The 71,285-nt window shown below is 45.8% G+C and overlaps 4 protein-coding genes across 5 annotated transcripts; 1 reads left to right on the top strand and 3 right to left on the bottom strand.

Moving 5' to 3' along the window:
* Nucleotides 1-13,178: 13,178 nt before the first annotated feature.
* Nucleotides 13,179-21,064, bottom strand: LOC123101595 (uncharacterized). The gene is made up of 3 exons (XM_044522972.1): nt 21,050-21,064; nt 20,603-20,962; nt 13,179-13,524 (listed from the first exon to the last, which is right to left on the bottom strand). The coding sequence occupies exons 1-3, from the start codon at nt 21,062-21,064 to the stop codon at nt 13,444-13,446; spliced, it is 456 nt and encodes a 151-aa protein (XP_044378907.1). The 3' UTR covers nt 13,179-13,443.
* Nucleotides 21,065-21,140: 76 nt separating this feature from the next.
* On the bottom strand, nt 21,141-31,008 carry LOC123105011 (myosin-12). The gene is made up of 40 exons (XM_044526971.1): nt 30,605-31,008; nt 30,366-30,494; nt 29,981-30,124; nt 29,742-29,887; nt 29,485-29,641; nt 29,329-29,387; nt 29,084-29,243; nt 28,848-28,997; nt 28,624-28,760; nt 28,397-28,543; nt 27,858-27,959; nt 27,708-27,765; nt 27,521-27,622; nt 27,395-27,432; nt 27,074-27,200; nt 26,824-26,994; nt 26,618-26,749; nt 26,433-26,539; nt 26,277-26,337; nt 26,002-26,179; nt 25,693-25,898; nt 25,497-25,616; nt 25,314-25,412; nt 25,008-25,223; nt 24,774-24,913; nt 24,575-24,679; nt 24,365-24,479; nt 24,222-24,260; nt 24,045-24,110; nt 23,760-23,930; nt 23,502-23,657; nt 22,996-23,202; nt 22,768-22,914; nt 22,585-22,655; nt 22,351-22,450; nt 22,205-22,261; nt 22,065-22,121; nt 21,900-21,980; nt 21,692-21,774; nt 21,141-21,582 (listed from the first exon to the last, which is right to left on the bottom strand). Exons 1-40 carry the CDS (start codon nt 30,605-30,607, stop codon nt 21,456-21,458), a joined length of 4,671 nt encoding a protein of 1,556 aa, XP_044382906.1. The 5' UTR covers nt 30,608-31,008; the 3' UTR covers nt 21,141-21,455.
* A 3,146-nt stretch (nt 31,009-34,154) lies between these two features.
* On the top strand, nt 34,155-35,478 carry LOC123105010 (photosystem II D1 precursor processing protein PSB27-H2, chloroplastic). Of its 2 annotated transcripts, XM_044526970.1 has the most exons (3): nt 34,325-34,586; nt 34,672-35,015; nt 35,236-35,478. In XM_044526970.1, exons 1-3 carry the CDS (start codon nt 34,466-34,468, stop codon nt 35,371-35,373), a joined length of 603 nt encoding a protein of 200 aa, XP_044382905.1. In that variant the 5' UTR covers nt 34,325-34,465; the 3' UTR covers nt 35,374-35,478. The 2 variants fall into 2 exon arrangements, with proteins under 2 accessions (XP_044382904.1, XP_044382905.1); XM_044526969.1 differs by having other exon boundaries at nt 34,155-35,015.
* Nucleotides 35,479-35,715: 237 nt separating this feature from the next.
* LOC123105009 (uncharacterized) lies at nt 35,716-45,224 on the bottom strand. Its single transcript, XM_044526968.1, has 10 exons — nt 44,906-45,224; nt 41,444-44,623; nt 41,006-41,135; nt 40,777-40,865; nt 39,709-39,947; nt 38,555-38,641; nt 37,712-37,811; nt 36,975-37,191; nt 36,735-36,818; nt 35,716-36,230 (listed from the first exon to the last, which is right to left on the bottom strand). The coding sequence occupies exons 2-10, from the start codon at nt 44,612-44,614 to the stop codon at nt 36,226-36,228; spliced, it is 4,122 nt and encodes a 1,373-aa protein (XP_044382903.1). The 5' UTR covers nt 44,615-44,623; nt 44,906-45,224; the 3' UTR covers nt 35,716-36,225.
* Between the last annotated feature and the right edge of the window lie 26,061 nt (nt 45,225-71,285).

Genomic DNA, 71,285 nt, shown 5'->3' with positions numbered 1-71,285 from the left:
GGTTCCGCAAGGGACTTAGCCCTGAGCTTCGCCGCGATCTTCGTCTGCATGAGTGCACCTCCTTTCAGAAGTTGGTCAATAAAGCCATCAGTGCTGAGACAGGCCAGTCTGACTATGACGCTTCACGCAAGCACTCTCGTGATTTTGGCTCTTCATCTGGCTCTGGATCTCAGAAGCGCCGGGTGTTGATTCCAAGCACGGAACTGCCACCCAGGTTCATTCCGAGGCCATCCTTTGAGGCGCCTCGTCCCAACCAGCAGTTTGCACTGCCCAAGCCCTATGGTGGCCCCGCTGCTAATGCTGCCCCACGCCCCAATGTTGTGACATGTTTCAAGTGTGGAGAGCCGGGTCACTATAGTCGAGAGTGTCTCCAGAACAACAACCCCAATCAGTCTGGAAAGTCCATTGGTCGTGATAAGCCAGCGGGAAAGACAATCTACGCCAAGCCGGTCACCACTGCACGTGGCCATGTCAACTATGTCTTGGCCGAGGAGGCTCATGAGGATCCTAATGTCGTCCTTGGTACGCTCCTTGTTAATTGCCATCCGGCATCTGTTCTTTTCGATACTGGAACATCTCATTCATTCATATCCGAGAACTATGCTCGATTGCATAACACGACATTCTGTGACATGCCCACTTCCATGGTAATTCAAACTCCGGGTTCCAAATGGCAAACTTCTAGAGTAAGCCATGGGAACGAAATTCTTGTCGATAGACTTGTCTTCCTTGCATCCTTAATAGCTCTCAAGTCCTCAGACATAAACATCATCTTGGGTACGGACTGGATGTCAGCTCATTATGCTAAGATTGATTGTGCCACTAGAACCGTTCAACTTACTCACCCATCGGGCAAGACAGTCAATGTCTTAACTCGAGTGGCCAAGTGCCAGCTTTACTCCCTAAATGCCAACCCCCTTCTAGACCTTGAGGATATTCCAGTAGTCCGAGACTTTTCGGATGTCTTTCCCGAAGAACTGCCAGGTGATCCACCTGGCAGGGATGTCGAGTTCATGATAGACCCTGTTCCAGGAACCGTTCCAATTTCTAGAAGACCCTATAAGATGGCACCCTTAGAACTAGACGAGCTTAAGAACCAACTCGATGAGTCCTTGAAAAAGGGTTTCATCCGTCCTAGTTCCTCTCCTTGGGCTTGCCCCGTCCTCTTCGTCAAGAAGAAGGATGGAACGGATCGAATGGTTGTAGATTACCGACCTGTCAACTTGGTCACTATCAAGAACAAGTATCCGCTTCCCAGGATCAATGATCTGTATGATCAGCTCGCTGGATCCTCAGTCTTTTCCAAGATGGATTTGAGGTTGGGCTACCATCAAATCAAAATCAAAAACGGCGACATTCCCAAAACGGCCTTTATTACTCGTTATGGCCAATACGAGTACACCGTTATGTCCTTCGGTTTAACCAATGCCCCAGCCACCTTCTCTCGGTTAATGAAATCGGTCTTCATGGAGTATTTGGATAAAATCATCGTAGTATACCTCGATGACATACTCATCTACTCCAAGAATGAAGAGGAACATGTCGAACATCTAAGGATGGTATTGACAAAACTTCGAGAGCATCGCCTTTATGCCAAATTCTCCAAGCGTGAATTTTGGTTGCCAGAAGTGACCTATCTAGGCCATGTAATCTCTGGTAAGGGTATTGCTGTCAATCCCGAGCGAGTTCAAGCCATCCTTGATTGGACTCCACCTGAGACGGTCAAGCAAGTCCGGAGCTTCCTTGGTTTAGCGAGCTACTGTCGCCGCTTCGTCGAGAATTTCTCCAAGGTTGCTAAACCTCTAACTGAACTCCTCAAGAAAGATAAAAAGTTCGAGTGGACCCCATAGTGCGAGTTCAGCTTTCAGGAACTGAAAAGACGCCTGACATCTGCTCCCGTACTGGTACCACCAGATTTCTCCAAGGACTTTATTATCTATTGCGACGCCTTGCGACAAGGACTAGGTTGCATACTCATGCAAGGTCGTCAGGTAATTGCGTATGCTTCACGGCAATTACACCCACATGAGGAAAACTATCCCACACATGATCTAGAGCTTGTAGCTGTAGTCCATGCACTCAAAACTTGGCGACATTACCTCCTCGGTAATGGTTGCAAGATCTTCACCGATCACCAAAGTTTGAAATATATCTTCACCCAACCAGATTTGAATCTCAGGCAAAGACGTTGGGTCGAGTTGATCTCATATTACAACTTAGGAATAACTTACACCCCGGGCAAAGCCAATGTCATGGCTGATGCGCTAAGTCGTAAATCTTATTGTGACAACCTGATGTTACAACAAAGTCAACCACTTCTCCATGAGGAATTTCGTAAGCTTAATCTTCACATTGTTCCTCGAGGATTCCTATCCACCCTGGTGGCAAAACCTACCCTTACGGATCAGATCATCAAAGCACAGAAGGTAGATCCGGGAATCTCCCGTATTAAGAGAAACATTAAGAAAGGAGTGGCGAATTGGTTCTCCGTTGATGATCAAGGTGTCGTATACTTTGGAAGCCGCTTAGTGGTTCCAAAGGCACGAAACCTGAGGCGGCTGATCCTTAAGGAAGCTCATGAATCCCCTCTCACCATTCATCCCGGTAGTACTAAAATGTATCAAGACCTACGCCAGAGGTTTTGGTGGACTAGGATGAAGAGAGAAACCGCTCAATACATTGCTAATTGCGACGTTTGTCGTCGTGTTAAAGCAGAGCATCAACGGCCTGCTGGCACCCTTCAACCTTTGGCTATTCCTGAGTGGAAATGGGATAAAATCAGTATGGATTTCATTACTGGGTTTCCTAGGACCAAGAGAGGGAATAATGTCATCTTCGTCATGATCGACCGTCTTTCCAAAGTAGCCCATTTCCTACCTGTTCGTGAGAGTATCACCTCTAGCCAGCTAGCTGACTTATACATCTCCCGAATAGTGTCTCTTCATGGTGTTCCATTGGAAATTAACTCAGACCGTGGAAGTCTCTTCACCTCTCGATTTTGGGAAAGTTTCCAAAATGCTATGGGAACTCGTCTCTCTTTTAGCACCGCCTTCCATCCTCAATCAAGTGGTCAAGTAGAGCGAGTCAATCAAATTCTGGAAGATATGCTCCGAGCTTCTGTCATCTCATTCGGAATGGGTTGGGAGAAATGCCTTCCATTCGCAGAGTTTGCTTATAACAATAGTTATCAAGCTAGCTTGGGCAAAGCTCCTTTCAAAGTTCTCTATGGACGAAAATGTCGAACGCCTCTTAACTGGTCAGAAACCGGGGAAAGACAACTCTTTGGCCCGGATATGATTCAGGAAGCAGAAGAGCAGGTTCACGTTATTCGTGAGAAATTGAAAACAGCCCAATCTCGTCAAAAGAGCCAATATGATCGTAAACATAAGCTCATGACTTATGAAGCCGGCGAGAAGGCTTACCTTCGGGTTACTCCGTTAAAGGGAACCCATCATTTCGGTATCAAAGGCAAATTGGATCCTCGTTACATTGGACCCTTTCGCATTCTTGCCAAACGAGGAGAAGTTGCCTACCAATTGGAACTACCTCCGCATCTTTCCAGAGTTCATGATGTCTTCCACGTATCTCAACTCAGGCGTTGCTTCGCTGATCCTATCCGTGGAGTGGACCACGAAACGCTTGATCTACAAGATAATCTTTCATATCGGGAATATCCCGTTCGTATCCTTGATCAAGCCGAGCGTACCGCTCGATGCCATAATATCAAGTTTCTCAAGGTTCAATGGTCACACCATTCCGAGAAAGAAGCCACTTGGGGAAGGGAGGATCCTCTTCGACTCGAGTACCCCACCTTCTTCCCGGAGGATCTTAAATCTCGGGACGAGATTCTTTTGAGTGGGGGTGAGTTGTCACATCCCTGTGTTAGTCATGCATTAGGATTGGTTGAACTTTTGCATCATGTTTAAATTCCCGGAAAACTAAAATGGGGATGACAGAACCCCCAGCCCCCCTGGAACAACTAGGGTTTACTAAAAAAACTTTTTCAATGAACCTGAAATGCCCTTCTAAAAAGCCCACCCTTATTGTTTTGGGTTAAAACCTTTGAAAAAAATGGTGCACAATTTTCTAGGACATCTTAGGGTCATTGGATTAATTCTTATAGTATTTGCATTTGGGCATTTAAATGCTATAAAATATTTTAAATGCTCAAATAATCATAAACTAAAATGTTTGCTGTTGGATATATTCTAAGCAGTAGCCATGATTAATTTTATGTTTTTGGAAATGCCCTGGCATTTTTAATAAAGCCCTGAAGTTACAGAAATAATAGAATAAATGAAAAACAGAAAAGAGAGAGAGAACAGAGACTTACCTGTCGCCCTGGCCTGGCCCAGCTCGGCCCAGCCCACTGGCTTGCGCCAATCATCCTCCTCCTCTCGCCAGGAGGACGAGAGGCGCGTGGCCGGCGCCCGCAGCCACACGCCGGCCACCTCCTGCTTCTGCCGACGCCCAGGACGCCGTCTACGAGTGCCACGCAGACCCCCTAGACCCCTCGACCGCTCCACTCTCCCCCTGCCTCGCCTCTCTCGCTTTCTCTCCCTAAGAAAGGCGAAGCCGTCGCTGCCGTTCATCGCCACCGTGACCACCGTGCTCCCCTCGCCTCACTGACCCGTCCAAAAGCCCCGCCTCGGCGCCCTCGTCCTCTCCGCCGAGCCACGCCGCTCCGGACGCCCCCAAACGTCATCACCGCGGTCGTCTTCTACCTCGAGCAACCGATATCGCCGGCAATGCCCTGACGTCGTCTATCCTCCCCCGAGCCCGCTGAGGCGCGTTCTGCAACCGCCGTGAGCTCCTCTACCGAACCCCTCGCTCCCTGCCGTCTATTTCCTCCTCTAGCCTTACTAACCACTGCGGCCGAAGCTCACCGCCGTCGTGCCTCGTCGCCATCGTGGCTAGAGCCACAGTGGCTCGAAGCCAAGCACACCTCTGCGCTCAGCACGGCTCCAGGAGCCCATAGTGCCCAACAGCTCCTCCTGCCTTGCACCGTAGCGTCGAACCCATCGTTCCCCGAGCCTCGGCCGCCGCCACGAGCTCGACTCCGGCGTGCTCACTCCACCGCAGACTTTCTCGCTTGCTCCGTTGGATGCGGACGAGCGCCAGCTTCACGCCAAGCCAAACCGCCGCTCATTTCATCGCCTGTGCTGCGTTTCCGAGCCGCGCCGCCGTCTCGGGCCTCGCCGGCGTCATGTCGCCGGTGGGTTTGACCCATTTGACCATGCGGGCCCCACCCCCTGGTCAAACCTAGATTAGGAGTTAAACTAACACTAATTTAGTTAGGTTAGCCGCTGACATGTGGGCCCCGGCCCCACTGACATTTTAGTTAGGCTTAATTTAAGGTTAATTAACCATATTAATTAGCTGAGTCAATGACATATGGGACCCACTGGTCAGGTTTGACCTGGACCGTCCCAGTTGACTGCTGATGTCACGCTGACGTAGTGCTGACGCAATTATTCATTTCCTGGATTTATTTTTATATAGGAATTTCTAGAAAATAGCCAAAACTTCTAAAAATCATAGAAAATCAACCATAGCTCCAAATTAAACAATTTATATATGAAAAATGATCAGAAAAAATCAATCTATCCATCTGTAATGGTTTCATGCATGACAAAACAAGATAACCTTGCTGTTTAAGCAAAATAAGATAATGCACTAATAAGCCTATGTTAAATGAACTAACATTTGAATCTTTGATTCAAATGGGTTCATTCCTTTCTGTTTTAGCTTGCATTAGGCCAAGACACATTCATTTTTCCATGTCATAGCATGCATCACATTGTTGCATATTGTCATGTGTTGATTATGTTCGGTGTGTCTTTCATGGTAGGTTCTGCCTCCGAGGATAACCTCGAGTATCCGTCTGAAGGGCAGTACCCTACTACCACTACATCAGGCAAGCAACCCATTGATCATTCCGATACAAACCCATGTTCTCGCTTCTGCTCTTGTTTACTGCATTAAGACAACGCGATTCAAACTGCTGTGTGCTACGGTAGTTGAACCCTTATCCTCTGCATGACCTGTCATTGCCACAGTAACTAGATGAAACCCACTAGCATGTGTAGGAGTTGATTGATCCATGTATGTGATTCCTACCTTGCTATGCCTGCTATGCTTAGAGTTGTGTCGGGTCTGGTTCATCTGGGTGATGGGCTAGAGTGAAATGATTATGTCAGTAATGTGAGGGATGTGTTGAACATGTTTTGGTAAAGGTATCGATGAGAGGCCATGTAGGAGTACATGGTGGGTTGTTTCATTGAGGTCGTCCCTAAGAACTGAGATCTGTATGTGTGATTTAAGATTCAGTTACTACCATACATTGGGCCCGAAACCAATGGACCCTCTCGGCTTCTTAATCACCCTAGTACTCTGTACAGCAGTTGCAAATAGTTTCTGGTGTTTGTAGGTTATGTGTTGGCGGCCGTGCGTAGTGCTGACCCTAGGGGTGGGCTATGTTGCGGTAGATACACCGTGGCATGGTGTATCGAGTCACCCGTTTGGTGTCTCGGGAACCCTGTTCACATCGTTTGGGGCCGTATGTGGAAACCTCGGTCGGACTCCCTACGGATGGAACCTGGATAGGCAATAAACCTGGACTAGAGACTTGAGTGCTTAGGTAGGCCGAGGCCGACACCCTCGTTGGGCTTCCGCTTGAAGGTTGCCGAGTACATGTCGTGTAAACGGCGGTAAGTGGTGAGAGCATGTATGAAGAAGTACACCCCTGCAGGGTTAACGTCATCTATTCGAATAGCCGCGTTCGCGGTAAAGGACTACTTGGTTGCCTATACAGTTCATAGACAAGTTAACGGATACTACTAAAAGACTCAAGATAAGTGTGAGTACCGAGGATGGCCCTCTCGTAGGATGACGAGGGAGGATCCCCGGTGGAGTATTGTGTTGGTGATTAGTGGACTCGTGTCCGAAAACTATTTTACTAGTGGTGTCCCGTAGGATAGCTTAGCCAAGAGTCAAAGCTGGCTTGCTGCAATAACTCCACCACCTTCTTGAGAATGAGCATGTATAGTAGGTTCTGATGTAAGACTTGCCGAGTACCTTTGTACTCATGTTTGCTTAATTACTATTTTCAGACGACAACACCACCCCCTCCAATGGGGTCTACGTAGACCTTGATGTCGACGAGTGACTAGCCACCCAGGTGGTGATCCTGGCCATGGAGGGCCCTATGTAGATAGACAGGCTTCGAGAAGCCTTCTTTCTTTCTAGTGTCTGTACTCAGACTATTTGCTTGCGCATGTGCTTGTATGCTTGTATGACTTGAGTGTCGGGTCATGTGACCCCTACCTGTATGAACATGTTATGTATGGCTCTCTGAAGCCTTTAAATAAGGTACTTGAGTTGTGGAGTTTTGTTGTGATGCCATGTTGTATTTGCACATATCGAGCATATTGTGTGTATGATTGAAATGCTTGATATGTGTGGGATCCGACAATCTAGTTGTTTATCCTTGGCAGCCTTTCTTATGGGGAAATGTAGTCTAGTGTTCCTCGAGCCATAGTAGGCCGCTACAGCCCGGTTCACCGGAGTCCTGCTAGCCCAGCACTACTGCTCAGGACACTTGATTGGTCGGCATGTGTTTCACTTCGTTCCTATGTCTGTCCCTTCGGGGAAATGTCACGCAGTGACATCCAGAGTCCTGCCTAGCCTGCTACAGCCCGGGTTCCCCGGAGTCCTGTTAGCCCAGTGCTACAGCCCGGATTCACACGCTGATGACCGACATGCTCGATGTGATTCACGTATTCCTGTCTCCATAGGTCTGTGCCGCTTTGGGTTCACGACTAGCCATGTCGGCCCGGGTTCTCTGTCATATGGATGCTAGCGACACTATCATATACGTGAGCCAAAAGGCGGAAATGGCCCCGGGCCATGGTAAGGCGACACCCATGGGGATACCGTGCGTGAGGCCGCAATGTGATATGAAGTGTTACCGGCTAGATCGATGTGACTTGGAATCGGGGTCCTGACACATTTGCATTTTCATACAATAAAGAGACAACCATAAGGCTCTTGCCGGTTGCCAGTAACTTTTATAAAACATGATCATCTCATACAATAACGTATATCACATCATGTCTTGACCATATCACATCACAACATGCCCTGCAAAAACAAGTTAGACGTCCTCTACTTTGTTGTTGCAAGTTTTACGTGGCTGCTAAGGGCTTCTAGCAAGAACCATTCTTACCTACGCATCAAAACCACAACCGTGATTTATTAAGTTTGTTGTTTTAACCTTCAACAAGGACTAGCCACAGTCAAATTCGATTCAGCTAAAGTAGGAGAAACAGACACCCGCCAGCCACCTTTATGCAAAACTAGTTGCATGTCTGTCGGTGGAACCGGTCTCATGAACATGGTCATGTAAGGTTGGTCCGGGACGCTTCATCCAACAATGCCGCCGAATCAAAATAAGACGCTGGTGGTAAGTAGTATGATGACCACCACCCACGACTCTTTGTGTTCTACTCGTGCATATCATCTACGCATAGACCTGGCTCGGATGGCACTGTTGGGAAACGTAGCATGCAATTTCAAAAAAAATCCTACACTCACGCAAGATCTATCTAGGAGATGCATAGCAACGAGAGGGGGAGAGTGTGTCCACGTACCCTCGTAGACCGAAAGCGGAAGCGTTTGAAAACACGGTTGATGTAGTCAAACTTCTTCTCGTTCCGACCGATCAAGCACCGAACGTACGACACCTCCGAGTTCTCCACATGTTCATCTCGATGACGTCCCTCGAACTCTTGATCTAGCAAAGTGTCGAGGGAGAGTTCCATCAGCACGACGGCGTGGTGACAGTGATGGTGAAGTGATCCGTACAGGGCTTCGCCTAAGCACTACGAAGATATGACCAGAGGCGTAAACTATGGAGGGGTGGTGCCGCACACGGCTAACAATTGTTAGTGTGTGTTCTAGCGGTGCCCCCCTCATATATATAGGTTGGAGGGGAGGAAAGGCAGCCAGGGGGGTGCCCCAAGTAGGAGGAATCCTACTTGGGGTCCTCCCAATTCGGCCTCTCCCCTTTCCTTTTTACCGGAGGGGGAAAGGAAGAGAGGGGGAGGGAAGGAAGGGCGAGACCGAATCCTCCCCTTTCCTTCTCCCTTCCCCTCTTTCCTTCTCCTCCTATTTTGTCCTATATGGGGGCGCACCAGCCCCTTGTGAGCTGGTCTATCCCTCTCTTGGCCCATAAGGCCCATATCTTTGCCGGGGGTGCCCGGAACCCCTTTCGGTGACCCGATATGTACCCGATACCCTCTGGAACACTTCCGGTGTCCGAATACTATCATCCTATATGTCAATCTTTACCTCTCAACCATTTCGAGACCCCTCGTCATGTCCGTGATCTCATCCGGGACTCCGAACAACATTAGGTCACCAAATCACATAACTCATATAATACAAAATCGTCATCGAACGTTAAGCGTGCGGACCCTACGGGTTCAAGAACTATGTTGACATGATCGAGACACCTCTCCGGTCAATAACCAATAACAGAACCTGGATGATCATATTGGCTCCTACATATTCTACGAAGATCTTTATCGGTCGAACCGTAATGACAACATATGTTATTCCCTTTGTCATCGATATGTTACTTTCCCGAGATTCGATCGTCAGTATCTTCATACCTAGTTCAATCTTGTTATCGTCAAGTCTCTTTACTCGTTCCATAATACATCATCCCGCAACTAAATCATTAGTCACTTTGCTTGCAAGGCTCTTATGGTGTGTATTACCAAGAGGGCCCAGAGATACCTCTCTGACTCGGAGTGACAAATCCTAATCTCGATCTATGGCAACCCAACAAACACCTTTGGAGATACCTGTAGAGCATCTTTATAATCACCCAGTTACGTTGTGACGTTTGATAGCACACAAGGTATTCCTCCGGTATCCGGGAGTTGCATAATCTCATAGTCGAAGGAATATGTATTTGACATGAAGAAAGCAATAGAAATAAAACTTAACGGTAAATATGCTAAGCTAACAGATGGGTCTTGTCCATCACATCATTCTTCTAATGATGTGATCCCATTCATCAAATGACAACACATGTCTATGGTTAGGAAACTTAACCGTCTTTGATTAACAAGCTAGTCTAATAGAGGCTTACTAGGGACCTAGTGTTTTGTCTATGTATCCACACATGTATCAAGTTTCCGGTTAATACAATTCTATCATTAATAATAAATATTTATCATGATATAAGGAAATATCAAATAACAACTTTATTATTGCCTCTAGGGCATATTTCCTTCACTCCAGAGAGAGGGATTCATCGCCATCGTCATCATCAACCATCCTCCATCAACAATTTCATGATGCTCATCACCGGGAGTGAGTAATTCCTTCGTAGAGTTGCTGGACAGTGATGGGTTAGATGAGATTTATCATGTAATCGAGTTAGTTTTGTTAGGGCTTAGTCCCTAGTATCCACTATGTTCTGAGATTGATGTTGCTATGACTTTGCTATGCTTAATGCTTGTCATTAGGGCCTGAGTGTCATGATTTCAGATCCGAACCCTTTATGTTTTCGCGAATATATTTGTATTCTTGATCCTACCATGCAAGTTATATGCACCTATTATGTGTTATGATCCACATCCCCCAAGGTGACAATAATTGAGATTCATTCTGGTGATTACCGTAATTTGAGGAGTTCATGTATTCACTATGTGTTAATGCTTTGTTCCGGTTCTCTATTAAAAGGAGGCCTTAATATCCCTTAGTTTCCCTATGGACCCCGCTGCCACGGGAGGGTAGGACAAAAGATGCCATGCAAGTTCTTATTATAAGCACATATGACTATATACGGAGTACATGCCTACATTACATTGATGAATTGGAGTTAGTTCTGTGTCACCCTAGGTTATAACTGTTACATGATTAATGGTATCCAACATAATCACCGATCCAATGCCTACGAGCTTTTCACATATTGATCTTTGCTAAGTTACTACTATTGCTACTTCTGTTACAATTGCTATAAAACTACTGCTACTACTACTATTACCACTGCTATCAAACTACTCCCTCCGTCCCAAAATAAGTGTCTCAACTTTGTATTACCTCTAGTACAAATTTATACTAAGCTCAAGACACTTATTTTGGGATGGAGGGAGTATCATACTACTGTGCTACTGATCACTCAGCTGCAGACATTTAGTCTTCAGGTGTGGTTAAATTGACAACTCAACTGCTAATACTTGCAAATATTCCTTGGCTCCCCTTGTGTTGAAATAAATTTGGGTTTAATACACTACCCTTGAAAGCTGTTGCGATCCCCTACTTGTGGGTTATCACCGCCTTGCTTTGTCTCGACAATACAATCGACTTAACCGAGACCGCTTCCGGATGACTCACAACTGATCGACTTGTCTTTAGTTCCTTCCTCTAGATCAACATGTTCAATGACTCGAACAAACCTAGCTCCGATACCACTCTTTAGAATAATCGAAGGCGCATAGTCGATCATGTGAGGATCAAGCAATCACACGAGATACAACACCGAGTTGTTAACGAGGTTCACCAACATGGCTAAATCCTTAGGGCATGACTACGGGCGCTCCTTCCCGTGACACCATCACAATACCGCACACTGTCCACCCGGGCGCCGGCCAACGCACCGGCTCCCCCTGAATGTTTGTGCTATTATGTTGGGAAATGTTGCATCATGTGTTTATCCCACATTATATAAGAGGTCTAGGATACAAGTGTCCTACTCGAACACCTCTCCGTACCATATCTACACACAGTTTGAATTCAAGTCCAAATGTAACCTACCTTGTACAAACTATTTGACACAACTCCAACAAAGAGCCTCCTAGTTGGGAGATGTGTAATCAAATTCACCTTTATTTGATGTTGGGAAATACTAGGGAGCTAAAAAAAAGGTAATGAACAGAGGAAATGCATACCCAACCAGAGAAGATATCTTGTTGTGTCGAGCTTGGTTGAACATGAGCAATGGATCATATATGTGGAACTGAGCAAAAGGTCTCAAAATATTGAAAAAGATATGCATGGTTCCATGAACACAAGCACTCCATGGAATCACATCCAATTCATACCGACTGCAGTGAGAGCTCTCTCCAACATAGATGAGCCACCATTCAAGATTCTGTGAAGAAGTTTTGTGGTGCCGGTGCATATGCTCAAGTAGTGAATATGAATGAAAGTGACATTGGAGTCATTAGTCGTTCAAGTTTTGTTTCCTCCATGTTGGTCGTGATCTTTCTTGCTTGTTTCATTTTTGCATTACATTTATGTGGGATTTTTGTTAGATGGGATTGGTGGGTGCTTTGTACCATCACATTGAAAACAAGCCATTCACTTTGGCCCGTTGTTGGGTGGAGTTGAATGGGAAACCCAAGTGGGCAACCCTCTATAGAGATCTCAAGAACCACACCAAGAAAAGAAGAACAATGATGGCACAAGCTCCCGCCAATCTATTGAATTGGATGGCGATGATGAACAAGGTGAGGGGTGGTCGAACTTGGGACCGAGCCAAAAAGAAGTAGGTACTTGAGGGGGAAGAAGGAGAAATATATGGGCACACGTGATGTCGCGGCGACCAAGATGTCAGCCACGTGGATGAACAATTCCAACAAAGGGAAGGAATCAAAGAAAAGGAAGGATAAGAAGGATGAGAGGTGCAAGCTATTATTGGATGTGCAAAGGGAGAGGATGAAATTCGACCGTGAGAGAGGACGATGGTTGAGAATGGGATGATGGAGATGGAAAAGACAAACAAATGGGAGGAAATGGAACTTGAGAAGGCCAAGGCATATGCGACCATTGAGCTTGAGAGAGAAGGCGAGGCTCACGGGGATCATGGAGGAGTCAAGGACCATGTTGGTCGACACTATCCTCATGGATGGCCATGTCAAGGATTGGTTCACCAACCAAAAGGAGATCAACGAGACAACGAGCGCAAGAAAAGACACTTGATTTATTCATGTATCCCTATTCATGAGTTATTGAATTTTATTCGTCGTGGATCATTTTGGCTTGTGTTGTATTATTGAATTGGTTGTGTGCTACATTGATTGAATGATCTACATGCATGATTTGCATGGAAATGGGGGGCGCCGTTGTCCAGGCAGACAAATGGGGCTCAGCCGGTTGTCCCATTGGACATGCTCTTATTTTTTTTGAAAAGGGGGTTTCCCCGGCCTCTGCATCAGACAGATGCATACGGCCACATTTATAAATAAATAAAGTAGTTCAACAATGTCTTGCAAAGTGCTGCAATAAAGGATACTAGCTCACACAGAGCAAGCAAAATAAAACAAGGCCCAAAAGCCACAACCGGCTGGCATAGTAAAGAGAGATAGGTAAACTACGCGCCTATCCTATTACATGACCGCCATCCAAACCGGTTGAATAAATCCCGCGCTACCATCTCCCACCGGACAGATCCAGTAACCAAACACGCCCTGGCCTCCGTCGGATTAGCGCAGTAGCCCGGAAGAGAACCTGCAAAATGAATAGTTGTTGCTCTGTTAAAAGCCAAGTCATTTCTGTAGTTCCAAATTGCCCATAACAACGCACATGCTCCCACACGAATTTGTCTAGCTGTTTCGGCCTCTATACCAACCAGCCACGTTCCAAACAATGACCTGACCGAATTCGGAGGAGTAATGTTAAAGGCAATCTGCACCGAGCGCCACAACACCCTCGCCATCGGGCACTCAAAGAAAAGATGCTTGATAGTTTCATCCCGATCACAGAAACTACACCTAGTAGATCCTGTTCAGTTGCGCTTAATCAAATTATCTTTCGTTAGAATGACTTGTTTATGCATAAACCACATAAACACTTTAATTTTGAGAGGAACCTTAACTTTCCAAACGTGTTTGGAACTAGGAATTACACTAGAATTGATGACATCAATGTACATCGACTTGACTGTGAATTCACCAGATTTAGTAAGCTTCCAATACAACTGATCGGGCTGATGAGTAAGTTGAACCTCCATGAGTTTACTCACCAGATGAATCCAAGCCTCCCACCGGTCACCCACAAGCACCCTCCTAAATTGGATGTTAAGAGGAGCAGATTGCAGACTCGTTGCAACCAGAGCATCCCGTCGCTGCACAATGCGATAAAGCGCCGGATACTGGAGTGCCAGTGGTGCATCACCTAGCCAGGTATCTTCCCAGAATCGAGTGTTATTGCCATCACCGACAACAAACTTTGTTCTGTTAAAGAAAGTAGCTTTGACCCTCATTAACCCCTTCCAGAAGGGCGAATCAGTGGGTCGAGCCGTCACCTGCGACAAGGTTTTAGAGTACAGATACTTGTTACGAAGAATCTGCACCCAAGTTGCCTCAGTCTCGGTAGATAACTTATAAAGCCACTTACTTAGAAGGCATCTATTCTTAACTTCAAGGTTCTCAACCCCAAGACCCCCTTGGTCTTTTGGTCAGCAGATGACATCCCATTTGGCTAGGCGATACTTTCTCTTAGTTTCATCGCTCTGCCAGAAGAAACGAGACCGATAGAAGTCCAGTCTTTTCCTAACTCCAACTGGAACCTCAAAAAAGGATAAGAGAAACATAGGCAAACTCGTGAGCACCGAATTAATAAGAATCAATCGGCCTCCATACGACATAAGTTTGCCCTTCCAGCAGCTCAGTTTCTTCTCAAACCGATCCTCGATACACTTCCATTCATTGTTAGTTAACTTACAATGGTGAATGGGGATACCAAGGTAAGTGAACGGAAGAGTCCCCAAATCGCAACCAAACAGTTGCTTGTAAGCATCTTGTTCCTCTTTGGCTCTACCAAAACAGAACAACTCACTTTTATTGAAGTTGATCTTCAGACCGGACAATTGCTCAAATAGGCACAATACCAGCTTCATATTTCTCGCCTTAACCAAGTCGTGCTACATAAAAATGATTGTATCATCGATGTACTGCAGAATGGACACACCGCCATCTACAAGATGAGGCACCAAGCCACCTACTTGTCCTACCTCCTTTGCCCTTCCTATCAAGATTGCCAACATATCAACAACAATGTTGAAGAGGATAGGAGACATTGGATCACCTTGCCTCAGGCCCTTGTGTGTCTGGAAATAATGACCTATATCGTCATTCACTTTAATTCCAACACTCCTTTTTGCGTGAAAGATTCAACTTGGCGCCTCCAAGCTTCGTCAAAACCCTTCATATGTAAGGCTTGTTGTAGAAAGAGCCATTTGACTTTATCGTACGCCTTCTCGAAATCCACCTTAAAAACCACTCCATCCAGTTTTTTTGAGTGAATTTCATGGAGCGTTTCATGCAGGACCACCACCCCTTCAAGAATGTTCCTATCCGGCATGAAAGCAGATTGAGTAGGCTGCACCACAGTATGCGCAATCTGTGTGAGCCTATTCGTTCCGACCTTGGTAAAAATTTTGAAACTCACATTAAGAAGATAGATTGGACGAAATTGCTCAATCCGCACTGCCTCTGTCTTCTTGAGAAGAAGTGTTATCGTCCCAAAATTCAGCTTAAAAAGGTGAAGCTGACCAGCGAAAAGATCATTGAACAAAGGCAATAGATCTCCTTTAATAATGTGCCAACATTTCTTGTAAAACTCGGCCGGGAAACCATCCGGGCCAGGAGCCTTATTATTCTTCATCTAGGAAATGGCCTCAAATACCTCTTTCTCAAAGAAAGGAGCAATTAAGATATCATTCTCAACAGCTGTCAGTTGAGGCACGTCCTCAATCCTACACTCATCCAGCGACACCCAATTCTCCTCTGGAGGTCCAAACAACTGCTTGTAATACTCAGTGATATACAGCTTTAAGTTTTCCTGACCAAGAATCGTTCCCTCATCTTGCTCAAGCTGAAAGATTCTCTTCTTTCTATGCTTGCCATTAGCAATCATGTGAAAAAATTGTGTGTTCGCGTCCCCCTGGACGACCCGTCGGACCTTGGCCCGAAGCGCCCACTTTAGTTCTTCCTCACGAAGTAGCTCTTTCAGCCTCATTTCCGCATCGAGCTTCGCCTAAAGCTCCGAGGCTGGTAGGATCATGTTCTCAGCTTTTACATCCAGGGACTGAATAAGCGAAAGGAGTTGTTCCTTCTCAATCTTATAAACCCCACTAAGATGTTTAGCCCACCCTCGTAGGAAGCTTCTCAAGTGCCTAATTTTATTCTGCCAGCGCTCAAGTGCAGTTTTACCTCCTACATCCTTAGCCCATACTCTGGCAACAGTATCTAAGAACCCTTGTCTCTCGAACCACGCAAGCTCGAACGAGAAGACATTCTTATTTCCCACATGAGTGGCCTCCCCAGAATCAATGAATAACGGCGTATGGTCCGAAATGCCCCGTGTAAGTGCCTGCACCGTTACACAAGGGAATTTATGCTCCCATTCGACGCTAGCCAGAACCCGATCCAGCTTCTCAAACGTCGGATTAGGTAGTGCATTAGCCCAAGTAAACTTCCTGCCCGAAAACTCAATCTCACGTAGATCCAGACTTTCAATGATGGTGTTAAACATGAACGACCATCTACCGTCGAAATTATCATTATTCTTCTCATCATGCCTTCTGATAATATTAAAATCACCCCCTACTAGGATAGGCAGTTGCTCAGAACCACAAATCCTAACCAAATCAGCCAAAAAATCTGGTTTAAGCTCGGGCTGTGCGGCTCCATAAACTGCCACCAAAGCCCAGTTAAACCCATCGGCCTTCGACCTCACCCTAAACTTAACTGCGAAATCCCCCATGACCACGCTTCGGACTTCTAACGAGTCGCATCTAACTCCGAGTAAAATCCCCCCTGATCTTCCTCGCGGCGGTAGACAATGCCAATCAAACTCAATACCTCCCGACAACGTATTGAGAAATTGAGGCGAAAAGTCGACTCTACCAGTTTCCGATAAAGCGATAAAGTCCAACTTATGCTCAATAGAAGCCTCAGCAAGAAACCTTCTTTTAGCCAAGTCTTTCAGACCTCTGCTATTCCAAAAGATTCCTTTCATAACTCGTCATGGAATTTTTTAGCTGTTCTAATCCACGCGCTCCTACGCACTACGGAAGTCGGGTAAATCTCCCGCTTCCACTTGCGTTTAGGAATATTAAAACTCTCCGGCTGGTCCTCACAACCAGTCTCAGAGGCTCGCACTTCATCAAAGTCCACTCACTCATCTTCCTCCTCAGGAGCGAGATCCGCACACAAATTATCGAGGGCCCTAACCCCCAAAGCATCAATCTCGGAGTTATTCATGGGTTTAACCGCAGCTAAGTTACGAATCATCTCAAGCGCCCGCTCAGCCTCTAAATCCAATAAATCATTAACCGAATTTGAAATTTCACTATCATTGCTACCTAGTGAAATTCCTAGCTTATTTGCATTATTAATAATCTCATCATCGGAAAAATGCAGAATAGAATTAGAAGTATTGACAGACATACCCGTAGTGACCTCCACGTCACGAAGCTTGGCCGCCCTCATGGCGCACCGCTGCTGAATGTCGTCCATCTCCGGATGGTCCTGGAGATGGCTGCTCAACCGTCGCCCCTCAGTAACCGGATCCGGGATACCACCGAAAGCAATCACCTCCTCCCGAGAGGCTCTGCTGGGGTGCACCATGCAGGGGAATGGAGGAGCCATGGCCTCCTGCCCGAGCTCCCCCACTACCCCGGCCAAAGGGCGAACTGTCGGCACTGGCGCCGCCGGCACACAAGGCCCTCGAGGCGCCACAGGAGAAGAGGCCCCCGAGGCCACTGAGGCCACCTGCCCCGAGCCCCGTCCGGGCTGCGACTCCATCGCCAGCACCGCCGGTCCGGAAGAAGGAAGTAAAGGTGTCTGGTCGAGCAACCTCGGCCTCCCAACCGAAGGCTCAAGCTGCACCATCGGAGGCTCCCCCACCGCTGGCCCTGATGAGGGAAGCGCGGCCACCTGCCCCACGCCCCCATCAGCAGCAGGCATCCTTGGCTGTACCTGCACAGTTGCGGCCTCAGATGAAAAATCCAAAGCCCCCATCTTCAGACTCTCTCCCGCGCCAACGACCTCCTCCGCCCCAATCCTAACCGGGATCGGTGACTCCCCCGAAGGAGGAAGCACTGGCTCCTCAAACTCAGTGCCGGAAGCGAGCGCTCAAACACCTCATCCGACTCCACCCGATCAGTCCACAGTCTCGGGGGTGCAGATGCCGACTCGAAAGAGCCGAACCTGAGGGTAGTCGTCGGCACCGAAGAAGGAGTAATCGTCCCATCCGCAGACGTCTGAGCATCAGCACCCTGCGTGGTGGACAGCTCACGTCCACTATCAGCAGCTAGTGCCTCCTTAAGTGCCGAACTATCATCATCCTCGTGCAAATCAGAATCAGACCCGTTGGCCATCCCGGCAAAGATACTCTCATCCTCGAACTCAATAACAAGGTCATATATGTGGCCTCGATATGCCCACTTAACCACCTCCGGCACAAACTCGATGTTCAGCACACTAACCAGAACGCGGGCAATCCCGTGGGCTCTAGTAAAGTCCATATCCACACACTCCGGTCTGCCAATCATGATACCCAAACTGGCAACAACCCGGGCATCCTGCATCGGCCTGGATGGTGCCCCAGAGAATCGCAACCAAACCTGCGTCAGAGGCTTGCCCGTAGGCTCAACCCTCTTCCACTCCTGAAACTCAAGCACACCATCAGTACCTGGCACCTTGCACATCCCGAAACTCAGAAGCCTCTGAAGGTCCTCAACTGACGGACACTCAACCCGAAACAGCTTGTCCTCCACAGTCGCAAGCTCCCACCGGAACTCCCCAGGGGCTAACTCCTTAAGCCTCTGAATAATTTGCGACTCCGAAACCTCTCCTCTAGCAATCTTAACCAACCCAGATGTCAAGCTCAACGTCTCGTCAGGAACCTCCATCTCCGTTGGAGATTCAAAGAACGTAAGCTCGGCACAGTACACCCCATGCATCATCAGCGAAGGTGCCTGCTCTCTCAGAAGCGGACAGCCCCCCGCATCGTGTGCCGGTTTGCCACAAGTGCCACACAACTCGGCCACACACTCAGCAATAAAATGCCCCTTACCACCACAACGATAACATAGCATATTCTCCTTCTTGCGAGCATATTTTGAAGCTCTGTCCGACTCAGCCCTGGGAGGATCCTCCAGAGAAACAGTCCCCCCGGACCCATTCCCGGGTAACTCTGCATTGGCAAGCGCCAATACCACCTCCAAAGCCTGGCCTGTCAAAACCTGCTGCTCAGCATCCCCATCAACCACCATCGGATCAGTCACAGTCGGAGTAGGCGGTCGTGGGCGATACCGGCCCCCATGCCCACCTCGGTGACCACGGAAACCACCCCGCGGTCGAAGACCCGGGCCAGCCGCCCCCTCAACAAATCCTCCTAGGGGCCCCATGAACGGGCGCTCCGCTGAGCCATCGCTCTGCCAAGCATGGCCTCGACCTCCACCAGTCGACGAGGATCCACGATGCTTACCAGCACCATACGCGTTGACCCCATCATCACCCCACTGACCCTGAGGTGCAACCGTGACTTGAGTCGGTGGACGTGCCAGATGCTGCACTGCTCCGGATCAATTCTGCGGAGGCATAGCGACAAGGTGAGGTGGTGGAACTGGCCTTGGCTGGCCAGCCAACAGCCCCTGAGCGGGTGGCCGCGGCACAACACCTCCCTGGCCCGCATTGTTCCCAGCAGTAGATGACGGCAGAGGTCGCTGACCCACCGGACCCGGCGCCGGCGGCCGCAATCCCGCCGGAGTGGGCGCCGCTGGTCTAGGCCCGGGCAGCACGCCGCCCCGGCCGGCCGCTACCCCCACCGAAGCTACGCCCCTGCCGGCTTGCAGCAGTACTGCACCCCCGCGGCCAGCCCCCGTTGGCGGCAACGAAGCTCCACTGCCGTTGCCCGAGGCCGCGGGGTTCCGGCCAGCGCCGGTAGCCGGCAACCCAGCGCCACGGCCACCGCCGCTGCCCTGCTGCGGCGCGGTCCCAAGGCGGCCGGCGGCCAGATTCGCCACTGTTCTCTTCCCCGGCGGCAAAGGTCCTCCGCGACCCACCATCGATCGAAGCGGAGGGATACGCTTCGCTCGTTTTGTCCCAGCAGATCGAAAGCTCCGACTCAGCCTACCAGGAACCCTAGCGAAAGGTACGTGAGACACAGACGATCGAGCTAGCGGCTCCTCGTCACCCTCGATAGCGCTCGGCTGTGGCCTGCTCTGGGCTTCATACCCAAGCTCCTCCGGCCCACATACCGCAGCCCTCTCCGAGCAACCCTCGTTGCAAAAAAAACCGGTCGGACCCGGAATAGACTGGGCCTCATACCCATCTATCCCCGACCCAACATGAGCCGGCCCACCAACGTCCGATGGCAGCCCCTCTCGGCCTAGCAGTGAATTCAAACGACGCTGACGGAAATCAGCGATCCCGAGATCCTGGATCCTAGGAGTTTCCAACTCCGTCGCCGGCGGCCTCGACCCGGCCACCGTCCGGCGAAGAGTCTTCTTCCGTTTTACAACAACCCACGAATCCGGCTTAATGAGATCAAAAATTGTAAGATTTGGACGACATACCTTAGGAAGAGGGCCTTTCCATGGCTTGATCGCCGCCAACGAGGTTCTCCGGCGGACCATCTCTATCTTCTCGCCCGCGTCGATCCCCAACCTGGCCGGATCATGGATAGGTAGAACATCATCGATCGCAGACGCCACCTCCTCCTCTGAATAGCCGGCATTGAACCAGTCATTAACGTGGTCCGACGGCGTAGGCGACGGCGGCGATGGCGGATCGTCCGCCTCTCCATCCGCGTCGTCCTCCTCCGCTAGCGCCCAAAACCGTCCACCGCACCGGCGATCCCCGGCGTGGACAGATTGGGTGCGCGCGGTAGCCCCTCCATTCGCCCCTCCAGTAGCTCTCAACACACCAGTCTCCTCCTAATCCAGAAACGCGGAGAGAGACAAGTCGAGAATAAAACCAGGGGACACAAATTTCAGAAAGAAAAGAAAACCCGTTTCGCAGACTGCTGGTGTGTACATTTTTCACAATGTTGATCCCAGAAATACCCACATCATAAGGAAGACTACCAAATGCACTTGGCTAAAAATGAGAAACTTACAATCAGAAAGTGTTGTCATTGAATTCATCAGTCGGGGTAATCAACATATGTACTTTCACAAAAGAATTACAATGTTTCCTCTTTCACACTATCAATACCAATCAAAAGAATGCTATCAAACTCTTCTATATTTCCCTTTCTCAAAATATACTTTCCACAAGACCCAACCCAAAATTGCAAGCTGGAGACCGAAACAAACCAAACCCCAAACTATGCACTCCTATTTAAAAAATAAATAAAAAATATTCACTGCCCAGGAACTTCACAAAAACTGGTACCTGTCCGTATTTTCCTTTATATACGTAATGTAATCAGTCTGTATGCTGTTGCAGAAGAAAGTGGAACTGGGAGTTCTGCCGCAGTAGTGGTGGCGGCTCCACGTCAGTCGGGTTGATGTCGAGCATCAGTCGCGCTATATCATCCAAGGATATCGGTATGCTGCAATGCCGTCCATATGGGTGGGTGTTAGATCGATGGCAACTGTTGTGATTTTAATTAATTATGCGCCCCGTCACAGATTACATCTTTGCGCCGGTACTGAACATACCTTGAGTCGTCATCTAGTAAGAAAGAACTGTTCGGAGTAGTTATCGAGTCATCTGTCGTCATTGTTCTCATGTTTCCAATTACCTGAAAACATGCCCATTCTTGTCATGAAACAGGAAAGAAAATTTTGTACCTTTGTTTTCTATCACATCATGTTAATGTTGTTTGAAAACGGAAGCACGTATATTCTAGCAAGGACTCTCGCTTACCTCTTGGGATAGACCTTGTGCACCGTATTTATCATCCCAGAACATCGTTCCGATGCGATATATTTGGCTGATGCTCAGAACCTGCCAACAAAATGCAAATATTTGATATTGGATGGGTTTGCCAAAATTTCAAGCATCTATAACTTTGTCTTGTTCAGGACTTACGGGGCAAAGCTCATCAGTGATTTCCTCCAGTGTCTTGTGCGATTTCTGATGCAAAACCTGCAATGTATTTCATTTAGTAGGTCGGCCGTAGACAGATGGAACATCTATAATGGTCAATAAGAGCATCTACTTAGGCATACCAGGAACCCAACTGCCTGCCTTATGTGTTGCAGTTCATCCCAAGATGTTCCTGCATACTGGATTACAGAAATACATTTTAGTCTGGTGGCTTTCTGCTGATTAGTATGTTCCTTGCTGAAATTACACATTCTCTTTTTTATTTCACCTCTTCAGTTGTTCTAGAGCACCATTGCTCCAGTTCCTGTAAACCAGCCTTCAAGAATTCTCCATTGCTAAAGGAGCAGCATTCACGCCGAAGTAGCAAACTGAATGAAGAAAATATTTTTTGCTATAGTTCAGAATCAAAACATTTTGTGAAGCGTATACAAATGATGTCTCAAATGACAGTGTGTAGTCAAGCAGAGTTAATCTGAGGTAATTTGTACAAGACTAGCAGTACCTGTTGAAGAGTTGAACGTTCATAAATGCAAATACTTGACTGAATGTTTTCCTAATTATCATTGGAGGTACCTACAAATCAAAGTTGAAAAAGGAAAAATCTTCAGCATAGAAATTGTAATGTATTTCCTGACAGGAAGACAACTGAAAACGAAGCTACAACTCAAAACAAAGCTGTACTCACATAATTATTGTTCATCGTTTCCAGTGTATGATTCAGGCACTTGACAATGTTCTGCCAATGCACACTTGATGCTTGCCTTGATAGTGCACTAGAGTGTATACTTTTCAATGATCCTCGAGATGCTCTTACACGACCAGCTCTTGGAGCCTATGAATATTGGCACATGTTAGAGAAGTTGTATCACATTATACAAAGATTAGGCATGAAGATGCCTGAGCCTTGAGGTACCTGTATGCAGAGAGTCAATATTGCACTTATTTCCCTTTTCAGGCTATCTCTCATCATGCCATATATCTTCTCGACATATGCTGTTAACTGTTGCTTGAAACGTACAGCTGGATACTTAGCCTCTATCATTGATGTAGTGTCAGCTCTTCCTACCATTCCACTGTATCCGTTTGAAATACCTAATCCTGACGATGATGATCGAGCATTCTGAAAGTGCAGTTTTTGGCATATGTAAGCTCATTTTCCCCCAAATATAGAGATTTTTGCTCCAAATTACATAGCATGAAACCGGTAAGACATGGCAGTAGGCAGTAGCAGTTCAATACAAAAAAAGAAACGAAAAAGAATGAGCACCAGGAGCCACGTCCTGATGCCCACCAGACAGAACTCCAAGACGTAAGCTCATATTTTATGATGTGATCACAGATAATTGGTACCAAATGCATTTGAGATCTCAACCAAGAACATCTGCTTATGCAGAGCAAAAGTCTGGATGAAAAACTTACCTGCACCATTCTATTGAATAGGTTGCCTGTTGCGGTCCTGCTGCGATTTGGTACTTTAGTAGATGAACTGCTAGCTTTAAGTGTATTTTGTAAAAGGTAGAGGAGGGTTGATGTTGTCGACAGCCAATAAGCTAGTTCTCCAGAAGTTTCAGCATTCTGTACATGTATTCAGCCAATGAGTTTCTCGACAATTTGCTTACCAACTTTCTTATGCTATTGCATAGGAAAATCTGTATAGTTATTGATGGGAATAACAACCTCAACATATGACCTAATTGTATGGATGATACGATCAAATATGTTTGTCTTTTCTGCTTCAAATGAGTGCCAGTGAAGAAGTGATTTGTAGACAATACATGCTGCAGCTGGTCTTCTGTTGTCATATCTCCTGTCTTCAGCCAGGCTTTTGATAAGGACATCATGATTTTCCTGTGAAAGAGTGAAGGTAGAATAATTGTTTTTTTTAAATGCACAATATATGTTAATTAAATACATGAAACTTGTTCCCACAGTGAAATTAAAAAGTTCAAAGGACAAACTTACTTGCTGTCGGTCCGTCAGCGACTGTTGTTTGCTTAAATTCTTTACTGGGGGAACAACCACCTCCTCCTGCAAGCAAAGCATATGTGAACATTAATCCGATGACCTACTTGAGTATTGTTTCTTTCTATCTTACAGTATGTTTGTTGGGTATCACTGAGTTACAGTACATATACTAACCATTTTAGGTTCTCCATGCTGGTGTCCATTCTCAAGAACCTGATAAGATTTTAACACAAATGTTAGTGAAACTTTGTACTTCTGAAATATAGTTGTAAAAGCCAAAAAAATATCTTATTGAATTTTCATTACTGGAATTGTACCTTCACAACAGCTGGCTCAATCACTTCAGGAGTGACTACTGCTTGAACAGCTGGTGCAGGATTGCTGCGGAGCAACTGATTCTCTGACTCCAAGATGGCAATCTTGCTTTCCAGACTAGACAAATCATTAATTGTATTAAGTTATAATACTTCCATGCAGGCAAGTGGTTAAGAATGGAAATACGAGGTATAAATATTGTAAATTTTTACCTCTCTATTTGTTTTGTCTTATTATCATCATCTGCTGACGCAAGCAACGATTGTTGGCGTAGAACGTGGTTTTCAGATTCCATGTTGGATAAATTTGTTTCAAGCCTGAACCATATATCAAAAGTCAGTGAGTGGATATGATATGTATTCTTTACAAGTCGACTTTTTCCAAACTCCAAAGCTATGAGCTCATTAGTACCTAGCGATCATGTCTTGAACTTGATTAATTTTGGAGTCCCGTTCTTGTGTCTCACGTGACAATTCGTCAGACTGTTTTTGAATCTCAAAAAGCTTCTTCTCAAGATCTTCAGCCTTCGTTCTAAACGTACCGAGCTCAGTCTGGATAAAAAAAGGGACGTGAGAATTTCACTGTAGAATAAAATGGTGAATCTTCCTTTTGAGTACAGCTGTGGAACCTATTGGGTATTCATACCTCAAGTTCCTCGTTTTGACTTGTCAACAACTCAACTTTTGCGTTATCCACCACTGGCACCTCTACTATCTTAGGTGGTGCCTGTTCAATTGCTAACTTTGCAGCTTCTTTCTCATTTATAATTGCTGCATGGGCTTCCTCAAGCTTTTCTTGCATTTCTTGCAACGCAGATTGTAACTTTGTAATTTCTTGTCCCTTGGCTACCTCAAGGTCAACCTGCCAACATGCATAATTTAGCAAACTCATTGGTGTCCAAGCAACATATTAAACTGTACAGCAACTACTATGTTGATCTAAGTGAGTTACCCTCAAATGCTTCTCAACATCTAATCTCCATGTGAGTTCCTCAACTCTCTTTTCCAGCTTGTCTTTGGCTTCTTTAAGTGCACCATTATCTCTTGCTTCCTGTTACATGCTTATACTTTAGTTTAAAATGCATTAAAATACACATGAATGCATTATGACTTCCCAATCTGAAATTGGACATACCATTTTGAGCTTCCGAAGTTCCTTCCTTGCAACACGTCCCCTCCACGAGCACTGGAGAATTAGAGAAGCTCTTTTTTGCAGTTTGTAAGCAACATAGGCTTTGTGTTGGCGCCATCGAGTCTGGATCCACAAAGTAGTTAAGTTTCGGTTGATTATTAAATTACCTCTGTACCTTGGTTCACATAATAATACAAACCTGGATGATGATGGTCGCTTTGGTCTCTCTTCTGAACCTGTGCTCCTTACGAGCAGCCATTGCACGTAATCCTGTCTGTATTGTTATTGATGATCTGTATATTTGTAGGTAAGCTTTCCAGGCAGAATGAGTACGGGTGTGCTTCTGTATTGTAATTGCAGCAGCGACTCTTCTCATGTGCTCAAAAAGCTTTCTAGCTAGTCGTGCTGTGCCATTTCATTAGATTGTATGTCAGTTCAAGTGAGAACTAAGTAAGAAGTACTTCTATCCAAGGCATGAAGTACCGAACACGAAGGAGTGAAGAAATACCTCTCCAGAACTTTTGAGTTTGAATGGAAGCCTTTTTTAAGCTGACGAATTCCTTTCGCATAAGATGCGTTCTTATACGCCTCTGGATAAGTCGCACAGCATTGGCCAATACTTCTGCTCTTCTGGCATCCAGCTCTGCCATCTGGCCAGCTCTTAGGAATACCTTTGTTTTTCCTATCTGATAAAGGAAAGGGTATGCACAGTCAGTTTCAACTGTCATATATGATAGATACAGTTTTTATGTTTCACAACTTCCCATTTTCACTGTAGGTTACCTGGTATCCCTTCAATCCCATTTTATCACATATTGCTGCGCAAGCTGTCTTCTCGTCAGAACTGCAAAATAGTTACAGAACAAGGGCATATCTAAATTGATATATTTTACTTGAGTTTCATCTCCTTATCAGTTCGCATAACTTGAGCATCCATACCTGTCCACAAGCTCTGGTGCAAGCACTCCGAATCGATCAATGAACTCATCAAATGTTCTCTTCGTCGGATAGCCAGCACAACTGATCCGGATTGCTTCCAAAACACCCTGCACCATGAGCCATGAACGCGATGAAATTTCAATCAAATTCAATGGAGCACAAAACATGAAAAAGAAAATACATACCCCACATCTCAATTGATTCAAGACATTGTCGTTCTCGAAGATGCCAGGTTTCAGTACAGTATTAGGCTTCACACATCTAATGTAGTGTGGTTCTGTCGTACTCAATGTTTCCATCAGGGCTTGGAGTTGTTGCTACACATATTATGGAATACATGTTAATGAGTATTTCAAGGCTAAAAAAGAGATTTAGCTCCAATATGACACACCTTAAAGCGAGTACCGATGGAAGAGAATTTGGACTGTTTAGAACTTTCCTCTGGTAATGGAGGAAAGAGATTTGCAACAAAAGAGCACCTTGACGAATTTAGTAGAGCTTGATGTTCAGCGACCACATAATCTTTGTTCTTGTCAAGAAAATAATCGGCTTGGTACGTGACCTGTCAAGTAGAATAGTTTATTAAAATTCCTTACTGATTATATATCAAATTATCATACTATCACCGGACTAATGCTTACATCTCCTGCGTAGTGATTGATTGTGAAGGCAGTCCTGGCAAGTTTGGGCTTGCTAAAGCGCTTATGTGATTTGTATGTTTGATACATCTTTTGTGCAAATGTCTCGTGAGTGGACTTCGGAAACATGCTGCATCATCCATAAGCATGTCAAATACTTGCATTTGCCTTCAGTTTGCATGCAAGAAAAAGTATCCTGTGTATTTTTTTAAATGAAATATACTACAGAAAACTTTCATTGTTGCAAGTGTCATCGTGGACATAAAACTAAATCTGGAATGACAGTCAAAAGAAACTTCATTTTTGGGTCAAAACATCACATACCATGCCTCATCCAGGAGGGCAATTATTCCTCCAGGTTTCTGTACGAAATATTTAAATGTTTGATAAGTAAATACCTGATTCATTTGTTAAAGTTCACATATAACTTATGATATTCAGAGGCATTACCTTCTCAATCAGGTCCAGCACATCCTGATTATCCACAAATTCCACATAGCTCCAGTCTATTTCATCCCTTGTATACTCTTCTTGCTCCATCTTGAATACGTGCTGCCGAAGGAATACACATATTTATGTAGATATTAAATATACATTTCAAAATCATTTTCTCTTAGCACCTATGGTCTTAGCTAACCTGATTGAAGTGCTGCTGCAATTTCTCATTTGTCATGTTGATGCACAGTTGCTCAAAACTGTCATATGAGCAGAAAGTTAGTCATGTTTAGAAACTGAACTAATATCATACTTGCACTTTTGTAGTGTAACGAAGGTACTAATGGCAAACCTGTTGACCTTGAAACTCTCAAATCCATATATATCCAGCACTCCTATTATACTTATTGCATCAGGATCTTGACCAATCGAGTTATTGATCTTATCCACAATCCTGTTAACCCAGATAAGAAAAACCTTTCTGGTTAAATGGCATACATTAGAGATGAAAGATAAAAGTATAAAGTGCTAAATTTATTAGTTTTTACAAAAAAAAAGGAACTGGTAGGAGCGCTGCCTTTTCAGTAAGAAATTAGATGTATGAACAAACAGGTGGGCATGAACATGCCAAAACCCTATGTAGATAACGCTCAACTACTCCTGAATAAGCACAACGCTCGGGGATCCCAGGCAGAAAGCCATGCCCCACTGGACGATTTCGTCATATGCGCAATGGGCGATCTCCACTAGTTTTATTAGCATTTTACTACATTCATAACAATATATTTTGGTCTGTACACATATCTGGCAATCTGGTAATACTGATAAGAAGTAACACTTGATATTTTTTGCTTGTTTGATGCATTAATGAATATAAGAATTCACGCTTACCAGTCGAATAGTCGTGAATACACCGTCTTTGCCAAGGCATCACGACTCTGTAGAGCAGAATCTGGATCGAGGGGTTTTGTGATATTTCCATCAGGTGTTACAATAACACGCTGACAAAGAGAGTCTTCAAGCAACTTCTCATCACACCTAAGATACAATATGTACTTGAGTAATACCATAAAACTGCAGATCACCAAACATAAATCACTGAAAGAAATTAGACATACATTAGCAGTTCTGCCACTGTTTTCAGGTGATTGATTGATTTCTCATCCCTCAACCGTGATGAATCAATTTCTTTCCCTTTGGAGAAATTAATGTTTCCTAGATGAAGGATTGCCGCTACTACTCTGAAGATTGCATCCTTGAGCAGTGAAAGAGATTAATTAGTTTTTTTTAGCCCAGCAATATCGTTACTATTTCTTTCAAGTCTCGTTATAGTTTCAAATACCTGTTCTTCTTGAGAAATTCCAACTATATCCATTGCATTTCTTGTTTCTAGGTATTCTCTTGCGTCGTCCACATTAGCTACTTCATAGCAGCTTGTTTGGTTCAGGTAATGAAATGATCGCGGGTCTCCCACCTTAAACCTTTTTACGTCCTGTAATTAGTTAAACATCAAGAAGAAGTCTTTTGGACCATGCAGATATGGTAAGCACTATATAGGTACTTCTTGTTAAGAATTACCTCCGGTGGTGCAGAGCATAGCATGTAAAAGCAATGGTAGTTCCGTTCAGGATCAGAGACCTGGCATACTCGTGATCGTTCAAGGAGGTATGTGCGAACGGCCGCACCAGATATCTTCCCGTATTTGTCAAATTGGATTTCAACAAACTTACCAAATCGACTGAAAAAGATCGGCATGTTAAGTATAAAACTTAAAAAACATTTGCTGCCAAAGCATAGTTGTAGTTGCTAATTCAAGAATCCACCTTGAGTTGTTATTCTTCACCGTCTTCGCATTACCAAATGCTTCCAGTACTGGGTTAGACTGAATGTGTTGTAGAAGAATCGAGAGAGTTAGTGGGACATCATTCTAGAAGGAAAGAGTGAGAAAGAAGATGAACAAAAATGTTGTGTTTTCCAACCTCTAGAACTTGCTGCTCAACGGTTCGTCCCTCGGTTCCAGACCTTCCTCCCATGAACGCAAGGTACCTCATGAGCATCTTTGTCGTCTCTGTCTTACCAGCACCACTCTCACCGCTCACCAATATTGACTGGCTTCCATGCTCATTGATCATTGCCCTGAAAATTATATTCAGCAACAAAACCGCGATGAACATCAGCCACACAATACAGTGAACTGGCTGACTGTCCAATGCCCACAGACTGCAATCGCACACACCTGTAGCAAGAATCTGCAATCGCGAAAAGATGGGGGCTGAGCTCCCCGAAGGTGGCGCCTTTGTACTGCTCCATCATGTGCACGTCGTAGAGATGGGGCAGCCTCTGGAAAGGATTGACTGCAATCAAGATGTTCCCGGTGTACGTCTGTCGTCAGAATAGTTACCAGTGTCAGACAATCAGCTGAAATGGTTTCTGACTGGGAGAGAACATCAAGATGGACAACCCTGGATTACTCACGTATATCTCGTTAAGGCTGTACCGGCAGGCAAGGTTATGCAGGACTCCCGGTTCATGGAGGTAAGCGAGCTTCGTCATGTCGTCCACTCCTGCTGGGGGCGCTTCCGTGTCTTTGGGGTATATGCTCGCGAGGCTGGCCACAACCTGAACCCATGGATGATTCAGAAGCTCATGTCGTAAGCAACTTGCATCGAATTGGCGATTGAAAGTAACAGTAACTCGCGGTGGCAGTTCCATCCAAGCAATTCGACGAACAGTTGGTAGGCACTGCTCGATTAATTGCTAAGACGAAGTAGAGCTTGATCTGAAATCTGCATCCTTGGTAGAATACTGGTGGTAAAGAGCAGCGATGAGGCAGAGAGCAGGGGACTGCGGAGTGACTGACCGTTTTGCCGTTGGTGGTGGCGACGGTGACGTCGGCGCCCTTGATCCCGGTGACCTCGCCGTCGACCCAGGCCTCGTCGGGATCCTCCAGCCAGACCTGCGAGCCGACGATGATGTTGACCGGAGTCCCCTGTCGTCGACCCAAGAAACAAGAAACATGTCAGCTCGACCAAAAGCAACCAACCATCAATCACGGGCGTGAAAGAAGCTGGCTGGAATCGAGCAAGAAAGCAAGCTGACCATGTTGACAGATTCAGTCCACGGACGACGAACTCAGCTCAGCTCGATCGCCGGCGCCGGCGAATCTCCGCTCATGCGAGCACGGGATCAAACCAACCAAATAATACACCGGCAGCCAGCAAGATCCCGCGAGCTGGAGTTGTTGTTGCTGGAATGCGCACGCGAGAGTAGTACACTACAACTGGAAAGGGAGGAGAAGCAAGCGATGCGACAGCAGGAGGGAAAGAGAGCAGAGGAAGGAAGGGGGAAAGGAATATACAACCAAGGTGGTGGAGGCGGGGCGAGGGGTCGGAGTGGGGTGGCGGTCGCGGGGCGTGAGCTGGTTCAAGTCCCCCTTTTTGGTGGGAAAAGTCGGCACCGCTACGGCCACCCCGCGATGGCGGCGGCTGCTGCGGCCGGTGGCTTCTTTCTTTCCTCTCTTCCCCGGTCGGTTTCCCCATTGGCGAATGGTGGTGATCTACCGGCTGGAGTGCCACCGAAAGGGGGCGGCTGAAAAGGAGAGGTTCAGGGAAATGGTCCGTTCCCTGGCCCCGGCGAGTACAGCGACGGCTAAGGATGTCCTGTGTTGTGTTTACAAGAAGCCGTCCAAAGTGATTATCCCAAATTTATGATATACTACTCCATATCTATAGCGAGATAAGAAAAGAAAAGGTGAGATATCTTTATCTAAACTTATCCCATAATATTTTTTGCGATGCTTATATCCTATAATATTTATTGCAATTCCGGAGCTTAGATCTAATGGTTGCGCATATAGTTAGACCCTCTAACAGCTATTGTATCAATTGTCTGATTAAACCCTCTAATAAACATTTTCACACTGGTCTTTTTATGGTTTGCTTCTATTTCTACTCCCTAAATAAGCATTTCTGTGTTCGCGTGATCAACTCGTGCACCCAACGGCGGAGACAAGCCTCAGGCTGCCCGGGCGATGCCTAGGTTGTGAGGCTGGTTTTCTTCTTTCACTGTAGCATTTTTGCATTGTTTAATATTGTAGCTAGCTAGTGTTTGGATTGGGGCTTGCCTGGGTCCTGCCCCGATCCTGGCTTTTTGTAACCGTTGGATCCTCTCATTTCCTTTCTTCTTTCTCATGTTCTTTCTTTTGTCTCCACAATCTAACCGTACCTTTTTCGATGCAGCGCATTTCTGCTGTCCCATTTTCTTTGTCTCGTCTCTTGAATCTAGCTCTATCTTCGTTGGCGCCTCCATATGTGCGACGTCATTGCCGCCTATGACGTCTAGTGTCTTATGGGCGAGCATTCATCTAACAAAACTTTTACGGGCGGCAGGTCCGGTTAGTAATTACGAATCCTGATACTGATATATGCAAACATCTAACAAAATCTTTCCTGGGCCAACTTCATCATAGCATTGATCCTCGGGCAGGTCTCCTTCCATAGCTTTGCCATCGCCGTTGTTGTGTCATCACCGATAACACCGCCACACCACAATAACCACTCTAACAAGGTCTTATTTTTCGGCCTCGCACGCATAGCCACCTCGTCGTCGACATTGAGTTCACCGGTGTTTGAGGTTCATGTAGACCGCGCGCATATGTTTTTATGAAAAACAAATGTTGTTCCTCATGAGTCGCCGAGACCTCGGCTGTGTTTCGAACAAGCACTAAATCTACCTAAGAACAGGAGGAGACTGATAACAAGTCAGAGCATAGAACTGTCGCGTGGCCCGGCGTGAACTGGACGCCTTGTCTCGGCGGCGGTGGTGGTCCAGGGTGGGCGCTAATCATTTTCTCTTGGCCGGTGCAAAAGGAAAAGGACGTTCCATAAAAGATTGAGAGAAAAATGATCTCGACTCGGGCCTTTCGGCACGTTGCACCGTCACCGGCACGTTTCCACCTGCGCTTTGCGCAGAGAATAATCACGAAAGTTCTTTGATTATTACCAAACTCTCAGTACGGGCACTAAATTATCATGCGTTTTTTTTTAAATTGAATCTATTCATTAAGGCAGTGTTCGGCAACCCATCACTCCTAAAAATACGAGAAGCTGCGGAGTGAAGGGACTGCAGCTCCGTGCTGTTTAACTACAGCTCCGCCGCTCCTGAAGTGGAGCGGCGGAGTGGACAGACTCCGAATAGGACTTAACTGTCGAGATAGTAAAAAAACACTAGAAATAACAATGATTATATCCAGATTCGTATATCACCTAGTAACAATGATTACCTAATGCGAACCAATCTGTGATTGAATGGTTAGAGGGACTGTGCTATCCTCAGCCCATCAGGGTTCAAGTCCTGGTGTTCGCATTTATTTCTAGATTTATTTCAGGATCTTCGAGGGGTGAGTGTATGCTCGTGTATATGAACGCTTGTGCATGTACTATTTAAAAAAAACAATAATTACCTAACTTACAATACGACACTCAATTATCCTGCATTTTCATTTTTAGAAAAAACTTCAATCTATTCTTTAACTGTCAAGACAGTACAAAGAACATCATAGTTAACAACAATTACATCCAGATCCGTAGACCATCTAATAACAACCAGAAACATTGAAGCGAGTCGAGACGTGTCTTCATCATCGCCTGCAATGATGTTATACTAAGTTATGATTGGCTATATCGTCACAGTCCAATCAATTTAGATTGGGAGGCAAGAACAATGAGTATCTGTCATAATGGACAACAACAATACTACTTCTTCAATATTGTTAAACCCTGATAAGTTTTAAAAGAAAATTGATAAATGAGCTATGGGCTACTATCTTTATCGCATATCTTCCCTCCTTCATTGTAGCCGGACAAACCTTATTTAGTAGATAGTAGAGCAGTCGTTGTGCTAAAGTCCAACAAGACCAGCGCACCAGAAAACAGTTACCGATGAAGAGAGGCATAAATTGATTGAAAAGATCCAAAATGTAGACACACCAATGCAGGCAAACGAAGACCGAATCCAAGTGGACCTATCGAAGACAAACGCCGGTCTAATCCCGCGAGATTCGCTAGAGACACGTCTTACACACTAGAAACATGATCCGGGCATGGGCTAGGCAGGAAGAATCCTATCCCGTCTTCAGGGAACCCCCACCGCCTTGCCTTTCTGAGCGGGACATAAATCCTAACAAAACTAAAAAAAAAGCACCCAAAAATGAAGTCCTACTGTCAGGAAGGACGAGCCGGAATCCACCGCGCCTCCATAGCCTTAAGGCCAGAGAAGATGAGGCAGACCAACGATAACACCGACACGAGGCAGGGAAACCCTATCGCTTGAGCGCTCTTGGTCATGAGCCAAGGGGCACGGGAGGACGTAGCCAAGCTTAATTTCAGTAGGGGCAACAAATAAGAGAAAATTATGAAGAGAAAAGGAAAAAATAGAAAATATCAAGAAGAAATAATAATAATGTCGAATAAATTTTTGATGATTTTCGTGCGGAAATTATTTATTTTATCTTTTTTTGAAAGAATTATTTATTTTATCTCAAAACATTCAACTTTTTTGTTCTTCTCAAATTTGAGAATGAAGCCGGGAGACACTTATTTCTCGCGCCGCTGTCTGCTTCGTCATTACAATTAACATCAATCTGAAACCAAAACTGCACGCCTTGATGCATAAATCTAGTGTATGCCTCTTCTCCCGTCAAGACGAGTGCACATGGATGTTTTTCAGAGAGAGGTCGGGTTTTTTTTTTTTTTTGAGAGGCCGGGTGAGAGCCCATGCGTTGTTATCGGGCCAGGGGCCTATCACACATTCTGGCGTGAGCCCATGTCCGCCTCACTCTCTCTCTCTCTCTCGTCCTCCCAACGCGTCAGTAGAGCAGAGCAGTCTTGCAGATAAGGAAAGCTCTGGTTCTGCGCACAAGCTCCAACCAAATTCCGACTCCTCTGCGCAGACCAATCACCAATGCCTGGGCCTCCTTCCACCATGTCCCTGCCGAGGCCGAGCAGGTGCTACCGCTGCTGCTCGTCGTCGACGCCGCCGCCGCCGAAGCAGCGAGCCGCGGAGAGCAAGCGGCGGCCTATCCGTAACCCATCGTCGCCACCTCCATTCATCCGCTCGTCTTGCCGCGCTAATAACTAACTCCTCGCGTGCCGCGCGCAACAGTGCAGGCGGAGCGCGGCTGCTGCTGACCCGGAGGGCGCTGGCGGGCGCTGTGGCGACGGTGACGTTGGCGGTGGCGGGCCGTGCCAGGGCGGCGGAGGAGGGCGGCGAGGGGGTGGTGGGCGCGTTCAAGTCGCTGTTCGACCCGAACGAGGAGACCAAGGCCGGGAAGGTGCTGCCCAAGGCGTACCTGAAGGCGGCGCGGGAGGTGGTGCGGACGCTCCGGGAGTCGCTGGGGGAGGGCGACGCCGCCGGCGACTCGGCCAGCTTCCGCAGGGGCGCCGACTCCGCCAAGACGTCCATCCGAGAGTTCCTCGGCGGCTGGAGAGGCCAGCCCGCCGTCGCCAAAGAGGTACAGCCAGCCAGCAGCAGCTCCATTCCCTTTCTCTCAAGCCAATGCTATGAATGTTGTTGCTCAGCTACTACCAAGTTTGTCAGGAAATTCAATCTTGCAAACTATCCCCCTTTTTTTGAAGAAAAAGAGTCGAAGGATGTTGAGAGTGTTTATTTAGGGCGATTAAACCATCTGTGAATTCACTTGCCGCCCTAATATTGGATTGGATGCAATGCAGGAGTCGTATGTGGCGCTGGAGAAGGCCATCAAATCGCTGGCGGAGTTCTACTCCAAGGCAGGGCCCTTCGCCTCGCTTCCGGGAGATGTCAAAAACAAGATCCTCGACGACCTCAACGCCGCAGAGGCCTACCTCTAGGTCTCTTTGCTTAGCGGCATTGTATTTTCCGGCGTAAATTCGTTATACTTGTGTCCTTTTGTTGCGACGTTATGATGAGTAAATAATAATTGACATGGATCCCCATTTCTCTCTTGATTCAACGGAGGCGAATATGGGCACCAGGGTAGTAGATGCATTGGAGAGGTGCTGGATCTTCAGTTCTATTCTAAGTTTCCCACACGACCAAAATGAGCAAGAGGCAAAGGCCTTCCGGTGGAGGAAGCCGGCGGGCCGGCAACCACAATGCAGAAGCACACATGGAACCCTGATTGATGCTTGCCAGCAGGCCCCATCCCCATGAATTCCTCCACAGTTAAAACATCCTAAAATTTCAGGTTTGAAATTACTCGCAGCAGCATGGCAAAGCTTTTTCGCCCATACAACTAGCATCATACAGACAATGAGGTTCCTTCTTCTGGTTGCAAAAGTGCAAAGCTATTGACAGAAACAACAACTAACATCCACTATGATTCGCGGCAACGTTGGCCTTCGACTTTTAAGTTAAACACCCCCCCCCCCCCCCCCCCCCAAATGCACAGAATAAAACTATAATCCCCCTTCTACCTGCTGAGGAGTCCACATACAGTTAGGTATGGTCGGGGTCAACAACTTTTAATACTGCACACTGCACAGGCTGGTCACCAAGCCCTGGCCAAAACAGCGCTCGTCTTCAAAAACGCATCCTTTCAGGTTTGCTTTCTGGAAGAAGCAGATGCACGGCAGGCTGAGTTAAAACAAGATAACTAAATGGTTTCATCATCTATGTCTGTCACTCTTGCGAAGCAGGTTGCGTTGTCTTGTCGGGCCAAAATGAACTGGAGACGAGGCTCGTCAATCTGCAATTAAGATTTAAAATAAAAATCTTGAGACCCACATAAAAATCTATTGCTAAACAATTAAAGTACAGCCATGGCCCAGAGATCTTATCATAGAGAACCCCATCAGCATGATAGGTATATTAAGGTACTAATTGTTTGAGTAACAGTATGTCCTAATCCTTCAAAATAGGAAACAGTATGCACTGGGGTTACTATATTTATATCTATATAAAGAAGAAGAAGAACTAGTATTCACACCACCTTCACTGACATGCTAAACAAAACTATGCTTATCCAAGGGTGTTATTTCAGATTAATACGTATGTTATAGTAAATGGAGGGTTTTCCTGCAATTATCTATGGGTCAAAGAAGTATTAGCTGTTTATAAGAAACATTATGCACTGGAGTTGGCCATCTTTAAAAAGCAAAATTAAACTTCGAGTTCAAAGTCTGTCCTCTGAAATTCTGTTTCAAATCAAGATCCAAAAAGAACATGAAAATGGTTATTACAAAGCATTTACCTTTGCAAGTTTCAGCATCTTCTTTGCTGCTGTTCAACTGATCCATGACCTCCGAACCTTGGGTCTCCGCATCCGCATCTACATCTGCAACGGAGCAAACAGAGTCCACATCGGATACTTTTCTGAACTATCTCCAGAGAAATCAAGTATCAATTGTACAAATGGCCAGTCGCCATTGGATAAAGAAACAGGGAGAAAAAATGAAATATACATAAGAGACATGTTATTCATGGTACTGACCTCCTTCAGAACCTGGGTGTTCCTGAGGTGAAGCCTGCTTATTTAGCAATGGCTTTTGAAGAAGACCTGTACCAGGAAAAACTAACATGTTGATAGACTTGACTTCTTGCTTGTCTGAAACTTCAAGTGGGCTAAATCCGAATTTGGATGTCCAGGTGTCCACCAGTTCATTAATAGCAGGAATGATCAACTTCTCAACTTTGAGAGAACTGAGGATCTGAAATGTAAATAAGAGAAGGCATTAAGAACACACATGGAATTACCCTACTATGATAATAAAACAAAAAAACATCAAGCCAATTCATCTATAACCTATTGTAGGGAAAGGTGCAAAGTGTTGCCAGTTATACACTAATATAGCTGTACCATGATGGAATTACCCTACCATTGTATGCATATGCGCTATATCCATTACAGGTTTCAGTACCAAATGAAGAAAACATTGTCAAGCAGTTGTAGCATGCCAATTGTAACTCAATACCATTTTACAAGAGGGCAATATTAGTTTGCTACCTTTGTAATCTCTCTGCTACTACTTTTGAACAGATTTCAGGTTGATAACAAAATCTTGCATAAGTTCATAAAGTTAGGGTTTGAGAAGTTCAGTTCTTCAAATTTACAAACTATAATGAAACATACATAACTACAGGAGGACTAAATAGAACATCCCCAAACTTTTGTCCTATATAAGCACCATGAAGAATGCCAAAATGGATCTGAGGCTCAGGTAAAGATACCATTTCAATTCCATCTAAAAGTCGACGGCACATCCCTTGGCGACGATACATATGTCGTGTACCAATGAATGGCATCTCTGCCAACTTGGTCCCATGTATCCTGTTTCAGCATAAGACATAATAACAGTAAACTTGTATTAGAATCCAGCAATTCAGCGGAAGAAAAAAGAAACTCAAGAGCAACCAGATAATAGCAAGTGTTACAAAGTTAGTCTGATGTATATTACTGCTTAATGCTAGAGTTCAGATAGCGAGGCTAAAAAGTTGTATAAACAAAGTATATAGTGTAGGACATATCTAGACAAGCAAGCTACAAAATTGCATGCAAAGAGCTTTATGAAGTATGCAAGCAATAATAAGTTTATAACTAACGTATCTTACTAAAGTGTAACGCTCCAGTGACATAAAGCTACTTTCTTTAATACAGAATACCACCAACACCATCAGGATAAATGAGTACTTCCGTAAAAACTGCTCGGTGCTCACAGTAATGATCTAGTAAGCGTCACCTAGCAGGCTAGCAGTAGTACTAGACAATTGAACATAACTTGTTTTTGTCAAGTTTGAATTATTCAATTATCAGTAGCCTATATTCAAGCAACTTGACTAATCGCCTGACCACCTACATTGGAAAATTAGAGTGGGAATGCAGCTTCCACTCCATAGTTGGAGCATACATGACTAATTGCCATATAGGTCAGCAAACTAGTGGTTGAAACAAGACACTCAGTATATTAAGCGAGGACATGAATCTCTGATACCAATGAATAGTGTATTCAGTTCATACACATGGCAGAACAGTCACAAAACATGGCATACACACAAAAGAAGGAAGTAACCCACCTGACTGATGCTGCAGATACTATTTCATCTCCACGCTCCAAAATAAAGATATAAAATCCACGGAAATCCAGCCGGAGAAAATTTGACCTGCACACAGACAAGAAATGAGAGAGCAATCAAACATCTCTCACTGATAAATGTTACCAGTTCAACTTGTTGTCATGACGCAACTGTTAGATAAGTAACTTGACCAATGTGCCCAGCAGCATAAACAAACACCCAAACCAATTCTGTATGCCAGTAACTGAACATACAGTAAGCCAGAGGGATCATACCCGTGTATAGATTCAAACTACCCAAGCCACATATGCACACACGTAAGCACTAGGAATAGGTCCCACCAATCAGCCACTTTATCAAACTAGGAATAAGCAATTAATTGTCGAATGGCGTCGTTGGTCAATTTTGTTAGTTTGCTATTTGGTGCATGCATAGGTGATGCTTTAATACTTGGGTCTTTTCTTTTGCCGTTTTAACGCACATATTGCACATATTTGACATTATTCACATACCTCTATATGCCATTGTAGCGAAACACATGATGTAAGCTCAAAAACATCAAAGAACTAAACCGACAGACAGCAAAATCTTATCATCACAAGAATAAGCAAAATGTTAAAACTCCACAATCATTTTATGGCTAGGGGCATCGCCAGCTTGCTTGAAATAATCAAGGGCAAGGCCCGGTTGTGGGCAAGGGCAGGGGGCACGGTCTCGCGATGCTTCTACTGCTGGTGCCTAGAACTTGGCATGCACCGTTGTATTTCTGGGGCGTGGGCCATTTCAGGCTTGTACATGGAGACACAAGGCTTTTGCGTTTTCTGAGGAAAAACAATTATGGCGAGGAAACAAAAATATTGCGAGGTGAGCTCACCCCAACAGACCTGCATCTGTCAATAGCTATACAGCCAAGCATGGAGAGGGGTAGAAGGATACTAAAAACGACCCAGCTTAAATGAGTAGCAAGAGGTAACTACAGCAACATTGAAGGTAAACTCAACCCCACCCACAAAAACACACGTGCATAGGAAGGAGAGAAAGAGAGTGTATGCAAAGATTTACAAATCGAAAGCATATCAACAACAGAGGAGTTCTACAAAATATCCTTGAGCTTGCTTAGAGTACCATGAGCTTGTGTTAAGAGAGATGCCTACCCACAGTTGTACACAACATTACGTATCAAGTTGATCCCAGTTCTTTGGTCAACAATAGGAAGAAAGCACTCATCCATCAGTGAAAGAGCAACTGCAATCTTGGAATTACACTCGACCCTTCCATCCAAATCAAGAACTGTTTCTGGTGCATTTTCATGGCTACACTGAATAATTCTGCATGCAAATTCAGGTTCAAGATCCTTCTTGACCGCAAGAAGATTCTGCAATTCCTCAAACAGCTGCATTGCATAGAAAGTTATTTAGATTCCGTGGTGCGATGAGGATTCAGGGAGGGAAAATGCCGACTGATGGAAAAGAAAGTGAGAATAAAGAATAACATGTGAACAGGTTTGGTCTTCAAAGGGATACAGGAAACAGAAATATTAAGCATTAGGAAACTTTCCAAACTGTTTTCAGTCAAAGTGAAACAGAAATAGTAACGATTAAACTGATCACATACATCTTCATTATAGAATATCAATACTATTTTTGTTTGTTTTCCAGAGTATCCAAGGTGGATTAGTTTGTACAATAATATCGCAATATCGACGGAAAAACGATAATAATATTTCTATGCAGCATTTCAAAATACTTCTACATATATCCATATTCAAATTTCAACTGTACTACACAAATCCTTAAACATCACTTAAGTAATAACTATTTCAAGGATGATGGCATGCAAAGTTCTGCATGTTTTTCAGATAGAAAATTGTCACCATACTGGAAATATTCAGTCTCAGAAGACTAAGGAAATCCAAATTCCGAAGTAAATGATTTTGGTAGCTTTGCATACTATATTGGTCGCTTATCGAGTATAGCTACTTGGACAAAAAAACTAAATGCCATAATTCAAAAATAAAAGCAATAGAACTCTGTTGAGTAGGTTAAGTGCAGATATTTAACGAGTGACATTTTCAAGCATCAAGTTGTCACAAGCTAGTGACACTCAACTTAGCTCAAAATATATAATGTCAATGCTAGAATTGTAGTCATGGAAAACTACATCGTAATATGTCCAGAAAGAAAGTCATGGAAAGGGAAGAACTAAAGTTGACAAAGTATTACCAGTCTGCAACTTTGTTGGCAAAAATGATTTCCTGCCTGATTGGAGACACTGGATAGGTCCTCAGTCTCAGGAGAGCAAGCTGGGTGATCTGCAGGCATCATCATTGTGGAACAGTCAAAAACATGATTGACTAACACAACATTATAGTAACAACAACCGGAATCTGACAAAATAAGTTATCAAAGATTCCAAAGTACCAAAGAACTAGGATACACAGAGATCACATACATTTCTCCTCGCATTGGGAACAAGAATGTAATGAATCAACTTCAGCATTGTCTGGAGCATCATGATTCAAATGCTCCTGACAAAATTTACAGGAACAGTTTGCACAACGCCAATCATCAGATGGAAGTTCCTGTAAATTGGATATTCATGCTCATTAGAGAATGCTGCGCCAGATACACTTAGCCATAGACCATATACTAGGGGGGAAATCGAGGTCATATGCTAGTCGTTTCAATATCTCCCTAATCCAGGAACTGCTAAATTAATCAGACACATAAATCAAAATGCTGACAAATCTGCGGTACAACTGAAAGAAATGTCAGACGGTTATTGCTCAGAGTGAAAACGGCATTAAGCCAACAACCTAACACAGTAACTGTATGAAAAGCGCTTTTTTTAAGTATAAACACCATTTACTCTCTGTATATAAATACATACCTCGAGTTCTAGGCAACTCATGTGGAATGTTGAGGGGCATCCGTCACAGCAGATCAAATTGCCTCCATCACCACAAATACCACATGTGTCGTCATTGGGATCATCACCCTCAGTGCTAACAGGGAAAAAGGCCTGTCTTTCAGAATCAGACTGCTTGTCCCATGCACTAATGAGACAATGCAAAAGGTCATTGTCCAGCCCATCCACAAGTATATTCCTGTATGGTTTGCTCGGTTGACCACCAGCATGAGCCACAAATTCGAGTACTGTGACAACCTTGCTACAGCAGCTACAGTTAATTCCATCCCTGGTGAGTAAACCCTCTAGCAGAACTTTTGAGCGGCTTTCATCCATGCATTTCAGTCTAGTGTTGACGGATAGAACATCCAGATCAATCAACCAGGAGAAAACTGTGCGTTTCCATTCATATGGAGCAAAACCATTGCTGCTTCCAGCCTCCTGATTTGATCCACGAGCGAGTAGAGCACAACCGCCTCGCTTTTTTCTTTCCTTTGAAATCTTCTTCTTCTTTTCCTTTGGCCTGCCCTTTGAATTTTTAGAGTTCTTTAGCAAACCATGCTTCCTCTTTTTTAACTTCTGAAGCTCAACTTTGGTCTTTCGCTTGTTAACAACTACTCTTTTTAGTTTGCTGAGGATCTCCTGTGGTAAAGAACTACTCACAGAAGCATGTGTTTTGCCAGGGCTGCCCGGAGATTTCTTTGATAAATTCTCGCTTGTAGCTTCGTTCTTTTGCTCAGATTGCATACTTTCATACACTGCGTATGCTTTTGTGATTGACCAGTAAGATCCTTTACCACTTGGAGGTATATAGACAGAATCCCAATAATTTCTGCCATTCCTGGGTCTCAGATCAATCTTCCAACCAGCATCCAGAAGTATGGTCTTTACCTGTTCGCTTATTTGACGCTTTTGTTCAAAACGACCTGTTGATTCACCTGGGTTTCCAGATTTTGCTCTGGAGCCATATTGTGCCTCGCTATTGCCTTTGGAACAACTTGCTTTGGGAGAACCAGAAGAACGGTTTGGTCTAGATCCGGACCTTTGTTTATGCAATGGATCTTTCCTTTTTCGCCTGTCTTTTCTCACAACAATAACTTCCTCAGATTCACTAGAATACTCTTGATTTACCATGACGGCAGGAGCATCACGTTCTCTGCGCCCTCTACAATTTCTCTTGTGGGTAATGATGATATCAGTTCCATCAACATCAGATCCATTATGTGAAAGCTTGCAGGCATCTTTATTAGAGGGGTTAACAGATCTGCTCAACTCAGCTGCTCGACTGTGATGCTGCTGTTTTGTCAAAATATATTTTTTGTCTGGACCGGAGTTCTTCTCTGTAAGCATCTTCCCAGAAGACTTCTTTGATTGATCTAACTCGGTGTGAGAAGTACTTCTTGTCTTTTTCATGGATGGTGTCTCAACTGGTGACCCTCCAGCAATTTTATCAAGACCTGATTCCAACATCCTCTTCTTGCTGGCAACAATCTTAGCACCAACTGATAATGGTGACTTCGGCATGGCAGTCTTGTTTTCAGATCTAACTCCTTCCGAATCTGTTAGCTCTGTATCATTCTTTTCAGTGATAGCTGAACTACAGACATTCTGATCCACCAGAGGAACTGCATCTTTTGTTGTTGCCTTGGCAATGCTGCCACTTCTCATGGACGGCTGTGGCTTCGAATTGATCTTTATCTCTGTTGCTGATGCCTTGTTCTCTGTGATATTTGCAGGATAATCCTTGCCAGTAACACCTGATTTTCTTTGAGCACTAATCTTTCCATTTGGTGTGTTCTTCTTTGTGTTGGTTCCACGTTTAGCAGGTTCAGTGTGGTCAGCTTTTAAGGATGCAGTATTGCTCACTTTCCTTGTATAATGATGAACAACATCTTCCTTTCTCCCCTTGCTTTCCATGCTAGCCGCGTTTGCACTACTTTTGCATGAGCTTCCAGAAGCCTCTCTTTGTTTAACTGTAGATGACCTTGTAACTCTCCTCTCAAACTGAACCTCCTCCTCTTCATGTTTCAACTTCATTTCACATGTGTTTCTGGTTAACGACTTTCTCCTTATAAATACAATGTCAGGAGTCGAAATCCCCTTGGTTCCGCCTACAGGGCTACCTAAGCCCTCTTTATGGTTAGTGCAATCAGTTAATGCGATGTTGTTATCAGCCACACATCTTCCATTACCATTTAGAGAAGCTTCAGTGTCTTTACGTACATCATCATCGTGACAATGCTTCTCAACTCCCTGATCACCACTCTGGAGTACCATTCCCTCAGTACGCACAACATTACCATCCTGCTGAACAGGTTCTGATGCGCTAGTAGGGTTGTTTCTGCTTACATCAATGACCAATTCATCGTCTTTTGCTGCAGCTGATGGGTCTATGACCTCCCCCTGGCAAGGTCCATTGGCACCCTTGTTTTCCTGGGAGTCATCAGTACCACCCCCACTTGTCCCAGACACATTCTCCTCCTCCTGAGTTGCAGAGTAAGTCTTCTCGTCTGCCTTCACTTTATCATCAGATTCAAAATTGCTTTTTTGGTTGTCTAAGCCATTCTCTTGAGCAATACCGGCACTATCCACATTATTCTCAGAACACTTAGCTGGCACTTGTATAGCATCATCCACTTTCACTGGAACCTCATCCATGTGCTCATCGCCTTTAGAAGCGTCGACTGTCTGCGCCCCGCTTCTGCCATCCTCTGCAACAGCCTCACAGTTAGTCTTCTCCAGACTGTCACCTGCAGTAGCCTCGCAGTTAGTCTTCTCCAGACTGTCACCCGCAGTAGCCTCGCAGTTAGTCTTCTCCAAACTGTCACCCGCAGTAGCCTCACAGTCAGTCTTCTCCAAAGCGTCACACTCGCTAACATCCGCGGCGGCGGCAGCTTCACCCTCGGGCTCAGCATCCACATGCAGCTTCATGGTGGCTGACCTGAGCACCCTCTTTGCCACGCCGCCATTCTCGCCCGCAGGAACATCCTTCCTCTTCTTCCCCGTAAGCATGGACCCTCCGCCGCCCAGAACGTCAACATCACCAAGGGAAGGTTTTTCCACCTCCACCAAGGAGGAAGCCTTGGGCGAGTCCTTCATCAGGGCGTCTTCTATTCCTGGCATCGGGTTTCGCTCCAAACCGTTAAGCCTCATCCCAGTGCCCTGCGTGATAAGAACAGAAAAATCATCAGAACCACACTCCCACTAAATGTTGAACTGGTGGCCACCTATAGCTACCCGAACTCCCAGCCAGCGTAAACCTAGCAAGATAATTAGGGTTGGGAAACTCGGGGCAATGGGGTATCAAGCGCATGAAATGGTTAAGACCTGCTCTTTCGAGTAAACCTAGATGGCAATTCGGGAAACTGGTGAAACATCTTAGACATCAAGCGGAAAAAAGCATAATCCCTTGAAATCCGGAGGCGAAGCAGCGGGGCAGCTCACCAGAAGCCAGGGAGGAGGAGAGCATGCCCTGGATCAGCACCGAATCGCGCGGCCGAAACCGTGCAAGGCCGAGATCGCCGGCCTCCGCCGCCGAGAGCAAGCGGTGGAAGCAGCGGTTGCCGGCGCGGCCACCGGCCCCGCCGATCCGGCCGCGGAAGGGTGGGGTCCGGCGCGAATCCGCGGCGTGGGGGCGGCGAATCTGGGGGGATTCGGGCGCCGGAATGCCGAATTGGGGTCGGGATGGGGCGGTGGGAGGGAGGAGGGGGAGGGCGCTTGGTGGTGTGCTGCTATAGGCTTTTGGGTTTGTGGGTTTTAATCCGCTCCCTAACTCCTTTTCCTCCGTAGTTTTAAATCCGGGGGCTCCTTCGGGTTTTCGGCAGGGGAGAGGGGTGGGGGTGGGGCTTCCGTTTCGCCTCGCCTCCGCGAGCGAGAGACCCAGGACGGGAGGAAGACGTGGGCGGGTGGGTGGGTGGAGCCCGTCGGCAGCCGCCTAGGGCTGGCTGGGGCGGTTGTTGCTCCGCTCGGGACGCCAACGGCAGGAGCGGTGTGGTGGTGAACATGTGAGGAGTCACGAGTTGGTTTCAATCCCCCACGCAGATTGTGGGGGTAGAAAGCGTTCTCCCATGGTGCTCAGTTCTTAGGATTGTTCTACAATGGGTGCGGGTCTAGTGCGATCTCATCTCGCCGCCAAGTGCGCGGCCAACCTTCCGGCGGCTCCCTCCATTGACGACCTCTCGGACGTCGGTGGGGGGGGGGGGGGGGGGTCAGGTCTCGCGCGTGCGGGTACATGTAGCCAGAGGGTTAGAGCTTCGGTAGTTTTAAGGTTTCGGATGTTCGACGTATTGGCTTCAGCGAGGGCGACGGCGGCAGTGAATATAAGTATTCCAGATCTTCTCACAGCCGGCGTTCTGCTCTGTGGTGGGCAATGGGCCTTGGTGGCTATATGTTCAAGCAGGGATGGCGGCGGCACCGACGTCCTCGTGGTGGACATGCATCCTCGGGCTCTGCCGTTGCGACGACGTTTGCTCCGACGCCGGCGTGGAGCTTGAGAGATAGTCCAGGAGAGGATGCAGACAGTGGCATGTGTTGGTAGCATCTGGAAGATGACGGATCGTGTGCTAGGATCGCGATTGGCGGTTGGCAGGTATGGTTTCCTCCTCCGACGTCTTTGTTGAGCGAGGATGTCAGATCTGGAGTTCGATGATGTATACGGGGTGTCGCATCAGTCTGGTTCGTTTAACGGCAATGGCTTCGCCTTTTGTGAGCCACCTTGGAGGTCTGCAAAGTTGCATTCAATAATGGAGCTGCGTCAAGCTCGGATGAGGAGGTGATCCGTCATATTTTCCTTTGCTGGCTATTGTGATCGTGCCGGAGGCAGGTGGCGGCCGTTGGTGTCAAGCTCATGGGGATTCACTTTCCTTCTTGGCTGGTGGTCCTTTGTGCAAAGGCTAGCATTCTACTGTCTTTCCAGTTTTTTCAGGTTGATGCTTACGTGGCTTGTAGTATGATCTTTATGATATGAATGAGACGTGTATTACCATGCAAAAAAAACAATGGCTAGAATAAGAAAAACCTTTTTGACAGTGACGAACAATGTCTTGAGTTAACCTTTCTCGTAGCATTTCGTCAGGTCTAGACACATAGTGGGCAATTTACTAATATAGAAAGTAGAGTAGTTGTCTTAATTATGCCCACTTTTGTTGTTGATATGTATTGTTGACTAAAGTGTATCATTGTGCGATGGCTACTGAAAAAACCTCTTTCCAAAGTAGGTTGGATATCCCATGTGTTTTAAACTTAAACCCTAGTTACGACTATTTATGGTAAGACTTTTTTAGCTAAACTCCTACAATGTAGGAAACCTTATCAATGGTTACTAGATAATGACCTAGTGTTATTTAACATTTTATTTTCTATAGTATTCTACCTCACTCTAAATGATGCATGGTTGGGTTTTAAAGATGGAATGTAGAAGCATTGTTGTATTTCCTTTTTTATCGTTCATGTGCACCGCTGTGTAAAGTGAGTCCTTTTGCGTCAGCTAATAAAAGCATCATTCCGTTTTGTTGGATATCTCACAGTGTATTAACCTCAAACCGTAGCTTCAAACTACAACACATTTATGACAAGAACCTTTTAAGCTAAACCATTGGAATACGGAAAACCTTATCTGCATTCTTTGTGTTATTTAGTTTACATGTTAACATGATCAAAAGGATTATTAGACTTTAAAGATGGAAACGATAAGCATGGTCTTATGTCCTTCTTGCTTGATGCACATGGTCGAGTAAAGTGTGAAGTAATGTGTGACGGTGTCCTGGACTAGGGGGTACTCACCACGTCATCTACCGACCAGGTGGGTCGGGCCGAGGAACCTCATGGCGGTTCACTAACGGGCTTCTTTGGACAGCCGATGACATATACGAGGAAGATTCCACAAGACTTGGTGATCAAGACAAGGACTCCTTTCCATCGACGTTGCCGACTAGGACTCTTGTTATTCTAGGCCTACGGTATATTATATAAGTCGAGGCCAGGCTAGTCAATAGATATATGCTAGATCATTAGAATCATACACAACATACGTTCGAGATAGATCAACTCTGTACTTGATACATCATCATCAATATAAAACAAGAGCAGGACGTAGGGTTTTACCTCCATCAAGAGGGCCCAAACCTGGGTAATCATCTTCTCCTTCGTCTCATGTTACCCATCGATCCAAGATCCGTAGCTCGGGACCCCCTACCCCGAGGTTTGCTAGTTTTTGACACCGACAATGGTGCTTTCATTGAGAGTTCCACTGTGAGATCGACGAAGTATCAATGGTTCACCTCCAGATCAACTGCGACGTTGGCATCTTCGTCGTCGGCTTGACTAGTCACCTTGGCTCGATCGAGGACTACGCGCCACCTCAGATCATCATGTTCGGACGAGGGCCTTCATCAACATCAACTCCGATCTCTATCAAGATCATGGAGGAATTATCCATGGAGCTCGGGGACTCAACGTCAACATTGCCCTTGGGCGACCGTGCTTTTTTTTTGGGCAGCGAAATTGTATCCACCGCCACAGCCTCCTCGAGTGTCGCTTTGACGATTGCATTAGTGGAATTGTGCGGAACTGCGTCTACAACAACCATGTAAAATTTCGTCACGTTTCAATGGAGGAATCTCCGATGATCTCCGATTTACCGGAGCCCTATCGAATCTGGATGGGATTCTGGATGAGTTTAGGGCGAGGGGTCCAGCACCCAGCTCGGACTTCGGTGGGAAACCCACCGTTTTTTAAAATAAACATTAACTTTATTGATTAGAGATAATTGTTACATCGCCAATCAGTAAACGTACAATGTCCCTCATTGGCTCCTCAAACCAGTCCTTCATGACTGAAAATTTAGCTAGCCTAGCAAGTTCGTGAGCCACCTTATTTGCTTGTCTATTACAATGTTCAAACCTAATAAAAGGAAAATCACAAGCTATAAAATAACAGTCATCAAACACTGCTGCCGCCGGTCCCACGGAATGTCCTCCATTCTTCATTATTTCAATCACCTACATATTGTCAGAGTTAACAACAAGACAATTGCACCCACTTTTTGTGCTAGGAATAGGCCAAACCTTAGAGCCAACTCTTCTGCTGTTAATACATCGGCACACCAATCCATCCTCCAGTTTCCACCAACGATGAATCTTCCATTATCATCTCTGAGACTAGCCCCAGCTGTGCCCCTAAGTAAATCATGGTCAAAAGAGGCGTCAACATTAAGTTTAACAAAACCCATAGGCGGTCTGCTCCAACCCCCTGTTTTACTAGTTGCCTTTGGGGAGTGTGCATTAATATAGTTAGCCGTTATAGCCCGGGCACCCATGGAAGTTTGGAGTGCGTCTTGAACCTTTCCTTCTTGAACCAGTTTGCGTCTATCCTACCATAAATACCAAGTTGTAACCGCGATTAGTTCACTTTCTTTTTGAGAACCCATTATTGCTAAGTCTTGTTTGGGCATTAACAGTAAGAACTCCAAAACTGCCTCTCCCGCACGATCAATAGCACAAGCTTTATTGATCACCTCATGCAATCCTAGTTTGCCCCATACCTCTTTTGCCTTTTGACACAAGAATAAAATGTGTTTTTATCTTCTGCCCCATTGGAGCATGATGGACAAGTGGGTGATACTTTTATGTGCCTATTGGCAAGTGTGGCATGGCACAGGAGGGTTCCATGTAAGGTACGCCAGATGAAAATCTTTACCTTTGCTGGACAGGATAATTTCCAAATCTCATGCCAAACAGGATTAACATTGGTTCTTCCCATACCATTAGTATGTTGTAATTTTGTCCCATATTGTTTGTTCCATTCCTCCAAATAAGCCGATCGTATCGTAAAAAGACCATTTTTTGTATAACTCCAAGCAATGAAGTCTAACATATTATGCATTGGTAGGGGGATTGCGAGCACCCTTTGAGCGTCAATTGGCCATAACGTTTCTTTCACCAAATCTTCATCCCAAGTACTCGTGATTGGATTAATAAGATCAGAGACCTTTGTCAGAAGGTGCCCCCTTCTTGGCGTAATGACCCTCCTATTCACACAGTTCAGGATCCATGCATCTCTCCAAATATCAATATTTTGTCCATTTCCAACCCGCCAAATATAACCATTTTTTAGCGATTTTACTCCCGCCATAATACTTTGCCAAGTAAAAGAGGACCCCTTCCTTAGTTTTGCGTTCACTAAGTCCCCATCCGGAAAATATTTAGCTCCTAAGATACACGCACATAAGGACTCAGGATTATCAATCAGACGCCATGCCTGTTTGGCTAAAATCACACCGTTCATTAGCTGTGGAATTACTATATCAACAACCCCTCAATTTCAGCTTGATCTGACCGTTCATACTCTGGGAAACCTGATGAGTGCATCGATTTTTAGATCTATTTTCTGCGCAAGAACAAATCTGACCCGAGTTCATCTTTTTTATGAATGGGATTTCGGACATCCTTTTTGAAGAAATTTTTATATGGGGTATTGTGTTTTGTTCTCAAACACATGCCCACTAATTTTGAAGCCTTTTCCGAGGTAATCTTCACCATCGCGTCGGTGTCAAACCAGACCGACTACGTTACTCCACGGTTGCCGACCTGCGGTAGACACATCGTCGCCTCGTTGAGCCAAGGTCAACCTCATCGGATCATCATCTCGGCAAGCCAACCAAGAGTTCGGCATCGCAAAGGCTAAATCATCACCAACATTTTTCCCCATGGATTGCACGGGTCGAGCGCGCCGGCATCGCCGCGTGGTCACTTCATCAAGCTGGCATTGAGCGCATCACAAGTTACGACCTGCGTCGGCATGGCCTTGTCGTCGCTTCTTCAAGACGTTGTCCACCACGCCGACTTGCTTCGACACCTCGGCTGACATGGGGACTGCAACATCGCCTTACTGACCTACTCTATCACCTCGGCTGGACCGGGGGCTTCGTCATCTCTCCATTAACCTACTCCGGGGACTTCGACATCACCAGTTGACCAGCTTCATCATGTTAGCTGGACTGGGGGGATTCGCCTCGCCGCATCGACCGTGTTGGGTCGTTACTTGGTTAAGCTGATCTTCTCTCTTGGCCACCTCGGCTTTGGGGGCTGGGACCTCGGCCAGGCCAAGGGCCACGTCTTCGTCCCGCCACAAGCCCGAACCTCATCACCAAAATCGAGCACATTATCCAGCTAAGTCGCTTTAATGCTCAAATTTTCTCCAATCTTTCAATTTTTGTTCAGTTCTACCAAGCATTATATTTGTGTTGAACAGAAAGTTGTTGTTAAAAACTTAGTTTGTCAAAAACACTTATTTTACCCAAGTTAACTAGGGGCTCTTAAAATTATATGAGCCATTTTATAATAAATGTTTTCTTCTTAGTCGTTGCAAAGTCTTTTTCTACCACTCTTTTCTTGACTCGAGTGTGTGGTTAGTAGCCGGATAGCCTGGTTTCTCTATAAAGCTGCTCGAGTTAAGTTTGCTAAAATGGCCTAAAAGAGAAGCACTCCGCCTTCGGGATGGGAGGTTGAAGCCAAAGGCTGACCCGCTTGAAGTCTTGAGATCGGATGTGTCATGTTAAAGCACGACGGAAGCACAAACTAATTTGAAGACCAATTTTTGGATTGCCACCCAAAAACTTGATTTACTTCAGTCGTAAAGTTTCCGCATAAGTTTTTTGGTTTTTCAAGCTTTAACACTTTTAACCTATTTTATGTTTTTGTTTCAGGAGGCAGGACATCCTCTTGATCGAGGTGTTCGGCATGATGGTTTTTGCTCGAGAAATATTTTCTGACCAGCAGTTCGGCATCTCTCCCGCCGAGCTGCACCTCGCTGTTGTCAAAATACATTCAATAGATGAAACAGTTCCTAAGGAGATTACGATCCTCAGGTTGGTCGGCCACACCCAACCTAAGTCTCGGGGGCTATTGGGTATACATTCGGCAGAGAATAAATTGCACTGGTGGGAAATAAATTCCGCAAAAAATCATCCCAAGGTCGAGGTGGTGCACCACCTCGGAAGTAGTCTGGCATAAAAGCTCAGCTATGAGTGATTGGGTCCCTAGAGAACTTTTTCGGGATTAAGCTTGGATGAACTCCAACTTTTTCAGAGACCGAGGTGATCTATGACACCTTAGATGCCGACTAGCGTTAGAGCTCGGTTGCAAAAAGTGTTGGAAATATGCCCTAGAGGCAATAATAAAAGGATTATTATTATATTTTCTTGTTCATGATGATTGTCTTTTATTCATGCTATAATTGTGTTATCCGGAAATTGTAATACATGTGTGAATACATAGACACCAACATGTCCCTAGTAAGCCTCTAGTTGACTAGCTCGTTGATCAATAGATAGTCATGGTTTCCTGACTATGGACATTGGATGTCATTGATAACGAGATCACATCATTAGGATAATGATGTGATGGACAAGACCCAATCCTAAACATAGCACAAGATCGTATAGTTCGTTTGCTAGAGTTTTTCCAATGTCAAGTATCTTTTCCTTAGACCATGAGATCGTGTAACTCCCGGATACCGTAGGAGTGCTTTGGGTGTACCAAACATCACAACGTAACTAGGTGACTATAAAGGTATACTACGGGTATCTCCGAAAGTATCTGTTGGGTTGACGCGGATCAAGACTGGGATTTGTCACTCCATATGACGGAGAGGTATCTCTGGGCCCACTCGGTAATGCATCATCATAATGAGCTCAAAGTGACCAAGTGTCTGGTCACGGGATCATGCATTATGGTACGAGTAAAGTGACTTGCCGGTAACGAGATTGAACGAGGTATTGGGATACCCACGATCGAATCTCGGGCAAGTAACGTATCGATTGATAAAGGGAATTGTATACGGGGTTGCTTGAATCCTCGACATCGTGGTTCATCCGATGAGATCATCGAGGAGCATGTGGGAGCCAACATGGGTATCCAGATCCCGTTGTTGGTTATTGACCGGAGAGTCGCCTCGGTCATGTCTACATGTCTCCCAAACCCGTAGGGTCTACACACTTAAGGTTCGGTGACGCTAGGGTTGTAGAGATATGAGTATGCAGTAACCCGAAAGTTGTTCGGAGTCCCGGATGAGATCCCGGACGTCACGAGGAGTTCCGGAATGGTCTGGAGGTGAAGAATTATATATAGGAAGTGCAGTTTCGGCCATCGGGAGAGTTTCGGGGGTCAACGGTATTGTACCGGGACCACCGGAAGGGTCCCGGGGGTCCACCGGGTGGGGCCACCCATCCCAGAGGGCCTCATGGGCTGAAGTGGGGAGGGAACCAGCCCATAGTGGGCTGGTGCGCCCCCCTTGGGCCCCCATGCGCCTAGGGTTGGGAACCCTAGGGGAGGGGGCGCCTCCACTTGCCTTGGGGGGCACTCCACCCCCTTGGCCGCCGCCCCCTAGGAGATCCCATCTCCTAGGGCCGGTGCACCCCCTAGGGGGGCCTATATAAAGGAGGGGGAGGGAGGGCAGCCGGACCCCTGAAGCCTTGGCACCTCTGAAAGTGCAACTATCCCTAGGTGGTTTTGGTAATTCATAACAACATATAGCTCATTGAGCTAATGCTATTCCAAGATGATTATTTCAGGAAAGCTCAATGATTGGCATGGCATGGATGTGAAAGTGGAACCCTCAAAATGCTAAGGACAAAGGATTGGCTCAAGCTCAAAAGCTCAAGACTCTTCATTTTACATTTTAGTGATCCAAGATCACATTGAGTCTTTAGGAAAAGCCAATACTATCAAGGAGGGATGAGGTGTTGCTTAATGAGCCTCTTGCTTCATGTGCTTAGTGATATGCTCCAAAACCCTCAACTACTTTCCCATATCCACATATGACCAAAACCCTAAGCCAAACTCGGTCCAACCAATTCTTCCTATCCGGCGCCACCGAGTTTCATTTGTCATAAGCCACTGCCAAACCCTAGCAAATCGGTTCTACCGATAGGGATCTCGGTCTCACCGAGATGGGGTTGCAAACTCTCTGTTTCCCTTTCGTAACTTTTCGGTCTCACCGAAAGAGCGAATCGGTCCCACCGAGATTGCAATGTAAATTCAGTGTTTCCTTTTTGTAACTTTTCGGTCTCACAGAAAGAGCAAATCGGTCCCACCGAGTTTGCCTGAGCAACTCTCTGGTTAGCTAATTACCAAATTCGGTCCCACCGAGTTTGTGTAATTGGTCTCACCGAGATTACGTTATGCCCAAACCCTAACCATATCGGTCCTACCGAGTTGCATGTCAGTCCCACCGAAAATCTCTAACGGTCACTAGGTTTACCTTTCCGGTCCGACCGAGTTTGTTGATTCGGTCCCACCGAGATTGGAAAATTGTGTGTAACGGTTGGATTTTGTGTGGAGGCTATATATACCCCTCCACCTCCTCTTCATTCGTGGAGAGAGCAATCAGAACACATACACAATTCCAACTCATATGTTCTGAGAGAGAACCACCTACTCATGTGTTGAGACCAAGATATTCCATTCCTATCATATGAATCTTGATCTCTAGCCTTCCCAAGTTGCTTTCCACTCAAATCTTCTTTCCACCAAATCCAAATCCTACAAGAGAGAGTTGAGTGTTGGGGAGACTATCATTTGAAGCACAAGAGCAAGGAGTTCATTACCTACGCACCATTTGTTACTTCTTGGAGAGTGGTGTCTCCTAGATTGGCTAGGTGTCACTTGGGAGCCTCCGACAAGATTGTGGAGTTGAACCAAGGAGTTTGTAAGGGCAAGGAGATCGCCTACTTCATGAAGATCTACCGCTAGTGAGGCAAGTCCTGTGTGGGCGATGGCCATGGTGGGATAGACAAGGTTGCTTCTTCGTGGACCCTTTGTGGGTGGTTGCTTCTTCGTGGACCCTTCGTGGGTGGAGCCCTTTGTGGACTCGCGCAACCGTTACCCTTTGTGGGTGGAGCCCTGTGTGGACTCGCGCAACCGTTACCCTTTGTGGGTTGAACTCTCCATCAACGTGGATGTAGGATAGCACCACCTATCCGAACCACGGGAAAAACATCCGTGTCTCCAATTGCGTTTGAATTCTCCAAACCCTTCCCCTTACATTCTTGCAAGTTGCATACTTTACATTCCGCTGCCAATATACTCTTTGCATGCTTGCTTGAATTGTGTGATGATTGCTTGACTTGTCCTACAATAGCTAAAATCTGCCAAGTACTAAAATTGGGAAAAGGTTAAGTTTTTATTTGGTCAAGTAGTCTAATCACCCCCCCTCTAGACATACTTTCGATCCTACAGCCTCCCTCTCCCCTGCTACACCTCTCCCTCTCGTAGAAGCTCGGCGAAGCCCTGCTGCGGTGACTGCTGCATCCACCACCACGCCATCGTGCTGCTGGATCTTCATCAACCTCTCCTTTCCCCTTGCTGGATCAAGAAGGAGGAGACGTCACGCTGACCGTACGTGTGTTGAACGCGGAGGTGCCGTCCGTTCGGCGCTAGGATCTCCGGTGATTTGGATCACGACGAGTACGACTCCCTCATCCCCGTTCTTTGAACGCTTCCGCTCGCGATCTACAAAGGTATGTAGATGTATCCGATCACTCATTGCTAGATGAACTCATAGATGGATCTTGGTGAAAACGTAGGAATTTTTTTGTTTTTCTGCAACGTTCCCCAACAGTGGCATCATGAGCTAGGTCTATGCGTAGTTCTCTTTGCACGAGTAGAACACAATTTGTTGTGGGCGTAGATGTTGTCAACTTTCTTGCCGCTACTAGTATTTTTTTGCTTCAATGGTATTGTGGGATGAAGCGGCCCGGACCAACCTTACACGTACGCTTATGTGAGACCGGTTCCACCGACTGACATGCACTAGTTGCATAAGGTGGCTGGCGGGTGTCTGTCTCTCCCACTTTAGTTGGAGCGGATTCGATGAAAAGGGTCCTTATGAAGGGTAAATAGAAGTTGACAAATCACGTTGTGGCTTTAACGTAGGTAAGAAAACATTCTTGCTAGAACCCTCTTGCAGCCACGTAAAACTTGCAACAACAATTAGAGGACGTCTAACTTGTTTTTGCAGCAAGTGTTTTGTGATGTGATATGGCCAAAGTTGTGATGAATGATGAATGATATATGTGATGTATGAGATCATGTTCTTGTAATAGGAATCACGACTTGCATGTCGATGAGTATGACAACCGGCAGGAGCCATAGGAGTTGTCTTTATTTTTTGTATGACCTGCGTGTCATTGAGAAACGCCATGTAAATTACTTTACTTTATTGCTAAACGTGTTAGCCATAGTAGTAGAAGTAATAGTTGGCGAGCAACTTCATGGAGACACGATGATGGAGATCATGATGATGGAGATCATGGTGTCATGCCGGTGACAAGATGATCATGGAGCCCCAAGATGGAGATCAAAGGAAGCTATATGATACTGGCCATATCATGTCACTATTATTTGATTGCATGTGATGTTTATCATGTTTTTGCATCTTGTTTACTTAGAATGATGGTAGTAAATAAGATGATCCCTCATAACAATTTCAAGAAAGTGTCCCCCCTAACTGTGCACCGTTGCGACAGTTTGTTGTTTCGAAGCACCACGTGATGATCGGGTGTGATAGATTCCAACGTTCACATACAACGGGTTTAAGACAGATTTACACATGGAAACACTTAGGTTGACTTGACGAGCCTAGCATGTACAGACATGGCCTCGGAACACAGAAGACCGAAAGGTCGAGCATGAGTCGTATAGAAGATACGATCAACATGAAGATGTTCACCGATGTTGACTAGTCCGTCTCACGTGATGATCGGACACGGCCTAGTTAACTCGGATCATGTTATACTTAGATGACTGGAGGGATGTCTATCTGAGTGGGAGTTCATTGAATAATTTGATTAGATGAACTTAATTATCATGAACTTAGTCTAAAATCTTTACAACATGTCTTGTAGATCAAATGGCCAATGTTGTCCTCAACTTCAACGCGTTCCTAGAGAAAACCAAGCTGAAAGACGATGGCAGCAACTATACGGACTGGGTCCGGAACCTGAGGATCATCCTCATAGCTGCCAAGAAAGATTATCTCCTACAAGCACCGCTAGGTGAAGCACCTGCTCTCCCTGCAGAACAAGACGTTATGAACGCTTGGCAGACACGTGCTGATGATTACTCCCTCGTTCAGTGCGGCATGCTTTACAGCTTAGAACCGGGGCTCCAAAAGCATTTTGAGAGACACGGAGCATATGAGATGTTCGAAGAGCTGAAAATGGTTTTTCAAGCTCATGCCCGGGTCGAGAGATATGAAGTCTCCGACAAGTTCTTCAACTGTAAGATGGAGGAAAATAGTTCTGTCAGTGAGCACATACTCACAATGTCTGGGTTACATAACCACTTGACTCAGCTGGGAGTTAATCTCCCGGATGACGCGGTCATTGACAGAATCCTCTAGTCGCTTCCACCAAGCTACAAGAGCTTTGTGATGAACTTCAATATGCAGGGGATGGAAAAGACCATTCCTGAAGTATTTGCAATGCTGAAATCAGCAGAGGTAGAAGTAAAAAAGGAACATCAAGTGTTGATGGTGAATAAAACCACTAAGTTCAAGAAAGGCAAGGGTAAGAAGAACTTCAAGAAGGACGACAAGGGAGTTGCCGCGCCCGGTAAGCAAGCTGCTGGGAAGAAGCCAAAGAATGGACCCAAGCCCGAGACTGAGTGTTTTTATTGCAAGGGAAGTGGTCACTGGAAGCGGAACTGCCCCAAATACTTAGCGGACAAGAAGGCCGGCATCACAAAAGGTATATGTGATATACATGTAATTGATGTGTACCTTACCAGTACTCGTAGTAGCTCCTGGGTATTTGATACCGGTGCGGTTGCTCACATTTGTAACTCAAAGCAGGAGCTGCGGAATAAGCGGAGACTGGCGAAGGACGAGGTGACGATGCGCGTCGGGAATGGTTCCAAGGTCGATGTGATCGCCGTCGGCACGCTACCTCTACATTTACCTACGGGATTAGTTTTAAACCTCAATAATTGTTATTTAGTGCCAGCTTTGAGCATGAACATTGTATCAGGATCTCGTTTAATTTGAGATGGCTACTCATTTAAATCCGAGAATAATGGTTGTTCTATTTATATGAGAGATATGTTTTATGGTCATGCTCCGATGGTGAATGGTTTATTCTTAATGAATCTCGAGCGTAATGCTACACATATTCATAGTGTGAATACCAAAAGATGTAAGGTTGATAATGATAGTCCCACATACTTGTGGCACTGCCGCCTTGGTCACATAGGTGTCAAACGCATGAAGAAGCTCCATGCAGATGGACTTTTAGAGTCTCTTGATTACGAATCATTTGACACGTGCGAACCATGCCTCATGGGTAAAATGACCAAGACTCCATTCTCAGGAACAATGGAGCGAGCAATCAACTTGTTGGAAATCATACATACTGATGTGTGCGGTCCAATGAGTGTTGAGGCTCGCGGTGGCTATCGTTATGTTCTCACCCTCACTGATGACTTGAGTAGATATGGGTATGTCTATTTAATGAAACACAAGTCTGAGACCTTTGAAAAGTTCAAGGAATTTCAGAGTGAGGTTGAGAATCAACGTGACAGGAAAATCAAGTTCTTGCGATCAGATCGTGGGGGGAATACTTGAGTCACGAATTTGGCACACACTTAAGAAAATGTGGAATAGTTTCACAACTCACGCCTCCTGGAACACCTCAGTGTAATGGTGTGTCCGAACGTCGTAATTGCACTCTATTAGATATGGTGCGATCTATGATGTCTCTTACCGATTTACCGCTATCATTTTGGGCTATGCTTTAGAGACTGCCGCATTCACTTTAAATAGGGCTCCGTCGAAATCCGTTGAGACGACACCGTATGAATTATGGTTTGGGAAGAAACCTAAGCTGTCGTTTCTAAAAGTTTGGGGATGCGATGCTTATGTCAAGAAACTTCAACCTGAAAAGCTCGAACCCAAGTCGAAAAAATGCGTCTTCATAGGATACCCTAAAGAAACTATTGGGTATACCTTCTACCTCAGATCCGAAGGCAAGATCTTTGTTGCCAAGAATGGATCCTTTCTAGAGAAAGAGTTTCTCTCGAAAGAAGTAAGTGGGAGGAAAGTAGAACTTGATGAAGTATTACCTCTTGAACCGGAAAGTGGCGCAACTCAAGAAAATGTTCCTGAGGTGCCTGCACCGACTAGAGAGGAAGTTAATGATGATGATCATGAAACTTCAGATCAAGTTGCTACTGAACTTCGTAGGTCCACAAGGACACGTTCCGCACCAGAGTGGTACGGCAACCCTGTCTTGGAAATCATGTTGTTAGACAACGGTGAACCTTCGAACTATGAAGAAGCGATGGCGGGCCCGGATTCCGACAAATGGCTGGAAGCCATGAAATCCGAGATAGGATCCATGTATGAAAACGAAGTATGGACTTTGACTGACTTGCCCGATGATCGGCGAGCCATAGAAAATAAATGGATCTTTAAGAAGAAGACAGACGCGTATGGTAATGTGACCATCTATAAAGCTAGGCTTGTCGCTAAGGGTTATCGACAAGTTCAAGGGGTTGACTACGATGAGACTTTCTCACCCGTAGCGAAGCTGAAGTCCGTCCGAATCATGTTAGCAATTGCCGCATTCTATGATTATGAGATATGGCAAATGGACGTTAAAACGACATTCCTTAATGGTTTCCTTAAGGAAGAATTGTATATGATGCAGCTGGAAGGTTTTGTCGATCCTAAGAATGCTGACAAGGTGTGCAAGCTCCAACGCTCGATTTATGGGCTGGTGCAAGCATCTCGGAGTTGGAACATTTGCTTTGATGAGATGATCAAAGCGTTTGGGTTTATGCAGACTTATGGAGAAGCCTACGTTTACAAGAAAGTGAGTGGGAACTCTGTAGCATTTCTCATATTATATGTAGATGACATACTTTTGATGGGAAATGATGTAGAACTTTTGGACAGCATTAAGGCCTACTTGAATAAGAGTTTTTCAATGAAGGACCTTGGAGGAGATGCTTATATATTAGGCATCAAGATCTATAGAGATAGATCAAGACGCCTCATAGGTCTTTCACAAAGCACATACCTTGATAAGATATTGAAGAAGTTCAATATGGATCAGTCTAAGAAGGGGTTCTTGCCTGTGTTGCAAGGTGTGAAATTGAGCTCAGCTCAATGTCCGACCACGGCAGAAGATATAGAAGAGATGAGTGTCATCCCCTATGCCTCAGCCATAGGGTCTATTATGTATGCCATGCTGTGTACCAGACCTGATGTAAACCTTGCCGTAAGTTTGGTACGAAGGTACCAAAGTAATCCCGGCAAGGAACACTGGACAACGGTCAAGAATATCCTGAAGTACCTGAAAAGTACTAAGGACATGTTTCTCGTTTATGGAGGTGACGAAGAGCTCGTCGTAAAGCGTTACGTTGACGCTAGCTTCGACACAGATCTGGATGACTCTAAGTCACAAACCGGATACGTGTATATGTTGAATGGTGGAGCAGTAAGCTGGTGCAGCTGCAAGCAGAGCGTTGTGGCGGGATCTACATGTGAAGCGGAGTACATGGCAGCCTCGGAGGCAGCGCATGAAGCAATTTGGGTGAAGGAGTTCATCACCGACCTAGGAGTCATACCCAATGCGTCAGGGCCGATCAAACTCTTCTGTGACAACACTGGAGCTATTGCACTTGCCAAGGAGCCCAGGTTTTACAAGAAGACCAGGCACATCAAGCGTCGCTTCAACTCCATTCGTGAAAATGTTCAAGATGGAGACATAGATATTTGTAAAGTACATACGGATCTGAATGTCGCAGATCCGTTGACTAAACCTCTCCCTAGGGCAAAACATGATCAACACCAGAACTCTATGGGTGTTCGATTCATCATAATGTAACTAGATTATTGACTCTAGTGCAAGTGGGAGACTGTTGGAAATATGCCCTAGAGGCAATAATAAAAGGATTATTATTATATTTCCTTGTTCATGATGATTGTCTTTTATTCATGCTATAATTGTGTTATCCGGGAATCGTAATACATGTGTGAATACATAGACACCAACATGTCCCTAGTAAGCCTCTAGTTGACTAGCTCGTTGATCAACAGATAGTCATGGTTTCCTGACTATGGACATTGGATGTCATTGATAACGAAATCACATCATTAGGAGAATGATGTGATGGACAAGACCCAATCCTAAACATAGCACAAGATCGTATAGTTCGTTTGCTAGAGTTTTTCGAATGTCAAGTATCTTTTCCTTAGACCATGAGATCGTGTAACTCCCGGATACCGTAGGAGTGCTTTGGGTGTACCAAACGTCACAACGTAACTGGGTGACTATAAAGGTATACTACGGGTATCTCCGAAAGTATCTGTTGGGTTGACGCGGATCAAGACTGGGATTTGTCACTCCATATGACGGAGAGGTATCTCTGGGCCCACTCGGTAATGCATCATCATAATGAGCTCAAAGTGACCAAGTGTCTGGTCACGGGATCATGCATTACGGTACGAGTAAAGTGACTTGCCGGTAACGAGATTGAACGAGGTATTGGGATACCGACGATCGAATCTCGGGCAAGTAACGTACCGATTGACAAAGGGAATTGTATACGGGGTTGCTTGAATGCTCGACATCGTGGTTCATCCGATGAGATCATCGAGGAGCATGTGGGAGCCAACATGGGTATCCAGATCCCGCTGTTGGTTATTGACCGGAGAGTCATCTCGGTCATGTCTACATGTCTCCCTAACCCGTAGGGTCTACACACTTAAGGTTCGGTGATGCTAGGGTTGTAGAGATATGAGTATGCAGTAACTCGAAAGTTGTTTGGAGTCCCGGATGAGATCCCGGACGTCACGAGGAGTTCCGGAATGGTCCGGAGGTGAAGAATTATATATAGGAAGTGCAGTTTCGGCCATGGGAGAGTTTCGGGGGTCAACGGTATTGTACCGGGACCACCGGAAGGGTCCCGGGGGTCCATCGGGTGGGGCCACCCATCCCGGAGGGCCTCATGGGCTGAAGTGGGGAGGGAACCAGCCCATAGTGGGCTGGTGCGCCCCCCCTTGGGCCCCATGCACCTAGGGTTGGGAACCCTAGGGGAGGGGGCGCCTCCACTTGCCTTGGGGGGCACTCCACCCCCTTGGTCGCCGCCCCCTAGGAGATCCCATCTCCTAGGGCCGGTGCACCCCCTAGGGGGGCCTATATAAAGGGGGGAGGGAGGGCAGCCGGACCCCTGAAGCCTTGGAGCCTCCCTCTCCCCTGCTACACCTCTCCCTCTCGCAGAAGCTTGGTGAAGCCCTGCTGCGGTGACTGCTGCATCCACCACCACGCCGTCGTGCTGCTGGATCTTCATCAACCTCTCCTTTCCCCTTGCTGGATCAAGAAGGAGGAGACGTCACGCTGACCGTACATGTGTTGAACGCGGAGGTGCCGTCCGTTCGGCGCTAGGATCTCCGGTGATTTGGATCACGACGAGTACGACTCCCTCATCCCCGTTCTTTGAATGCTTCCGCTCGCGATCTACAAAGGTATGTAGATGTATCCGATCACTCGTTGCTAGATGGATCTTGGTGAAAACGTAGGAATTTTTTTTGTTTTTCTGCAACGTTCCCCAACAAAAAGATACCTCAGATGCCAATGTTGGAGCTCGGCTACAAAAGACACCTCGGATATAGTCCGACGTTGGAGCTCGGACGCAAGAGGAAACCGCCACACGGGAAAAAGTTCAAACTCAAGGTGCGGCATAAAAAATAACATGCCATTATTTAAAGTCGAGAACTTAAAGGGGCTCCTCGGATGCCTGACGTGTAAACTCTTCGGATTCACCTCGGTGATCCTCAAGATCGAAGATGGGAAGATTTATTGAACTAGTTTTCAAGACCGTCGACCGAAGATGAAGAATAGTTTGGAAGAACCAAGGAGCATCCCCAACTTGAAGACTGGTTCAGGGGGCTACTACGGTGTCCTGGATTAGAGGGTACTCACCACATCGTCTACCGACCAGGTGGGTCGGGCCGAGGACCCCCATGGCGGTTCATTAATGGGCTTCTTCGGACATACAATGACATATACGAGGAAGATTCCACAAGACTTGGTGATCAAGACTCCTCTCCATCGACGTAGCCGACTAGGACTCTTGTTATCCTAGGCCTCCGGTACATTATATAAGTCGAGGTTAGGCTAGTCAATAGATATATGCTAGAGCAATAGAATCATACACAACATACGATCTCGAGGTAGATCAACTCTGTACTCGATACATTATCATGAATATAAACAAGAGCAAGACGTAGGGTTTTACCTCCATCAAGAGGAACTGAACCTTGGTAAACACCGTCTCCTTCGTCTCCTGTTACCCATAGATCCAAGATCCATAGTTCGGGACCCCCTACCCCAAGGTCTGCTGGTTTTGACACTGACAATGTGTCAGCTAGCACAATGAAGAAAAAATGAAACTATTCAACAATCACGTTCACATTGTGCTAGTTAACTTTCTCCTATCACCGATGAATTTTATCGTACCTAGACAAAATATAAGATTTTAACAAGATGGAAACTACAGGCGGCATCTTATGCCATCTTGTTGTTGAAATGCACAGTTGATAATGATGCAAGCATCTCGGAGTTGGAATATACACTTTGATGAGGTGATCAAAGCATTTGGTTTTATACATACTTATGGTGAAGCTTGTATTTACAAGAAAGTGAGTGGGAGCTCTGTAGCATTTCTGACATTATATGTAGATGACATATTGCTGATTGGGAATGATATCGAATTTTTGGATAGCATAAAGGATATTTGAATAAGAACTTTTCAATGAAAGACCTCAGTGAAGCTGCTTATATATTAGGCACCAAAGATCTATAGGAATAGATCGAGACACTTAACAGGACTTTCACAAAGCACATACCTTGACAAAGTTTTGAAGAAGTTCAAAATGGATCAGTCAAAGAAAGAGTTCTTTCCTGTATTGCAATGCGTGAAGTTGAGTAAGACTCAAAGCCCGACCACAGTAGAAGAAAGAAGGATGAAAGTCATTCCCTATGCCTCAGCCATAGGCTCTATTATGTATGTCATGTTGTGTACCAAACCTGATGTGTGCCTGGCCATAAGTCTGGCAGGGAGGTAGCAAAGTGATCCAAGAGTAGATCACTGGACATCGGTCAAAATTATCCTAAGGTACCTAGAGAGGACTAAGGAAATGTTTCTCGGTTATGGAGGTGTCAGTGCAGCAAACCCTGGGTCCGTTGCCCAAACCGTGCACACGCCTAAAGACAAGTTTGTGGCACCCAAGATCAAACCATGCACCAAGGATCAGTCCTTTGAAGAATCAAAGTGCAAATCAAGAAGACCAAGTCAAGCCATAGAAGTGATATATCACTAAGGGACCCCCCCTTGCTGGGCAGGCGAGCCTGGCAAGGTCGGGGTTACCCCGGAAGCAAGCCTCCAGACCGTCCCGATAGGCCTGCCGTGGCTTGCGGAGGTGAACTACTCCACCGCACCACCTCACAGCGACGCATGTCATCGATCGGTGCCGTGTCAAGCCCCTAAGTGACTAAGTGGCTGCTTCCTACCACATGGCAGCCACTTCCTGTAGAAAACACCTCCAAATGACACCCATCCTAAGACGTGTCAACCAAGCAGGCGCGAAGGTGGCAAAACAACCCAGCAAGGCTTACCGGGCATGCTATGATATGACACTAAGCGGCGCATTTAATGCACTATGTCCGCCTGCAGAGTTAGGTATGATAGAACCATTTGCTATCTAATCAGTGTGTAAAAGACTGATTTTCCACTATGGTGGCCCCTTTATCTATAAAAGGAGGCCCATGGCAACCGTAGAGAGAATTCTCGCATATTCATACGCGCGTAGCCACTCTCGCCCCGAGGCAACCCTGCCGGGCAAGAGCGCCACATTCTCCACCATTCTCCACCATCAATCCACCAAAGCAGGAGTAGGGTTTTATGCCTCACGATGGCCCGAACCTGGGTAAAATGGCTCGTGTGATCTCTGTCATGTTGTGTTATGCTTCTCCGCTCTTTGTGCGACATGCCCATCCCCCTGCCGAACCAAAGGGGGCTCATGGCCCCATAGGTGGTCGTGGTTTCCCATGACATCTTTGGCGCGCCAGGTAGGGGGAGTCACTTGCGCGAACCCGAGACCGTAGACAACGCGTCACCTTCATCGCCATTTTCATCATCAACGATGCTACCTCTTGAGCAATTTGTTGGTTTTCCCTTGAAGAGGAAAGGGTGATGCAGCAGAGAAGCATAAGTATTTCCCTCAGTTTTTGAGAACCAAGGTATCAATCTAGTAGGAGACCACGCGCAAGTTACCTTGTACCTACACAAACAAATAAGAACCTCGCAACCAATGCGATAAAGGGTTTGTCAATCCCTTCATGGCCACTTGCAAGAGTGAGATCTGATAGAGATGATAATAATAAGATAAATATTTTTGGTATTTTTATGATATAGATTGAAAGTAAAGATTGCAAAATAAAATAGATGGGAAACTTGTATGATGGAGAATAGACCCGGGGGCCATAGGTTTCACTAGTGGCTTCTCTCAAGATAGCATAAGTATTACGGTGGGTGAACAAATTACTGTCGAGCAATTGATAGAAAAGCGAATAATTATGAGAATATCTAGGCATGATCATGTATATAGGCATCACGCCCGTGACAAGTAGACCGAAACGATTCTGCATCTACTACTATTACTCCACACATCGACCACTATCCAGCATGCATCTAGAGTATTAAGTTCGTAAGAACAGAGTAACGCCTTAAGCAAGATGACATGAAGTAGAGGGATAAACTCATGCAATATGATGTAAACCCCATATTTTTATCCTCGATGGCAACAATACAATACGTGTCTTTTCCCTTTCTGTCACTGGGATCGAGCACCGCAAGATTAAACCCAAAGCTAAGCACTTCTCCCATTTCAAGAAAGATCAATCTAGTAGGCCAAACAGAACTGATAATTCGAAGAGACTTGCAAAGATAAACCAATCATACATAAAAGAATTCAGAGGAGATTCAAATATTGTTCATAGATAAACTTGATCATAACCCACAATTCATCGGATCTTGACAAACACACCACAAAAGAAGATTACATCGAATAGATCTCCAAGAGAATCGAGTAGAACTTTGTATTGAGATCCAAAGAGAGAGAGGAAGCCATCTAGCTACTAGCTATGGACCCGAAGGTCTGAAGTAAACTACTCACACATCATCGGAGTGGCCATGGAGTTGATGTAGACGCCCTCCATGATCAATGCCCCCTCCGGCGGAGCTCCAGAAAAGGCCCCAAGATGGGATCTCTTGGGTACAGAAGGTTGCGGCGATGGAAATAGGGTTTCGTGGTGCTCCTGGATGTTTGCGGGGTATATGGATATATATATAGGAGGAATAAGTAGGTCGGTGGAGCAACGAGGGGCCCACGAGGGTGGAGGGCGCGCCCAGGGGGTGAAGGAAATATGCCCTAGAGGCAATAGTAAAGTTATTATTTATTTCCTCATATCATGATAAATGTTTATTATTCATGCTAGAATTGTATTAACCGGAAACTTAGTACATGTGTGAATACATAGACAAACAGAGTGTCACTAGTATGTCTCTACTTGACTAGATCATTAATCAAAGATGGTTAAGTTTCCTAACCATAGACATGAGTTGTCATTTGATTAACGGGATCACATCATTAGGAGAATGATTTGATTGACTTGACCCATTCCGTTAGCTTAGCACTTGATCGTTTAGTTTACTGCTATTGCTTTCTTCATGACTTATACATGTTCCTATAACTATGAGATTATGCAACTCCCGATTACCGGAGGAACACTTTCTGTGCTACATACGTCACAACGTAACTGGGTGATTATAAAGGTGCTCTACAGGTGTCTCCGATGGTACTTGTTGAGTTGGCATAGATCAAGATTAGGATTTGTCACTCCGATTGTCGGAGAGGTATCTCTGGGCCCACTCGGTAATGCACATCACTATAAGCCTTACAACATTGTAACTAATGAGTTAGTTGCAGGACGATGTATTATGTAACGAGTAAAGAGACTTGCCGGTGACGAGATTGAACTAGGTATTGAGATACCGAAGATCGAATCTCGGGAAAGTAACATACTGATGACAAAGGGAACAACGTATGTTGTTATGCGGTTTCACCAATAAAGATTTTCGTAGAATATGTAGGAGCCAATATGAGCATCCAGGTTCCGCTATTGGTTATTGACCGGAGACATGTCTCGGTCATGTATACATAGTTCTCGAACCCGTAGGGTCCGCACGCTTAACGTTCGGTGATGATCTATATTATGAGTTTTTGTGTTTTGATGTACCGAAGGTAGTTCGGAGTCCCAGATATGATCACGGACATGACGAGGAGTCTCAAAATGGTCGAAACATAAAAAGTGATATATTGGACGACTATATTCGGACACTGGAAGTGTTCCGAATGGTTCCGGAGAAAACTGGAGTGCCGGAGGGTTACCGGAACCCCCCGGGAGAATAAGTGGGCCTTATGGGCCTTAGTGGAGAGAGAGAGGGCTGGCCTAGGGAAGGCCGTGCGCCCCTCCCTCTCTGGTCCGAATTGGACTAGGAGAGGGGGGGCGGCGCCCCCCTTTCCTTCTCCCTCTACCCCTTCCTTTCCCCCTCCTAGTAGGAGTAGGAAAGAGGGGAGTCCTACTCCTACTAGGAGGATGACTCCTCCTCCTGGTGCGCCTACAGGGGACGGCTGGCCTCCCCCTTGCTCCTTTATATACGGGGGCTGGGGGCACCTCTAGAAACACAATTTGATCTATTGATCTATCCCAGCCGTGTGCGGTGCCCCCCTCCACCATAATCCACCTCGATCATATCGTAGCGGTGCTTAGGCGAAGCCCTGCGTTGGTAGCATCATCATCACCGTCATCATGCCGTCGTGCTGACGAAACTCTCTCATGAAGCTCTGCTGGATCGGAGTTCGTGGGACGTCATCGAGCTGAACGTGTGCTGAACTCGGAGGTGTCGTGCGTTCAGTACTTGGATCGGTCGGATCGTGAAGACGTACGACTACATCAACCGCGTTGTGGTAGCGCTTCTGCTTTCGGTCTACGAGGGTACGTGGACACACTCTCCCCTCTTGTTGCTATGCATCACCATGATCCTGTGTGTGCGTAGGATTTTTTTGAAATTACTACATTCCCCAACAGTGGTATCAGAGCCAGGTTTGTAGATGTTATATGCACGAGTAGAACACAAGTGAGTCGTGGACGATACAAGTCATACTGCTTACCAGCATGTTACACTTTGGTTCGGCGGTATTGTTGGATGAAGCGGCCCGGACCGACATTACACGTACGCTTACGCGAGACTGGTTCTACCGACATGCTTTGCACACAGGTGGCTGGCGGGTGTCCGTTTCTCCAACTTTAGTTGAATCGAGTGTGCCTATGCCCGGTCCTTGAGACGGTCAAAACAGCACCAACTTGACAAACTATCATTGTGGTTTTGATGCGTAGGTAAGAACGGTTCTTGCTCAGCCCGTAGCAGCCACGTAAAACTTGCAACAACAAAGTAGAGGACGTCTAACTTGTTTTTGCAGGGCATGTTGTGATGTGATATGGTCAAGACGTGATGCTATATTTTATTGTATGAGATGATCATGTTTTGTAACCGAGTTATCGGCAACTGGCAGGAGCCATATGGTTGTCGCTTTACTGTATGCAATGTAATCGCCCTGTAATGGCTTCACTTTATCACTAAGCGGTAGCGATAGTCGTAGAAGCAATATTTGGCGAGACAACAATGATGCTACGATGGAGATCAAGGTGTCGCACCGGTGACGATGGTGATCATGATGGTGCTTCGGAGATGGAGATCACAAGCACAAGATGATGATGGCCATATCATATCATTAATATTGATTGCATGTGATGTTTATCTTTTATGCATCTTATTTTGCTTAGATCGACGGTAGCATTATAAGATGATCTCTCACTAAATTTCAAGGTACAAGTGTTCTCCCTGAGTCACCGTTGCGAAAGTTTGTCATGCCGAGACACCACGTGATGATCGGGTGTGATAAGCTCTACGTTCACATACAACGGGTGCAAGCCAGTTTTGCACATGCAGAATACTCGGGTTAAACTTGACGAGCCTAGCATATGGAGATATGGCCTCGGAACACTGGAGACCGAAAGGTCGAGCGTGAATCATATAGAAGATATGATCAACATAGTGATGTTTACCATTGAAAACTACTCCATCTCATGTGATGATTGGACATGGTTTAGTTGATATGGATCACGTGATCACTTAGATGATTTGAGGGATGTCTATCTAAGTGGGAATTCTTTAATAATTTGATTAACTGAACTTTAATTTATCATGTACTTAGTACCTGATAGTATTTTGCATGTCTATGTTGTTGTAGATAGATGGCCCGTGCTGTTGTTCCGTTGAATTTTAATGCGTTCCTTGAGAAAGCAAAGTTGAAAGATGATGGTAGCAATTACACGGACTGGGTCCGTAACTTGAGGATTATCCTCATTGCTGCACAGAAGAATTACGTCCTGGAAGCACCGCTAGGTGCAAACCTGCTGCAAGAGCAACACCAGATGTTATGAACATCTAGCAGAGCAAAGCTGATGACTACTCGATAGTTCAGTGTGCCATGCTTTACGGCTTAGAACCGGGACTTCAACGACGTTTTGAACATCATGGAGCATATGAGATGTTCCAGGAGTTGAAGTTAATATTTCAAGCAAATGCCCGGATTGAGAGATATGAAGTCTCCTATAAGTTCTATAGCTGCAAGATGGAGGAGAATAGTTCTGTCAGTGAGCATATACTCAGAATGTCTGGGTATAACAATCACTTGATTCAACTGGGAGTTAATCTTTCGGATGATAGTGTTATTGATAGAATTCTTCAATCACTGCCACCAAGCTACAAGAGCTTTGTGATGAACTATAACATGCAAGGGATGGATTAGACGATTCCCGAGCTCTTCGCAATGCTGAAGGTTGCGGAGGTAGAAATCAAGAAGGAGCATCAAGTGTTGATGGTCAACAAGACCACCAATTTCAAGAAAAAGGGCAAAGGGAAGAAGAAGGGGAAATTCAAGAAGAACGGCAAACAAGTTGCTATTCAGGAGAAGAAACCCAAGTCTGGACCTAAGCCTGAGACAGAGTGCTTCTATTGCAAACAGACTGGTCACTAGAAGCGGAAGTGCCCCAAGTATTTGGCGGATAAGAAGGATGACAAGGTGAACAAAGGTATATGTGATATACATGTTATTGATGTGTACCTTACTAATTCTCGCAATAGTGCCTGGGTATTTGATACTGGTTCTGTTGCTAATATTTGCAACTCGGAACAGGGACTACGGATTAAGCGAAGATTGGCAAAGGACGAGGTGACGATGTGCGTGGGAAATGGTTCCAAAGTCGATGTGATCGCGGTCGGCACACTACCTCTACATCTACCTTCGGGATTAGTTTTAGACCTAAATAATTGTTATTTGGTGCCAGCGTTGAGCATGAACATTATATCTGGATCTTGTTTAATGCGAGACGGTTATTCATTTAAATCAGAGAATAATGGCTATTCTATTTATATGTGTAATATCTTTTATGGTCATGCACCCTTAAAGAGTGGTCTATTCTTTTTGAATCTCGGTAGTGAAGATACACATATTCATAGTATTGAAGCTAAAAGATGCAGAGTTGATAATGATAGCGCAACTTATCTGTGGCACTGTCGTTTGGGTCATATTGGTGTAAAGTGCATGAAGAAACTCCATTCTGATGGACTTTTGGAATCACCTGATTATGAATCACTTGGTACTTGCGAACCATGCCTCATGGGCAAGATGACTAAAACGCCGTTCTCCGTAAGAATGGAGCGAGCAACAGATTTGTGGGAAATAATACATACTAATGTATGTGGTCCGATGAATGTTGAGGCTCGCGGCGGATATTGTTATTTTCTCACCTTCACAAATGATTTGAGTAGATATTATCGGTGTTCTGGGAACGGGGGTCCCCAGACTTGCCTGCCTGTGGCCTGTGGCGTGGCTCGAGTGGGGGCCCAATGCGGCCCAGCTTCATCAGCTCAAACTCAAGACCCTCACGAGGGGCCAAGCCCTACGGGGCGGACGACAGGAAGCTTCCTCAGGAGCAGCCTCATCAGGCAGGCTCGCGAGGAGGCGGAGAGATCAAGGCAGGGGCACCTCGCGAGGAGCCCGTGATGCAAGCCATGATGATCAAGATCAGGCGGGCGCTAGGCGGGCACCGACCTGTGCAGTTTCCTTGTTTCCCCTTCGGTGCAAAGGGAACAAGCACAGTCCAAGGCATCGGGCAAAGGTTACCATTCCGGTGCAACGAGACCAAGACCAGCAGAGCGGCAGGACGGAGGTCATTGTGGAGCCCAAGACGGCATCATCACCAGTGCTTTTGGCAGCCGAAGACCACCTTTGGTCAGGATAACTTGTACTAGATGTTCCCCTTCAAAATGGCCAATTGTTGGCGCCCTTCCCGCTCACATTTTGGGAAGAGGACCAGGGCCTCTATAAGTAGGACTAGCCACCATAGAGGGAAGGGGATCCGGACCAAGTAGAACGTACCACACCAGCTCAAGAACACCTCTCGTGAGGCCGTTCTTCCCCCTGTATTGTTCATCATCAGCCCTTGAGGTAATCCACCACACCACACACTGGAGTAGGGTATTACACCACATCGGCGGCCCGAACCAGTATAAACCTGGTGTCCTCTGTGTGTTCTTCTTTCCAGCCTAGATTTCTTGCGAGCCATAGAAGCGCGAGT

Source organism: Triticum aestivum, chromosome 5A (assembly GCF_018294505.1).
Source record: "Triticum aestivum cultivar Chinese Spring chromosome 5A, IWGSC CS RefSeq v2.1, whole genome shotgun sequence".
NCBI lineage: Eukaryota > Viridiplantae > Streptophyta > Magnoliopsida > Poales > Poaceae > Triticum > Triticum aestivum.
The sequence above is the reverse complement of the archived record's forward strand: the minus strand, read 5'-3'. Positions and strand labels throughout refer to the sequence as shown.

Bases quoted from the DNA above. Each gene is read 5' to 3' on its own strand.
- LOC123101595 (XM_044522972.1), bottom strand. The intron at 13,525-20,602 runs GTATGTCGTCCA...TTCATTTTGCAG, and splicing joins GGAAAGGCCCTCTTCCTAAG to GTTCTCTTCCGGGCTACTGC.
- LOC123105009 (XM_044526968.1), bottom strand. From the start codon at position 44,614: ATGAGGCTTAACGGTTTGGAGCGAAACCCGATGCCAGGAATAGAAGAC. The intron at 39,948-40,776 runs GTAATACTTTGT...TATGCAATGCAG, and splicing joins GCCAACAAAGTTGCAGACTG to CTGTTTGAGGAATTGCAGAA. The intron at 37,192-37,711 runs GTATCTTTACCT...TTTACATTTCAG, and splicing joins TTTTAGATGGAATTGAAATG to ATCCTCAGTTCTCTCAAAGT.
- LOC123105010 (XM_044526969.1), top strand. From the start codon at position 34,170: ATGCATAAATCTAGTGTATGCCTCTTCTCCCGTCAAGACGAGTGCACA. The intron at 35,016-35,235 runs GTACAGCCAGCC...GATGCAATGCAG, and splicing joins AGCCCGCCGTCGCCAAAGAG to GAGTCGTATGTGGCGCTGGA.
- LOC123105011 (XM_044526971.1), bottom strand. The intron at 22,451-22,584 runs GTACTGCTAGTC...TTCTTCATTCAG, and splicing joins AACGTTCAACTCTTCAACAG to TTTGCTACTTCGGCGTGAAT. The intron at 21,775-21,899 runs GTAAGCGAGAGT...GCATGTTTTCAG, and splicing joins CACAAGGTCTATCCCAAGAG to GTAATTGGAAACATGAGAAC.